This window comes from Ursus americanus, chromosome 7 (genome assembly GCF_024610735.1).
Source record: "Ursus americanus isolate L20-20 chromosome 7, mUrsAme1.1.p, whole genome shotgun sequence".
Classification (NCBI taxonomy): Eukaryota; Metazoa; Chordata; class Mammalia; order Carnivora; family Ursidae; genus Ursus; species Ursus americanus.
Window position 1 is genome coordinate 41,688,964 of NC_142133.1, and position 72,089 is coordinate 41,761,052.

Genomic DNA, 72,089 nt, shown 5'->3' on the forward strand with positions numbered 1-72,089 from the left:
ATCATTGTAGTTTAGGGTGTATAGAGGTTTCTATAATTACTCTTGTCAGGCTGTATCTTTAATCTTGTTAAAATACAATTACAATTTTAGTTTGATACTATTATGTGCAATTTTTTAATACTAACATCATAGATCCTGCTTTTGCCTAAAATACGCTTGTTCACTGCTTTTATTAAAATTCCCTCAACCGTTTTTTCTTTCTTCTGTTTACATATTTTAGGGGGATAAAAGAGAAAATTCATTCATTCAATAGAGGAATCATATGATTCCTCTATTTTTGGAATTCTTATTAACATTTGCTTTAAATTTTCCAGCTGAATCATGTGCAATTATTTAGTATTTAAACATAATTACATATTTTTGTACTTACTTAGATTCTCACGTTCTTTTATGCATGTCTTCTCTTAGATTTAAGTACTTTTTTTCAGAGAGGCTACACGGTATATGTAGTCTGTGAATCCCCACTTGTCAAGAATATATTTATTTGCCTGACTTTTGATCAAAGTTTGCCCAACTATAGGATTCTAAATTAAAATACTTATTCTTGGAATTTGAAGGTAGTGATCCACTGCTTTCAGTATTTTGTATCTCAAATAAATAGTCTGAGAACAACCACAACCTAATTTCTTTGTAAATATGTTACCCTTTTGTCAGGTTGTAGGACAATTAGTACTTCTATTTGTCTTTGAGTTAAGTATTTATTTGCACATATTAACGTGCTTCTCTCATATTAGTGATAATTTTGAAAGACACTTTGGTCTCTTTCCATGATTTTTTCTTAAGTTTTGGCATATTTTCTTCAATTATGTTTCTGTATTTGAGCATGTGTGTTGTCTCTTCTCTCTCCCTTGGATTTGCTGATAACTAATAAATGGATATGGAATACTGAAAACATTGGGTCAATTGCTGGCTTCAAATTTTCTTTCACAAATTTTATCTTTCTGTTGTATTGGACTATTTTATGGGAGAACACCTCAGCTTTTTCATATGATTAACACAGTAACGATATTTTTTCTACTGTATTTCTCAATACCTATCCTAAATATTACTTAACCTTCACCTCATGAGCTTGCTGTTTCAAAGAGAGTTCTCCTCTCTCTCTCCCTGTCTCTGTCTCTCTGTATTGATTCTTTAGTTTCAAATACACAGAACCCCTGTTTTTTCTTAAGGCTAATAATTCAAAGCTGATTATCTTTTCCTTTTTTTTAAAGATTTTATTTATTTATTTATTTATTTATTTAATTTATTCATTTCAGAGATAGCGATCACAGAGGGAGAGGGAGAAGCAGTCTCCCTGCTAAGCAGGGAGCCCAAAGCGAGGCTCCATTCCCGGACCCTGGGATCATGACCTGAGCCGAAGGCAGACGCTTAACCGACTGAGCCACCTAAGTCCACCTTCTCTTTTTCTTTGAAAAATATTTTTTTCTCCTGCTTTTTTCCTTGATAGTTCCTTTTCTGTTAGCAGTCCCAATTCTGTTGGTGATCATTGAAAGTTCTGTAATTCTTATTTCTTGGATATACATACACACACAGACACGTAACTGGGTTATGATTTTTCATGAGTAAAATACAGTCACAGATTGCTGATGCTAATTATGGAAGCCCTGGCTATCACAGCAAGTAAGGATTTGAAGTCAGGCCATTTTAAACCTGTGCGGGGGGGGGGGGGGGCACCCTTCTTTTTTAAAGAGGCTTCACGTCAATATTTAAAAATCTTTGTGTTTCTGACATAAAGACAGACACCTAAACTAAAAATGCGCAAACCAAACAGCGCACGTCTATGAATTACTACAACGTGAATATGTATCAGCCACCGTCCAGGTTAAGGAAGAGAACCCCTAAGTGCTCCTCAGACTTTCTCTAAAACTCACTCCACTCTATCCAATCCAAAGTAATAAATACTATCTCGACATTACATTAATTCATATATATACACACACACACACACACACATATATATATATACACACACATACAGGAATATATATAAACATATTCATTTTGAAGAACAAACCTTAACGACGGCCCAAAGGATAGCAGTGTCCAGGACGGTGAGCCCAAAGCGGAACGGCGTGTTTGGGGTGCTGCAGCCTTGGACCTCGGACCATGGCAGTGGTAGGAAGCCGCCCAGGGTTCCCCCTCAGAAGCCCGCGAAAGCCCGCGAAGGCTCCCGAAAGCTGTAACTTTGCGGCCCGTGCATGCGCAGTTCACGCCCTCAGTCTAGCTTCCGGAAGTCCCACAGAGGCGTCGCGTTTGGGACAGAATGCATTGAGGCACCTAGCAACGGCGTCTTGGACAAGACACTTTCTGCACTAGGGTTCAAGTTGGGGAAGAGTGGGTTTGAGGATTCCAGAAGCATTGAGAATTGCATTACAGATAGTGTGAATAGTGCTCCTTATGAAGGAGTTTGGGAGGAAGGTCCTTTGGCGCCCGGGTTCTTTCTCATCCCAAATTAAAAAAAAAAAGAAAAAAAGAAAGAAAAAAGGCCTCCCTAAACATCTAAACACCACCACTTAGGTTTGTTCTTTGAAATTAATGTAAATGAAATCATGTAGTGTGAGTGACTATGTCTGCCATCTTTCACTGAATGTTTCCAATATTCATTCATGTTATTCCATGTTGCATCATTTGGTTTATTTACATTGCTGCATAATAATCCATTTTATGAGTATATCACCATGTATTTATCTATTAATTCCCTGTTCATGGGCATTTAGGTTATTTCCAGTTTGGAGCAGTAAAGAACTGTGCTGATATAAACACTACTGCATATGTCTCCAGGGAAAGCTTGAATTTGCATCCATTCACAAAGCTGGAAATCACCTGTGGGTATTCATGTGTTTTTCTCTCATCTATACGGCCAACAGTGGAAGTTTGTGATGTTTTATCCTCATTATAAAAACAGAGAATTTTCTAGATTTTATCTGAGGTCAAAAGTCACAAGCTTAAAAGGAGGAGGCAATTTTCCCAAACTGTGTAATTAATTACCCTGCTGGCTGCTCCATGGCCTTCCCTCACTCTCTGCTTCTTCTGAAGCAGATAAACTGAAATTGGCTATTATGCTGGAAAAACTCACTGTAATGTGTATGCTGTATGGGATTGCAGTTTTATCAGCTGTTAATGGCATTTCTTTTATATCAAGAAATTTCTCAAATGTCCTTATTCTTCAATAGCATCCTTCCAAATGCTTCAGTGTTGCTTTGGGTTTATTTGTGTCTCAGTAATCATTTATTAGGCAATAGGAGATGTAAATAAATTGACTCACAGTTATTCTGAAGCAGAATTAAGGTATTTAACATGTGAGTGGAGAGGCAAGAGAAAGAAAGCAATAAGAGCAGCAGCCACATGGTAATAGAAGTCTTCTAGAGCTGCTAAATGATCTATATGCTCAATCCATACAGCTCACTGAGTTGAGGTAAGAATTAATGCTATCATAGGCCCACCTAGAAAGATCCAGAATGAGGTATACAGTTGAATAGGTCAGCATCTGCTCCACCTCCTCCCACTGTCCATCTGTACTAAAGAGGCAAGCCAGCTAAAAATCCTTTTTTTTTCCCCCGGACAATCTTACAGCTAGGATTTTCAGTGTGATTTAAAGAGGAGGCTTTGCTTTGTCTGCTTCTGATGTTTCTCTTCTCCAGCATAGTTGAGGAATTACTGGGTAACAAAAGTCAGGCACTAATATCCTCCTTGGATCTAAATGGTGGTTCATCTACTTATGATAGTAGCAGATTTCTGATGTCTAGATCACAGATAAAATTGTGTATTTTGGGGCCAATCTTTCCAGAAGTAGCTTCCTTATTTCTCATCTTTGTAATTGTACAGAGGTAACACAACCTTTATTAGGCCAGGTTGTCAATGTTAATCTAAAAGTCGTTCCCAGCAATTCCATTTACAGAGTATTTCTCCAACTCTTCTAAAGACTGTATGAAAACTAATGTTCTGTATTAATAATTTCCTGACTAAAAAACACAGGGGTTGTTTCTGCTTTCTCCAAGTTAAACCTGAGTTAAAATACATTTGATACAAGAAATGGGTGCAGACAAAAAAAAATCCTCAAGAATAAAAATCCATGATTAGCTGTCTCATCTGATAGGGTTTGTAGGCAGTGAGGATTTTTCCAATAAGGAAATATGGTTACTATAAAAAATAGGAAGACTAAATACAAAGATTTAGGAATACATAAATGCTGAGATGTGTTTAATTTATGTGATTCATTCACTCAACGGTATGTGAAGCCATACACAATAGATTACACACTGGATGATACCATTTATATGAACATTCTAGAAAAGGCAAGTATATACAGAAAACACAGACCAGTGGTTGCCTGATGCTAGGGGGTAGAGGAAGGGATGACTGCCAAGAGTCATGAGGGAAATTTTTGGAAGATAGAAATGTTCTAAAGCTAGATTTTGGTCATCGTTGTACAATTCCATAAAGTCACTGAAAACCAGTTCAATGCTTATAATGGGTGAATTTTATGGTATCTATGTTATCCTTTAAGGTCTTTTTTAGAAGTTTTTTTTAAGCTATTTCTTTTAAAATACTGATAAGCTACAACTCTTTAAGTGTCTAATCAAAAAAATGGAATGTACATAGCATAAACATTCTGAAAAGATATACACTAGAATAATTATTTCATTTTAAAATCAGAGACTATTTTTTTTCAACTTAAACTGAAAACACTCAGCTGGACATTTCTCAAGGAAAATAGAGAGTCTAACTTAATATACAAAAGTATTGAATAAGACCATAACTTCAGAGCAAATTTTTAACAATACATTTAAAAAGACTTTCTTTTCCCAAAATACCAAGGTTTAGACATTGAGAACTTCTTTCATTCAAATATTTCAGTATTAGCTAATTTCTGATATTTAATGTTTCTTAGCACATATAAAATGTATTATTTCATTTTAATTATGTTTTATTCTATATGACGGTACAGAAAGCAACAACATCGTGAGAAAAAAAATTGGGGTAGTGTACATATGTAACTAGACAATTGAATTAGTTTTACATTAAGTATTTAATTAACTCTTCTTAAGATGGATTTATTTTATGAACATTTCAATTCGTAGAAAATTTAATTCAATTAATGTTATGAATAGTATATAGAGAAATTTTAATTATTTTCTTGGTTGTAATTTAAAAGCGGTTGATAAAATTTATATAAACATTTGTATAAACATAGGCATGCATCACACAGGCACTGAATTCACTTAATGGTGAGACATTCTTATTAATATTTAAATTAGGATCACAATTCTTGCAAACATAACATGGTTTAACATTTTTTTCCGGAAATTCTGGGCAGCTTCAATTAGACAAGAAAACGAAGTATTATGGTTATTGAAAGAAGAGAAACATATTTCTATTTATTGGTGAATAAATATATAATGTAATAGGAGAATTATTAAAACATTAGAATGCAATATGTGAAGATGTATAGAAATTTTGGCTAGAGAAGAGCTATCTAATGATACAGAGGCAGTGATAATTAAAGGACATATTTAAATATGTAGCAATTATTTAAAAAGTAAGAAAGAATTTCAGAAATACTTGCAATATATATAGCAGATAAAAGGTCAGTATTACTATTTCATTAGAAGCTCTTACAAATCAATAAAATATTAACTAGTAGAAAAATGGAATAAGCACACTTAAAGTAATTTATAAAAGAAATCATTTAAATGACTAATAAGCATTTAAAGAAGTGTTGCACTTAGGTAAGTCGTCAATTTAATGGAATTTTAAAAATGACTAGATGTCATATTTTTCTGTTTAATTATCAAAGCCAAAAATAGGTTGCAATACTCATTGCTTACTAAAATGAACTGACATGGATACTGTCACACATGTTTAAATGGAATAAAAACTGATAATCCTTTCAGATGTCTACTTTCAGAAATAGTGGAATTTTTTGTTTTTGTTTTTTAGATTACTTATTTATTTGAGAAAGAGAGCATGAGCAAGGGGAGGCAGAGGGGTATAGGCAGAGTCCCCATTGAGCAGGGAGCAGTTTGCATCCTAGGGCTGGATCCCTGGACCCCACAGGGATCCCTGGATCCCTCGCTGGCTCAATCTGAGGACCCCCAGATAATGACCTGAGCCAAAGGCAGGTGCTTAACCAACTGAGCCACCCAGGCACCCCTAGAAATACTGTTTTAAAAGTACATTTCTTGCAGGGGTGACTGGCTGGCTCAGTCCATAGAGCATGCAGCTCTTGATCTTGAGGTCGTGAATTCAAGCCCCACACTGGGCACAGAGCTTATTTAATTAAAAAAAAAAAAAAAAGACTATTTAAAGGTATTTCTAGACTAAACCATTCCTTTTCAGTGAATTTATTCTAAATAAATAATAAAAATGTGACAGAATGTTCATAGAACCTATGTTCACAGAAGCAAAAATTGGAACCATATTAGATGTTAATCTACATTTAAAGTCATATTGCTTCCAGGTACCTGGATGGCTCAGCGTCTGACTCTTGATTTTGGCTCTGAGCATGAAGCCTGCTTAAAGATTCTCTGCCCCTCCCCTCTCCACTTGCACTCTCTCTCTCTCTCTCAAATCTGCTAAATTATATTAAAACAATTTTTTTAAAGTCACATTATTTCCATACTATGGAGAACTATGAGACCCTTAAAATGTAATGGAATATGTCATGTTCACTAATACACATGGAAGTGTAAAAATAGGTAGTAAATCAATCATAAAAGTGTTCTCCCATTGTGTGTATATGTGTGTGTGTGTGTATGCAGGTTTGTGTGAGTGTACATGTAAACACTGATATTTTATACTAATACGAAAAATCTGGAGGATATTAACAAAAGATTAACTGTGGTTTTATCTGATTGATGGCATTGACTTTGTTTTTATTTTCTTCTTTTTGTGTTTGTTACAATGAACCTTGTATAATAGGAAAGAAAAGAAACTGTGTTAAAACTAAAATATCTACAACGTACGAGAAATATGGATTAAGGAAAACTGTAAGAATGAAATCCTGATTCTTATAAAAAAATACCAGTAATAATATCCATTGCCACAAAAATTGAAGAATGTTTTTCTTTTGACCAATTTCTCACCCTGATTTTTTTTTCTTCTTTTGAAATACATGCCTTTAATTGGATTAACTTAGGTAAAGATAAGGGTTCCTTTATCCTTTATCTGTCTCATCTGAATCCTGCTATCCCTAGTACCTAGCTTAATATTAGACTTTTTTTTTCTCTTTGTTAATTAGGTAATTAATACTATGCACCAAATATTAAATATATAATCCATGACAATAATTAGATAATAATTTTCTAAGGATGCAAGAAGGTCTAAAATACAATTCCTCCCCTCAGTGAGTTTACAGCTGAATAAAGAATGTAAGTTTATGTTACCCTAGCTACATTCTCATTTGAGTCCTTATTATCTGAATCATCCTCATTTGCTTTGAGAGACTGCTAAGAACCTAATTATTGGCAATAACTGAACTAAGTAATTTTAATATGCAAAAGTTACATTAGTCCTTGACTACCATTTATTTTTGTATGGTTACACAAATGGCATGCCATAACTTTTTTCTAATATACTCTCTCATGATTGTTTAATAACAATAACTTACCTATAATTAATTACTGTGATATGTAGTAAAATAATTAGTTATTTAATTGTTGATGACAATATTGGCTTAGAACTTGTCAAGAGTTTTCATTGAGGAATTTCTAAAGTCAAAGAACATGAATGTGTCCTGGCATCGTCTGAGGGAAAAAGGCAAAGTAGCAAGCAGCAAGTATGAAATGTATTGGAAAATTAATATTTAATTCTGTAATCAGTGTACTGTTTCCTTTATGTTCCACAAAATATGTTATTTCTTGTAATGATGTCTGTGACTTTCCAGTGGTTGCATAAAGACACATCAAACATTTATTTGGATTTTCCTGATTCTAAAAAAAACTTAGCTAAATTTAACCCCTCTTGACCACCCTCAGTTAGCAAATGAAGTTTAAAATAGGTAATGTTTATGAACTCAAACTGTACTCTTATGAATCACTATTTTTAAAATCACTTATTTTTTTACTTTGCTTGATTGTAGATTTGAATCACTTGAGATCTCTCTTGCCTCAGAAAGTGCTATTACAATTCTCTTTAAATGAAAGTGTCACTCACAGTCTTAACAATTAACCCAGTTAACCTGCTGTGTGAAAAAGTTAACATCAGCCTTAACCTCATGTACTGAACTGTTTTTCATCATGTCAGAAGTGCATTTCATTTCTGAGAAAGCCATATTTTTGTTCTCTTTGCATTAGGATTTCTAATTAATTACACAACACGGAGACGCTGTAAGCGACTAAATGACAAACATCAAATGTGGGATGTAGAATACCTAGAATTCAGAATGTAAAAATCAAGCCGTGCAACAAATAATTCTATCTCCTGGTTTTAAAAAGCTGCAGTAGTTCCTGACAAACTAATGCAAAAGTCACTGGATTCATTATATAACAGTGAGATTTCTTGTATCTTATCTCTTCTTTAAAACCAACTTTCATTTCCTCTTCTTCTGGGAAGCCTTCCTGCACATTTAAGAGATGTTACATTATTATAATTTTTATCTTTTCTCCCTAGGGGAAACAATTTCCTTCCCTTCCAAATGCCCATCATGCTAATTTTATGTCTTTTTTATTATACTAAAATTTTAAAATCTTGGTCATTATAATTGCTTTTGGTCTTATCTTCCCTGTGAATATTCTATGAGATATAACAATATTATGCCTGATAGCCCACATACGGAGAATCACAATGCTTTGCACATGGTTAGTACTCAATCCACATATTTAAAGAAAAGAATGGAAAATGCATGATTGAATTATCTTGTACTATTCTTATTTAGCATTTATTCTTTGTACTGTTAATAAATTTGTCCCATGAGTACTAAATCTTTTTTTAAAGAAAGAGAACTAATAATACATTGCCTTTGTGTTTAATACTACCTCTAATTGTTGTTATTCTTTTTTCTCATACAGAAAATAATAATCGTGCCAATTGTTTTTTTGCCACTGTGTGTCCAGTGGGAATCACACACGCAATCAATTCATTAAAATGGCTAATTATGCCATTAAGTGGTAAATTATGTTAGAATAATCTAAAAGTTCATGGAAGGAAGATTAAGAAACTAAGAAATGATGATATATAGCAGCACACATGATATTTGACAGAAGAGGTCAGGGTTTGAGATCTATCAGAGAAATTAAATGCATGACCCTGTAAAAACTGGAAAATTACACATCTGTAAAATAAGAATAAATCTTAAACCATGTACCTTTTATATAACTTATATGAAATTGTGGAAACTTATGACTATACAAATATACTTCTAGTGATTTGGTACTTCTGTTCAAGTAATGTGGTTTGCTTTGTGGAAGTTATTTAAAAATGATAAACCCTTTTTAAATGCTCAAATCAATTATTGTTGTGTAAGTTGTGCAAATTGGGGGAAAATATCCTTAGACATGTCACTTACAGAAAATATTGAACACAGTAATAATTAAATTTTAATATTCACTAAGTCCTATTGTTACTTTTATTTCCTATTCAATTATGTATTTTGTTAACTTCTGAAAATATTATGTTTAAGAAAACTACATTTGTGAAAACTTAAACTGACTTTTATGCAGTGCATTAAGGATTACCTTGATTTATTGTTTCATTATTTTTCTATTGGCAAACATAACTAAGTTATTGACGGTCAAAGGGAGAATTCCAACAAAAAAAGGAACATTTTTTTTTTCTCTTAGAGATTACAATGCCATTTCTTCCACAGAAATATTGATGGATTGAGTTTTTTATTCACATTAAAATGGAAGCCTGAATTAACTCATAATGCTTCGAAGTAACTGTATTATCTTTTATTAACTAGTGGAAAAAGTAACATTTTCTATGCTCAGGACAGAGAAATAAATATAAGCATATTAAAATTATTGTGATATTTTACACAAAACTTTCAAGGAATTCTAAACTTGAATTTGATATTTATTTTAAAAATAACCTCTTATAGGATCTATCCATGATGACGTATTTGTTTTTAATCATTTATTGGAAAATAAAGTAAAAAGTGAAAAATAATCATCCGCATTTTCACCAGAGTTTGACACTTTCGTTAATTTGATTTGTTTTCTTCCAGATGGAACACGTGAAATATACAAATAAGTTGTTATGTCAACAAATACTAATCTATACTTTCACAGTCAGTTATTTCTACATATGAATGCACAATACTTGACTTATTGGGTCTGAGATATCTGGAGATACACGTTTTTAGAATTTTTCCTATTGTAAAAAACATAGTGATGGACATTGTTTTTGTTTGTTTGTAAAAGATTTTATTTATTTGTCAGAGGGAGCACAAGCAGAGGGAACAACAAGCAGAGGGAGAAGCAGGCTCCCTGCTGAGCAAGGAGACCAATGTGGGACTTGATCCCAGGACCCCAGAACCATGACCTGAGCCAAAGGCAGATGCTTAACTGACTGAGCCACTCAGACATCCCAATGGTGGGCATTGTTAAAGATGGCTTTAAGTTATGGGGCACCTGGGTTGGTCAGTCGTTAAGTGTCTGCCTTCCACTCAGGGCATGATCCCAGCGTTCTGGGATGGAGCCCCGCATCAGGCTCCTCCACTGGGAGCCTGCTTCTTCCTCTCCCATTCCCCCTGCTTGTGTTCCCTCTCTCGCTGGCTGTCTCTCTCTCTCTGTCAAATAAATAAACAAAATCTAAAAAAAAAAAAAAAAAAAAAGACGGCTTTAAGTTAGTAAAGACTAAATGGAAATGACCTCTAATTTAGAGTGTATGAAACTCAAGCAAGACCTAGGAAATCCATGCCATTCCCAAGAGCCTACTGACAGATTATTTAGGAACATCGAAAGAATTCATGAAACCTTCTTGCCTGCAAGATTGTTTACATACCAGATCCAATAACTCCTGATACCTATATTTTTAAGGTCATAGATGTAATGGGATTAAACTACAGTCATTCGCTTGAAATTAGATTCAAGGTATATAGCAATCTCTCCTTAGATGCCATCCAAAGTAACTGAAGATCTAGCAAGATTCCTTATGGAATCTCAAACTAACAATGTAAGCTGATAAAATGAGCACTTTTTTTTTTTTTTTTGGTAGTATGGGTGAAATAACTCCAAATATCTACAACAACTTTTTTCTGTTTTTCAAATTTTTATTTAAATTCTACTGAGTTAACATACAGCGCAATATTGGTTTCAGGAGTAGAGCTCAGTGATTCATCACTTATGTAATAATTTTAATTAAATTTTCTGTAGTGGCTCAGATTCTTGATGTTCAAAATGAATTATATGCAACTAATGCATTGACTTAGAGAATTAAGAAGGGCAGTGGTTTCAGACATTACAAATTTAGATACTAATAGATTTGAATGAACACCTTTTTTTTTCTTTATCAAGTTTTTGTTTAAATTCCAGTTCGTTGGGGTGCCTGCGTGGCTCAGTCGGTTAAGTTTCTGCCTTCCCCTCAGGTCATGATCCCAGGGTCCTGGGACTGAGCCCCATGTCTGGCTCCTTACTTGGTATGGAGCCTGCTTCTCCCTCTGCCCGTCACTCCCCCTGCTTGTGCTCTCTTTCTCTGTCAAATAAATAAATAAAATCTTTAAAATAAGTAAATAAATAAATAAATTCCAGTTAGTTAACATATAGTATAACATTAGTTTCAGGTGTAGAATCTAGTGATTCATTACTTACATACAAGACCCAGTGCTCATCATAACAAGTGCCCTCCTCAATAGCCATCACCCATTTAACCTGTCCCCCACATCTCCCCTCCAGTAACCCTCAGTTTGTTCTCTATAGTTAAGAATCTCTTTTCTGGTTTGCCTCCCCTATGTTCATCTGTTTTGTTTCTTAAATTCCACATATGAGTGAAATCATATGGTATCTCTCTTTCTCTATTTTGCTTAGCATAATAGTCTCTAGCTCCATCCGTGTCGTTTGCAAATGACAAGATTTCATTCTTTTGATGGTTGAGTAACATTTCATTGTGTGTATATATATATATATATATATATATATATATATATATATATATATATATAACCTATTCTTTATCCATTCATCAGTCAATGGACATTTGGTCTCTGTCCAATAATTTGGCTATTGTTGATAATGCTGCTATAAATATTGGGGTGCATGTATCCCTTCAAATCAGTATTTTTGTATCTTTTGGTTAAATACCTAGTAATGCAATTGCTGGGTCATAAGGTATTTCTATTTTTAACTTGTTGAGGAACCTCCATACTCTTCCAGAGTGGTTGCACCAGTTTGCGATCCCACTAACAGTGTGAGAGGGTTCCCCTTTCTCTTCATCCTCACCAACTTCTTTTGTTTCCTGTGTTGTTAATTTTAGCCATTCTGATAGTATCTCTTTCTCTCATAGTTTTTTGGCTTATAAATTATAAGGACTGGTTCATATATCTTGGGAAAATTCATGTTGAATGAACACATTTTTATTAACGAATATATGCCAGCTGCTTTTACCTATAAATTCATTTAACTTTCCCAAAATATATGAACCAATCCTTATAAACCAAAAAACTGCGAGAGAGAGAGAGAGAGAGAGAGAGAGAGGCGCCTAGGCAGTATTAGTACTATAATACAAATAAAATCTGACCCTCAAAGACATGGATCTTGTCTGTTTTTACAAACAGCTCTATAATAGCATTATATACAACATATACTACGTGTATAGCTCCTTGCAAGTTTATAGTCACAGAAGAAAGAACCAAGGGGCACCTGGGTGGGTCAGTTGGTTAAGTGAATGACTTCACCTCAGGTCATGATCTCAGGGTCCTGGGATCCAGCCCCATGTCGGGCTCCCTGCTCAGCGGGGAGTCTGCTTGTCCCTCTGCCCCTCCCCCTTGTACTCACACTCTCTCTTTCTCTCTCTCTCTCAAATAAACAAAAATCTAAAAAGAAGAAAGAACTGAATAATGTAACATAAATCATAGTCATCTAAAATAGTTGATTTGTAAACTAACTTGACGTATTTGATGTTAAAACAAGTAAAAAGGACTTATTTGTTAAGATGTCAAGGAGAATGGATTAAAATGCTGCTTCTCAAACTTCCTCTACGTATTTCACGGGCATCTTGTTAAAATGCAGATTTTGCTTTATGAGGTCTGGAGTGGAGCCTAAGGAGCTACATTTCTAACAAGTGTAGGTGATACTGACAGCGCACATCCATGGGCTGTACATTTTGAGTAACCATGAATTGTAGGACTAATTATTTACAATTCAAAAAACTAAGCTTCCTTTTTATGAAGAGCTACCAAAATGCAGACAGAAATCTACACAAATGTTTTTAAACCATATTAAAAATGGCAAGTACTACAACATTTTTTCTGTATGATTCTTTAATCTTCATTGATTAGATTGGCTAGCATTGGTACAAAGTGCACAGTGTCTCTACATCATACATCTACCTAAAAAGTTCAGCTTCTCTTACTCTCAGCAGGTAAGGTCTCATTAGCACCTGTGATTTAAAAAGCCTGAGTTTCTCCCAGGAAGATGTGGTTTTATTAATATGTGTTATATTTATATATCTCTCATTTTATGATGTTATTATGTGCAACCAAATGTACAGTTATTGCTCTACGACCTGTTTACTTCATAAATATTGACGGCTGAAGGTGTGAATCTTGCTAGGGTCTTTTGCATAACCATGTAAGAGTAAACATTGAACAAAAATGACTTAAGAGTAAATGAAAATAATAACTTGTCTTAAATGGCAAGGAAAATGACAAGAAAAAGAAAATAAAAGCCATGGAAAGAATATGTTTGCTAGCTGCTAATAAATATGAATGTTGTTATTTTTGAAGAAATAAATATATAGACATCTAATTATCTCTTTCAGGAGAATTATGAATTGTTCACTAAATATATTGTCTGAAATGTCTTTATTTGGTATTAGCACCGTGGTATGATGGTAAATATTTAACAACTAGCTTTCTGTAATTAAAAAAGCCAGATTTGCAACATTTTCAGATATCCTCATGTGTAAACATTCACTATGGTCAGTTTCAAGCAACCAACATGACATTTGTGAGCACGGAGCTGGGGAAAGGTGCTCAAATGGGGTCTTACAGTCCAGTAGAAGTCATTTCCATCACACCAAAGACTTAGTAAGTTTGAGCACCGTTTGGCTTTAACAGAGTTATATCATAATTGTCAATGAACTTTCTTTGTACAATGTACTACATGTTTTCAATTACAAAATGTGGAAAATGCAAGCAAGATGAAGATAAAATTAGTTATAAGTCTAACATCCAAGAAATGATCATTATATATTTGTATGTAACTGTGAGAATTTTTTATCATTTTATTTTTTGAGAATTTTTATTAAAATATCTACATGTATATTTATTATAAAGTTGAAAATTATTTCATTTTTGTGTTCTACCCATTCAATAGATAATATATTAGAATTTACAACAATAATTACTTATTCCTTAAAAATGCATGTTGCCTTGAAGCTATAGTCTATCGATATAATAAAATAAATTAAAGCTATTCTCTATAGTTGAATAATATCCATATTTAGAGTGGTTTCAAAATTATAATATAATAGGTTAATGAACATTTTCATACAGACATCCTTGTGTTCATTAACTCTGCTTCTTCAGGATAAATTCATAAAAGGGAAATTACTGAGTATAAATCTGTGATTCTTTTAAAATTTTGATATGTGTTGCTAAATGTTTAAGCCCCTATGATGAGTGTCTGGGAGGCCTTCTTTCATCAGACTTACACAACCTTATTTAGAAAAGAGAAAAAAAAAATAAACAACCATTTCTGAAGCTTAATTAGACCACACAATATCTTATTCAATTTTTAAATCTTTAATTTGTTGGCCATTTTCAGTTTTTATTTTTGAATTGCCTGTTAACATAGCTGACCAGCTTTTTTTTTTTTGCTATTTAATCTAAATAGGAGTATTTCTTTAGTAATAACATTAACCATTTTTTCATATCTGTCCACTTTAGCTCTTATTTTATAATTCCTTTCATAATTTTGTCTATAATATTTTTGATATTAACATGCATAAATTTTAAACTCTTGTTAATGATAATGCTATATGGTATGTTGTGTATAATTATAAACACTATATTAAAGTAACACAAAGTACTCCTCCTATCATTCTCCAATTCTTTCTCCCTGCTAATAATTATTCATTTTGACGAAAAACTGTTACTGTTATAAGTCCTTTTGGGGAATAAAATAAATAAAAACAATAAAAAACAAAACAAAAGCACAGCAGTGTAACTATATGCATTATACAAGAACATCCACAATTTTCAAATATATTTAACTTACATTTAACTTAAATTTACTGTTTTACTATTCATTTTCTATTCTTTTCCCAGATTCAATTTTATTATTTCACTTTTTTCCTCTCTTGGCAGAAAGTTTCTATTTTCCTATTTGCTTTCATAGTTACTCTAAAATTAAAATCATGCATTCTTTACTTCTTAAACTATAATATTAATTGATATTTTCTGCTAACTGATAATAAAGGAAGGACTTGCAAAAATCATAATCTATTTATCCTACCGTCCAACTTCTATTTTTACAATAAATTTAATATATACTATATAAATAATATAATACTCTGACTGCCCAAATTATTATTATTATTATTATTATTATTATTATTATTTTATAGAGTGTTACTCCTTTTAACTTACCCATATATATACTATTTTGTTATTCTTCATTATTTCATTAACCTCTAAAGTACCACCTACTATCATTTTAATTCTGCTTAAAATTTTCCTTGACTGTGGGTTCTGTATTGGTGAGTTACTTCAATTTCAATAGTGTGAGTAGGTATCTATATCATCTCTGTTTGTGAAAAAATTTCACGGCATATGCGGTTATAGATTGGAAATTATTTCCTTTTAGCACATTGAAGATATTTCACTGCCTTCCGGCTGCCACTCTTGCTTTCAGAAGTTAGCTCTGAATCTAAAGACTTTTTTCTTGAAAGGTGCTATATTTATTCTTCTGACTGTTCTTAAAATTTCTCTCATTTATTCTGGGTATCTACAATTCTTTTCTGTGTTGTTGGGCTATGAATTGCTTTCTGTTTTTTATGCTTTGAATTCATTGTTGTCTTGCAATTGGATAGTTTAATGCCTAATAGAAACATATCATCTCTGTTCTTCTTCTCCTTTCTTGATTCCCTAATTATATATGTAAGATTTTTCATGGATTCCTAGCCTCTCTAGTATAATTTCTATATTTTCATGTCAGCATGCTTGATTATGTGTATTTTATTTTGACCTACCTGTGGGATTAATTCTTTCTTTAGCTATGTGTATTCTCAGATCTTTTCACTATATTTTCTGTTTATTTTTTACACAGGAAATGTCAATTTAAAATTCAAATTATTCAATGATATGTTTATATATTTTTTTATCTCCACAGTAATTTTAATGCCTTGAATAATTCTGCTAGCTGAATTAACTCTAGGTCTGTTCTGTTGTTTGTTGCTTGTACACATTTTCATTCATGTTGTTTTGTCTCCTGTGCTTGGTTATCTTTGATTTCATGCTGGATGTTGTATTTGAAAAACCATCCTGTTCCTTGGCAACACCCATGATAGGGTGACAGAAACTGACATTGTTTTATGTTTTTTCAATTTCTTTAATGCCTGCTTAATATAATTTAGATGGATTCTCATATCTACTTTTGCTTTCAATGTGTTGTGATATCACATATTAGGTAGCCTCTAAAAAACCCTACTTACTTTATACCTAATAGGGGAGAGAGAGAAAACAGATAGGGAGAATGGTAGGGAGTGAGAAAGCGAGAGAAAGAATAGTAAAGTGAAATAATGTCTTGATAATATCTATTAACTCTGTACCACACATAGAGAACCACTGATTTAAACATATTACAATAATAGAAAGTAAGTGGCCTAATGATATACTCTAGTGGTTATTATTAATTTTCCCATACAGATGCCATCTCCAACTTTCATGTCCCATGAGAAGATGATCTCTTGACTCCCTTACTTAGGCTCTGTTGCCATTGAAAGGCACCAGCAGAAATGTGGCTGGAATGAGGTCTGATTTGGGCCATGACTGCCTTTTTCAACCTAAGTTAACAAATTCTGCAGCATTCCTTCTGTCCCATATCTACCACTTTCCCTTGGTTGTCACGTCACTGCTTCATCTCTTTGCCTCTTTAGAGATGAGGTATAAATGGCTTTATATTTTTCCTGATTCTTGCTGCTTCACCATCCTTTGATGGTTCCCTCAAGCTTGTTCAAACAATTGAAAATAGTTGAAACCTCACTGATAGAACCGTTGACACTGATGCCTTTTTGTAATGTTGTGAATGCTAGCCCCAAAAGTACAATGTTAAAGAAATATTATTTTCTTTTTTCCTTTAAATCACATGGGTCTACAATCTTCCATCCTTATGGACAAGTAGAAATGTCCATCCTGGTTGTTACTTTGCTAGTAAAGTGCCTGGGAAATGCTAAAAGTACTCCGTGGTAGGTACCCTCTAAAACAGGCCCTGATGATCTCCACATCCTATCATTCATATCCTTAGGTAATCTCTCCTTCCTCATAAGTGTGGACTAGACTTTTGACTTGCTTCTAAAGAATTCTAAAGAAATATTTCACTTTCAAAATTGTTATAAAAAGGTGGTAGTTACTATCTTGGGTAATCTCTCTCACACACTCTGTTTTTAATGGCTCATTCTGGGGGAAGCCAGCTTCCATGATGTGACATAGTCCTGTGGAGTGATCCACAGGATGATGATACCAAGGCTCCCCAAAACCCACATGAGGGCGCTTAGAAGAAATTCCCTCCATCATGGTTTGAGACAAGGCTTCAGATATGACCACAGCCCCATCTGACACCTTGTCTAAAAATGCAGGAGAGATCTTGAGCCAAAAGTCACTCAACTAAGCCATGCCTACATCTTGACCCACAGAAACAGTGATGTAATAAATGCTTATTGCTTAAGATGCAAACATTTAGTATAATTTGTTAAGCAGTACTAGGTAACTAATATAGTCTTTGCTTTCTTGGTTTATAAGGTTTTTCTCTTGCACTCTTTTTGCTCAGCCCCAAGTCCCCACTTGACCTCTCGTCCATGTCTTCTCTGTATCTTTCCTGAGGCAAGTTCCTAAATGTATCCACCTCCCTAGACACACATATCACCCAAGTCTTCCCACGTTTCAGGGGCATTGCTAGTAAACAGGGTGAATGCCCTCACACTGCACTTTGTTCTCAAGTCCCACTGACTTCTCTGCCCTTTTCAAACAAAGGGAATATCCTTTCCTTAAATTACTAAAAATTTCTACCTGGCCTTTGTGCTTTGGGACACATCACATGATCTCAATGTGTCTAAAAGTTCATAAAATCCTCTTTACCTCCAGTTGTCAACTTTTTCAACTCTAATATAGCATAGGAGGAAAAGAGTCACAGAACCTACCTTTCAGTTTTATATTAGCTGAAAGGGAAATTACACACACACACACACAAATTAAAAATTTCAATTTAGCCTCAGAGCTATTTTTCTTATGCCAAACTCACTGGAACTCTATAATCACAAACTTCTTTTTAGGAAATGGTTTTGCATTTCTACTCAAAGCTCTCTCAGTGTAAGATCAAACTTAATAATTTGTTATTAAAAAGCTTCAGTGTTGTGACTTTCCCCTTTAATGAGTTATTCATTATGATCTATCTCCAAGTGGAATGTATCTTTCTTTGTCATTGTTTGTACATATTTATTATAGTTTTATTTTATAATTCAGAAAGAGATCATATTTTTTCTGTGACTTGGCATGTCTGAGAAAATTTTTTAAAACCTTTACACTTGAATCACAATATAACAACTATCAAATACTTTATTCTTATGATCAAATGTATCTTTCTCTGTAAAACTCCACTGTCTTATAGCATTTAATATTTTAAAAGCGGTGTTTGAGGAGAATCAAATTTTCTTTTATATATAAGCATCACCAGGGACTCTAGGAAAAAACATATTTCAGTCAACCTGAAATTTTGGTATCTTCAAAATTCTTTCCCTGGGGCTTGTTATGAGCCTTGTAGCTTAGTCTTTCCATTATATGTACGAAACTTTCACCATGGTTGTCTTCATATGCCAACAATCCATCTGTGTAAAAGTGAGCTAATTTTTATATATTTTATAGTCAATTCTTACCTCTCAGGCTAACACTGCTTTGTTTTCTACATACTTCTAATTAGTCTTTTCTGTGGTCTCAGAAAGATGAATTACAGTATAATCTGTGTTTTTCCCTTCATTCTGGTCCTGCAGGCCTTGACTTATGCTAATTACTCTTCAGATGGGTGAGGATAAATCATATTTTTGCAAGTTTTTATTTAATGACACATTGTCTTTGTCCATTCAGGCTGCTATAACAGATTACTACACACTGTGTGGGTTATAAACAACAGAAATTTATTTCTCACAGTGTTGGAGGCCAGAAAGACAAAGATCAAGGAGCTGACAGATTTAGTATCTAGTAAGAGCCCTCTTCCTGGTTCACAGACAGCTGTGTTCTTTCTCTGTCCTCACATGGCAGAAGGAATAAGGGAGCTCTCCACAGTCTCTTTTATAAGGGCACTAATCCCATTCATGGGGGCCCCACTCTCATGACCTAATCACCTACTAAAGTCCTCACCATCACAATGAGGATTAGGTTTCAAATATGAATTTGCAAGGGACATAAACATTCAGTCCACTGCATGTATATACTGCAGACTTCTTCCATTCTTTCCTCCATACAAGCAATATAATTAAATTTTAGAAATAGGTATTTATTAAGATAAATTTTAATGATGATGACAATTGAATTTGAGTCATTCAAATAACTAATGGGAAAATTTTTTTGTTCAAAAAATACCTAATCATTAGGTAGCTAAGGAACTCCTTGAAGCCTGGATATAAAGGTAAGGGTGGAGATAATTGCCTGGGAGTAACAGTGAAAATATTCCTCCCACTGAGATTAAATCTCTTTACAGTAGGTTTTCATTGCTGCATCTACCTTGTAATTAACATAAACATAGTTGCAAAAAAAAATACTGCTTCATCATTTGAAAACAAGAGGTTATTTGATTAAATTAATGGCAAATAATTTAGGACCAATAAAACATTTAAGATAAAGAGCTCTTAGGGGCACCTGGGTGCCTCAGTCAGTTAAGCAGCCAACTCTTGATTTCAGCTCAGGTCATGATTTCGAGGTTGTGGGATCGAGCCCTATGTTGGGCTGCAAGCTGGGAGTGGAGCCTACTTAAGATTCTCTCTCTCCCCCATCTCTAAAAACAAAACAAAACAAAACTAAACAAAACAAAACACTCAAAATCTGTTGCTATGAGAATCCCATACATGAACTACTTTCAGTTGGTTGACTCTCAGTCACCTAAAATGTATTCACAAGGAGACATCTAGATTTCCATAGGCCTTAAGAGCTAAGTGATCAATAATGTAATGAGCTTTGTTTTATCTACAGGCCAACAGAAAACACACCCTTGCAACTCCCATGAGGAATTTAGGACTCAAGCTCCATATGTACTCATAAGTAAATTTTAAACATTATTTTAGGAATGTATTCTTGATATATGTGACTTGTTCCATTGGTTTTGCAACATATTTTTTTATTTGTTTGTTCATTCACTCACTCATTGATTCAATAATACATCTATCCACCCAGAATGGTAATTGAGATAAATAGCCTCTAAGTGGTCCCCAAATAAGCCTCACATCTTAGAATTCATGCCCTTGTGAGGGCCTCTCCTGGACTAGAATGGACTAGACCAAGTGACTCACTTCTAATGAAGAGAATATAGCAAAAGTGATGTCACTCGGACATTAATTAGAAAAGGTTTGTGGCTCCTTCCAATAGACTCTGTCCCACTCTTCCTCTTGGAGCCCCTTATTCTGAGAGAAACAGGATAGCATGCTATAAATAGCCCTATTGTGAGGCTTATGTGCCAAGGTGTTGGTGTTTCCGGCCAAAAGCCAGTGACAGTCTGAAAGTAGCCAACAGCCAACTGAATGACTTTGGAAGTCGATCCTCCCCACTGAGGCCCTGAGATAATCACAATACTGGCCAAGACCTTGATTGTAGCCTCATGAGAGGCTGCCTGAATCACAGGCATCTCTATGTGGTGTCTGGATTCCCGACTCAGAGAAACTGTAAAATAATAAGCTGCTAAGTTTTAGTTTAATTTGTTACACAATAATAGATGAATAACACAGGAAAATACATGAACTCTGAAATCAAATGACCTGTGATGGGTTCCTGGTTCCATAATTCTTGGTTTCTTTACCTTGGGCAATTTATAAACTCTATTAGTGTCCTTGCCTTTGAAACAAAGATAATAATAACAGTACCTCTCACATCAAGTTATTTTCAACAAAAAACTGAAATATGCATACAAAGAGTTTAGAGCAGTTCCTGATCAAGGTAGACAATAAATGCTAGTTACTAATGCTCATTCATTTGAACAATGATATAAAGGAAATAAAATCCTACCAATTAAATCTGTGAAATTGAGCATGTGACATAATAAACCTGGGTCTCAGTATTCTTTCATTCATTCAGGAAATACCTGTTAAGTACGAGTTCTGCATCAGCCAATGTCCTAGCTTCTGCAGTGAACAAGAGAGAAAAAAAAAATACCTATATTCAAAAATAAACACAATAAATTGATTATATGTTAAATGGTGATAAGTACATAGAAGGAATATGTACCATGCATATTTTAATATGACATTTTAAAATCTCGTTCAATTTGAAATATTTTCTAAATGTCCTTGTGATTTTCATTGATAAATGAGTTGTTTAAAAGTGAGTTGCTTAATTTCCAAACTGTTTAGAATTTTTACAGATTTTTTTACTGATTTTGATTTTTTAAATTCATTTTTATTTATTTTTTAGTTAACATACAATGCAATATTAGCTTCAGGTGTACAATTTAGTGATTCAACACTTCCATACAATACCCATTGCTCATCACAACACATGCCCTCCTTAATGCCCATCATGTATTTCACTCACCCACCTCTCTGGTAACCATCAGTTTGTTCTCTATAGTTAAGAGTCTCTTTCTTAGTTTGCCTCTCTCTCTTTTTTTTCCTATGCTTGTTTGTTTTGTTTCTAAAATTCCATATATGAGTGAAATCATGTATTTGTCTTTCTCTGACTTACTGATTTCAATTTAAATTCCTTTGGTAATCAGAGACCATACTTTGTATAATTTCAAATCTTTGAAATTTATTGATATGTTTTTATCACTCCATCTGGTCCATATTATTGAATAATCTATGTATGCTTTAAAAATGTTTATGTCATCCTTTCTGAGTATAGTGTTTTATAAATATCTGCTAGGTTATATTGGCATATAATGTTTAAATCTGTTATGTCTGAGAAATGGATGTTAAAACCTCTAAATATGTTTGTGAATTTGTCAGTTTCTGCATCATATATTTTGAATATAATTATTAGTTTCATCGACATTGGCCTTGTTATTCCTTTTTAATGAATTTACTAAATGGAGCATAACATTTTATATTTGGTAATACTCATTGTCTTAAATTCTATTTTGCTCAGTATTAATTTAGACATTCACTTTCCATAAGTGGTCCCATCATTTTACTTTTAACAATATTTAAAGTTCACCTCTTGTGAATGGTATATAATTGAGTATTGCTTTTTTATAGTCTGATAATGTCTCACCTTATTTGGAATGTTTGGTCCATTTATATTTGTTGTGATTTTTTATATGTTTGGGATTATGCGTACCATCCTGCTATTTACTTTCCACTCTTTTATGGTCTATACTGTTTCTAAGTCTAATGAAGTCAGTAGTAATCTATAATGCTGTTGCTTTTTTCAGTATGAATAGAATGTGGAAATTTATGTCTTTCAGCACATTTGAAAATTTTTGATCATTAATTCTTCAAATACCTTATCAACCCTAAAATGTCTCTCTTATCCCTCTAGGGCTTTAATTACATTGTAGTAGACCTTTTGATACTGTTCCACAGGTACCAAAGTTTGTGTTATATTTGTCCTTAATCTGTTCCATGCCTTTCAGGTTAGATAATTTCTATAATTATAGATCTAAGTTTGTTGACTTTTATCTCCCTGTCATCTCTAATCCACTACTGGGTTCACCTAGTATTTGCTTTTACTTTCAGGAGTTTTAATTTCTGTGTAGAATTTCCTCTTGATTCTTCTAAAATATTCTATTTTCTACTGAGATATTCCATTTGTTCATTTATTATAATCATGTTATGTCTTCTGTCATAATTATTTCTGTTAATCTAAAATTTAATTCATTTCAAGGTCTATCAAAATTGACTGTCCTGGGGACTTGGGGGCTCAGTCAGTTAAGCGTCTGACTCTGGTTTCTGCTCTGGTCATGATCTCAAGGTTGTAGGATCAAGCCTTGTGTGGGGCTCTGCACTCAGTGTGGAGTCCACCTGAGATTCTCTTTCTTCCTCTGCTCCTTCCCACTGCTCTCCCTCACTCTCTCTCTCTCAAATAAATAATAAATAGATAAAAAAATAAATAAATAGATAAATAAATAATTGCCCTTTCTTTTCTATTTTTCTTACCCCCCCATACATCTAATAACTTTAGATTGTACCTTGGACATTGTGAATGATTCATCGTGAAGAATCTGGATTCTGTTGTGCTCTTTTAATGTGTCTTGTTTTTGTTTGTGGGGTTACTTGTTTTAATGGCCATATAACTATGCCTAGACTTGAAATAAAATATATATGTCTTTTCTGGTAGGTAGCATCAAAAATCTTTCTTCAGTTCTTATAGACTCAACTGTGCTGCTTGGAGTTTTCTTTGGGCATGTGCATGTCACAGATTAGACCAATATTTAGCCCAAGTTCATAGGTAAGAAACAGTAGTCTTCTACTGCTCTCTTCTTTAAGAAATTTCCCTCTTCACTTTTCATCTGTGATGGTCTTCCTGACTTACATACACTGTAAGTAATTCAGGTGATTTCAACAATGAGTTTCTATGAGATTTAGATACCTCTTCTGAAACTAACTGCAGCCTTTCCTTAGTCAAAAATTCATATAAATGGGAAAGTTATCCAATGTTTCTTTATTTTCCAGCTTTTGTATTAGTTGATTATTCCTGTAGTAGGTGATTATGTTATCTATTTTATCTCATTTTGCCTTTTTACATATTCCACTATTTTTTGGTGGTTCTTAGGTTTTTATATACATAATTTATTACTACATACAATAAAATAATATCATATCATTCCACACATAATGTAAGGGCCTTACAAAAATATACTTATTTTAGCCCATTTCCATACTCTGAGATATTATTGTCATAGATTTTATTTCCATAAGCATATTGTATCTCACAATATATTTTTGTTGTTTTGTTGTTTTCAACACTCAGTTAGCCTTTGAAGAAATTATATACTATTATTATTATTAATATTACTAAAATTATTATTGTGCACATATTTGTCATTTCTAGTGTTCTCAATTCTTTCATGTACATCTTGGTTTCCATCTAGTATCATTTTATTTTTCCCTGATGAACATCTTTGTACAGTTCTGGATTATGCGCAGTAAATTTTTCTGACAGAAGAAAGGTTGTATCTTCTAGATTACCTTTCGTCCAAGTGTGGACATATAAGCAAGATCTAGCCAATAGACAATTTCTGGTTGTGCCTTTAATTTGATGTGTAATGACCAGCACTTTCTTTTCCTCTTTCTAACTCGTTGTAATGGTGGCAAAGACTGGAGTGGTTATTACAGTCCATGAAAAGAAAGCCATGTGTTGAGCATAGAAAAGTAACAAGTTAGAGGGAACCTAGGATCATGTTGAATTCTAACATGGAAATCCAATATAAAAACTTCAACGTTTATATAAAAATGATATAAGTGTCTAATTTATTTATATCATTGCTAATTTTGACTCCTTGCATTACCAGTGAAATGATATCCTAACCAATATAGAATTTAGTACCTAGAAATGGAATGCTGACATAGCAAAACCTAAGATATGTAGTATAGCTTAGCAGCTGAATACCGGGCATCAAGCACACAGTCTGGAAAGTGATTGCTGAGGAGCCTGTAAAACCTACTAAGGTAAACCATGTGCCAATAGAGACTATAATTCTAGGGAGAAATGACTGGTAAAAATTAAGAATGTTTATGCATGTGGCTGCTTTTTTTTCCTGCTTTTACAAAAATCCCATACAACAGGGATGGATTTTATCTAAATCTAGGCATTATGCAAGATATTATGCAATGAACTTTGGCAAGGATGCTTTTTTGTCTATAACTTAAATTCCAATATGACCAAAGTCTATAAGGATAGGAAAAAACTTAGCCCCAACTGAAGCTAATACAAGAGATGGTTCTCAAGAAATAAGATTGTGCCCTTAAGCTGTTCTGAAGCATCTTCCAGTAATTGTTTTCTCCCAGGTAATGGGAGCCAGCCAAGCAGCATACCTGAAATAAAGATCTTTTTCTTTCCACTCAAACCTATTGTTTGAGATGGCCCCAAGTTATATGTGATTAAGTTGAGAGTGACTCTCAACAGGCAGAGCAAAAGTCTAGTAAATGAAAGACCAGAGATTTTAGACCCTGAATTATTTCTAAATATCATTGCCCCAGAATTTCCCAGATTCCAAAAGACAGGAAACTAGTAAAGTTTTGAAGAAATTATATTATCAAAAATACCACTAGTTTTGCTGAAGAAAGCTCGTGATTGTTTGACCCCTAAAACAACCTCAAAGGGGACCCCAAAACAGACTCCTAGAAAATAAGTTAAGATAACTGGCCCCAGGTGGGTCATACTCTTTTATGCCCACTTCAGAGAAGCCAGAGAAGATAAAGGACAAATTACAATCTCACATTAAGTTAAGTTAGAAACCACAGAAGAAGATGGTTGAGGACTTACTGCTCAGAGAGCATAATCAGTGGTAGCCAGATGGGCTAAGCAAGAAACTTATTTTCCTTCTGGAGTAGGGGAGGTCTTAACAATTTGTCCATTATAGGAATTGATCATTTCATTCAATGGTGAGACATATGTGTTTCTCATTCTCTTACTGGGAATTTGAATTACAAATATTCTATTCCTACTTACCCACTGTATGTTGGGTATGCTTTTAACTTATACACATTTCCAACAAAAGGGAATCACATATGGGCCTGAAAACTGCATATAAGTCAGAGATCCAAGACTTTGGATTGTAAGTAATAAGTTTTTGGTACTTCGAAATTATCTACTTTATAGGGTAGGGTTGAATGTGTTCTATGCAAGGGAACAAATATGTGCAAAAATACTTCACTATCCAGATGTGCTGGCTGTGCGAGTTCTCATTTTACACAGAAACAGAAATTCAGCTGGGTAATAGCCACCGAGGGAAAAACCTGTATTTTCTAACATCTCTTTTTATCAGTGTTGCTGTGTGACCAATTTATTGAGAGACAATTACAAACAGACAATACCAGATCAACATGGCAATGGATACTCTGACTCACAAAATCTGCAGCGATCATATTGGGAAGCCAAATCACAAAGTCTGTGGCATTGGCCCAGACTAGTCAGGACTCAGTGAACAATTGCTGGGTTATCTACCTTGCTTCCCCAGCATGCAGCTCAGGACCAACCACACAAAACCAAATATGTACTCCAAACCAATCACATAACATAATCAATGCTAGCTGGCATTCCTCAACCTCTCTAGGCCAAAAGATCCAATCATACATGAGTCTTTCCTTTTTTTCACAATAAAGCTTGATCATACCCTTCCTGTCTTTGAGTCTCTCCCAAATGCAAGTATTGATGTCTGCCTCCCTTGTAAGAATAAGACCCCCTGGGTTTCTTTGTTTTGTTTTGTTTTGTTTTTCTCATTTGTATCATCTGTGTTTATTTTCATCTTCTGGTCAACGGAAAATGTCAAATACAATTCTGATTGGTTCCTCAAAAGAAATTTTTGTTTTCTTTCTTATCCTTTCTCCTTTGCTACTGGTTGAACTGAGGCATGATACAGCATGATTGCAGTAGCTAGAGCAGTCTTACACAAACACAAGATGTTGAAGGTGGCAGATGGGACTGCCTTTGCTGCCTTTTTGGAGTAGAGGCATTATACCAACTCAGACTTTATAGGAAACAAAATAAACTTCTATTTTGTTTAAGGTATTAAATACTTGGAAATCTTCCTTATAGTATCTGAGTGGACACAATAAATAATATAGAACTTAAAAACACCATTTATTTTGAACTGGAATATAATTAACATATAATACAGGTAATCTTGTTTAATGATACCATTCAATGAATATTGACATATGTGTACAGTTTTATAACCATTGCAAAAATCAAAACACACATTTTAATTCACCCCAATATTTCTGCCATGTCTTTTTGCAGTTAATTACCTGTCCACTCCCAGACAGTGTCAAATGTCAATCTATTTTCTGGCCCTTGTATTGTTTTGCCTTTCCTGAAATGTCATATAAATGGAGTTATGAAATATTTAGTCTTTTGTTCATTCACTTAGCAGGATATTTTTGAGATTCATTCATGTCACTGTATGTGAAAATGTAAAAATAAAAGGAGAGTTATGGATATCAATAAATAGCAGATCCGTCTCCAGCGACAAGTGAATATGAGTTCTTTGGTTACAGTTGCTCTAGGGACCATAGAAGTCCCCAGGAGGGAGGCTCTGAGGCACAAAGGAGGGCATTTGACATTTGATAGAGTAAATTATACAAATCCTCACATTATATAAATCATATATAATGAATAAAGATGGCACTTTAACAAATGTCAGTATAAACTATTATTTAGAGACACAGGTAGCAATAAAATTACAAATATTTGTGAATGTATGTCTCTGTAGAGCAGGACTGACGTGGCAGAACTTGGATCATGGAACTACTATTTTTCATGATAATCCTCTGTGCATGTATTTTTTACTCTAATGAAGGCAATAAACATTATTGATTAGAAAAAGAATTTTCGCAATGATCATTGAGGATAATATACTGATTGACAGGCTGAGAAAATGAAGAAATAGAGAATAGAAGCTCAGGAAATTGGAAGAGAGTACATGATGATGTTGTCTCAATTCAGATCTAAGCTTGGCATAAAGGAGACTAATGTATGAATTCAAAGAAATAACCAGATTTGAATAAAGGTAAAGTAGAAAAATCCAGGCCTTTTGTCTCTAAATTCAGGCCACTAGTTCTTCAGTCCCGAATGGGTCTTAATACTGTTTCTGTCAGAAAAGGTCATAAATCTGAACTGTTAGTACTAAAAAGAAAAAACAAAATCTCCACAGCATGTCATTTCCTCAGATGGAGTCATCTTGCTCTGGAATTAGGGACACTGAGCAGAGGCTTTATTAATAGAAATTAAGGGGGAGAAAAAGGCATTTCTAACAGTAGGTCAATAGGAAGATGGCCAATAGCAGGAGCAGTTCCATGGCAGGACGGACATCAAGAGCCACAAGGAAACAATTAGGCTCATGGCTTATGTTCAAAGCAGAAGACAGTAATGAAGGTGGGTATAGCTTTCAGGTCAGGTCTTGGGAAACTCCCTGATGTAAAATAGAAAAGTATTGATTGTAAGGACCCAAGGGAGAAATTGTAGAAGAGGAAATAGATTTTTGTGATCGAGTCTAACTTATTGATCCAGTTGGACTTGTTGATCCCAAACTTGTTAATCAAGTCCTGATTCTCTTCGCACTAGCTGAACAATCTTGGGCAAATCACTTCTTTCTGTGCTTTAGTTTCCTTTTAGGTTGCCTGGATGATAGTAACAATATTAGCAAAACTAACAAAAACAATAATATCTAAAGATATATACCCACTGATTATGTGCTAAGCACTATTCATATTTTATTTTATTAGGAAGTTTTAAGAACTTCACAACTCTGATTACTTCTGATTTTATGAAGTGGAACTGGAGATTTGAAAAGTGGTGGTATCAAGGGGTAACTTCGGGCATTTATCCATTTTGAGACAAGTATCCTAGCCTAACTCTTACTTGATTATCACAATTAAGTCCTTCCTATACAGATATAGTATGTTTGCCAAATTCAAGTGCCTTCAGGATCCAAGGAGATAATAAAAATTTGTGAAGTGAATGCTTATAGGACTATATGGATTTTGGAAATAATGTCTGGTCATGCCTAGTCTGGCAAGCACTCTTATTCAAATAAATTTAAATCAATATATTAATTAGGCAAAAATAAATCTACACACAAAGGCATCAAGTTTTTTATTTGATATAAATCTGCTTATCTATCTATTATTTATCTAAGTCTATTAGTTAATTTCCTTGTAAATCTCTGTAATGGATTCTTTTGGTGACCCATTCTGACCTCTTTTACATTGATACCATCAATGTAATGTAACAGACCTTGTTAGTGTAAACTACTAAAGGCTTACACTAGCTTCCTATTCCAAAGAAATGTCCTCAGGCAAACAGGAGTTATGGTACAGAGACAATGAGTGAGTGAGTAACAAAAGACTAACCCTTTTTGGCTCAAAAAGAGGACTAACTGACAGCCTAAAGTCATGTTCCAGAGCTTCCCCGCAGGATCAAGATGAAGCAAGTCTCCACCTGAGAACTACATACTTGCTCAGCTTTTTACCACCTTACACTGGTCCCATTACTCCCCTTCTCTGGGCAACAGCCCTTTGGCAACTTGAACAGAATCCACATCTCAGGGTATCGTGTATCTAACTGAAGACAACATCATATTTTCCTCCGAGAATATACCTTCTTTCTATTATGGAGACTAAGCACATAAATAAAATACCTCTAAAATTAAAACAAATAAAGCTAAAACAAATTATCTGCATACTCAGTAAAAAAACAAACTTCAGAGGTAAAAAAGAAGTTAATCACAATAGATTATGCTAAAACTGGAGGGAAAACCCCACCTTCCCTTCCTACTTCAAAAATAAGTCATGGGATTGTGAAATGTTATCTTGGTCTGAACTTGAAATTGAGATTCTTACAAAAATTCAGTGTTCAATTACTCATTCTACAAAATGGAGGAATGCATAAAACACATAAATAATCATAAGAGAAATTGTGGAGGAACAAAATGCACATAAATGTTAAGGGGAAGAAAAGAATAAGAAAGTTTAGGGAAAATTAGTTCATAAAGACAATGAATCTCATAATTGATAAACAGAGACCTCTAGTTCACCTGTAATTCCCTCCAGAGTGTTTCAAACTACATTAATTCTTAGTAAGCATAAATAACTATTATACCAACAATTCTTACTTCTACGGCAAGTACTAGAATACCTGTCACATTTTGAGTCATGTTTTATTGCTATAATGTACAGAGACAAGATTAGGTGGTAAATTGATTTCTCAGTGTACTTACTGAAATTTTAAATTCTTTCCTATTGACATATCCCACAGGAGTGTGACCAAAATAATCTGGCTTTATAGAGACAGAGTCTATAAAGAATTTGATGTATACTGTCTTTAGAAGGAATCTCTAATTTGTTACTTATATATATAACAGGACAACTTCGTGGTCAACTGTAGCAAGAAGAAAACACTAATGCCTGTAATTTTTAATATTTAATTGTACATAATTTGTTTTCCACAAATACTGCCTTATTGAAACATAGAAAAAAAACCACATCATATGAAATTTGATGCCACCTCTTTTCAAGCATAGTGAAATGTCACTTCATACAGCATGCTTTGGAGTTAATAGGCATGAATTTGGTAAACTTATCATGCTAACATAGTACATCATTCATAATAAAAATATGCTTGCTAAATAATTAATTTCCTGGATTAAAAAAAGTGGGATTATGCTTTTAAAAAATCGAATAACATCAAATGGAAAGGCAAGTGTAGAATGTCCATATCCAGATATTTTGCAAGTTAATTTTATATTAATATGGCTTATTGTTGACTTGACTTTGTCAAAAGTAGAGTCAGATACTTAACTGAAGGATTTAAAAGAAAATAACCTGAGGGTCAGAAATATCTATGTACCTGTCTTAACTTTCTAATAAGAAAAAAAAAAAAACCTGTATTGAACTAAATAAGGAGAAAGTATAAATTTTACCTCCTAGATTTAAAAAAAAAATTGGTATGTAGATTTGGAAGTGTCAAGAAAAATGATAAAAGCTGAAATGGGACCAGTTGACATAAGTTTAACTTCACTGGTTTTTTGCGGGGCTAGAGAAAGGAAACTCCAGTGTGAATTGATTAGTTTCCCCCACAAGTAGAGAGTTTATTAGGCAGTGGTTACCACTTATTCTCAATTTCCATGGAGAAGTTTTCAATGAACATGAAAGAGATTTACACTGGCTACATTTACGAAGTACTTTTTTTTTTTTTTTTTACAGCAGAAATGTCATGATAGCACCTCCAAAGAGAGAACAGACTATACATCTTACTAGAAAAAAAGAATGTCTACCAGCATACAGCAGTTGAACAAGATGGATTCTCAAATCTCTTTTACCTCAAGATTTTATATATGTATTTTTCCCCCAGAAATTATAGCAGAATGAACTGCATTAAGAGCTGTACCCACAGAAGATACAAGCAGGCAGTTTGCCATAGGCTCTTACTTCCACAGCTCTAACAGTCATTCTCTTTCTTGACGCTTTAGTTTGGAAAGAAGAAGAAGGAGGAGGAGGAGGAGGAGGAGGGGAAAGAAAATAAAAGAAAAAAAGAAAAGAAGAAGAAAAACATAACTTTTTACTCTATCTCTGTAATACACAGTTTTTGTGCTATCTCAATAGACAGGAAACCCCTATATATGAACTCCCATTTTAATGCAGTAGTAGTTTGCCATAAAAATCAATGTGTTCTGTACTTGGTTATGAAGCTGTCAACAGAATTCCTTGTTGATTCATGATTTTTTTTAAATTTCATTATACGTTGGTCTTTTCATTAAAATTCAGCATTAAGACAAAGTTATTGTTTGTAGTGAAAGTTTGTAGTGAAGAGTGGAGGAGTGAAAGGAAAGGCATTTTCATAAATCAACAATGATCCAGGGGCAATCTTATGGAAATCTCCCTCCCACAACATGTTGATTTGAGTCTCAGATGAAATCCTGCAGGAGTAAATTATTCAACTTGAGAAAAACAAGTTTATTCTGAAAAGAAAAAAATAGTAAAATGGAAAGGAAGACAGTTTATAGATTACTATATGTGGCAAAAATATTTTTCTTCTAATTGCCTCAAAATAAAAAATGTTTTATATTAATTGCCTCAAGAATTATTCATGATGTCTCTTGTCTGTTGGGTTATTTTTGTCTTATGTAAAAGTATAACATTTCTTTCAGTGGTTCTCAAGACAGTGGAATGGAATGGATGCATATACTGGGGGACCTTTAGCCATCCTAGAACACGAATCTTCTGATCTACCCTCTAATGGGGCTAAAGTCCCCTGATCTAGCAGAGAATGGGTAGGGTAGCATAATAATGAAATTGAAATAGTTAGAAATTCCTAATTTGCAGCTTCCTAGACAAATGTGGGCCACCAATGCTTTTGAAATCTATTGACAAAATCCATTCATATGATGGCAATTACATAACAACAGATTCTTAAACAAACAAAAAAGTCCTGATTTGTAGTGTTTGCAATTTTCTGTGCTGTAAATATTCCCAACAATGTTGATTCTAGACTAAGAGTGTATCACTGAACACTGGGGGGAAAATGTGCAGTAGCTTACTATTGTATTTTATTTGTAACATACTGAAACCATAGAATATATATCCTCAAGAGTATAGATAATAGTAAGTTCATTTTTTTTTAAAGATTTCATTTATTTATTTGACAGAGAGAGAGACAGCCAGTGAGAGAGGGAACACAAGCAGGGGGAGTGGGAGAGGAAGAAGCAGGCTCCCAGTGGAGGAGCCTGATGTGGGGCTCGATCCCATAATGCTGGGATCACGCCCTGAGCCAAAGGCAGACACTTAATGACTGAGTCACCCAGCCGCCCCAAGATAATAGTAAGTTCTAAGTTTGAGTTTTTTAATGATTTGCCCCTTTAGAAATAATTAAAATGCACATCTATGCAATTTAATTTTTAACAATCAGTTTGAAAATTCCTGAAAATTAATAAAAATTGGTTCTTATGAGCCAGGATGAATTGGCTCCAGCAGACTATTAAATACAGTCACGCTCTCATATATACACATATACATATGTCTGATTTGAGCTGCTCCCTTATACACAAATTGTAGTATTTAGCCCAACATCTAAAGTCTGTAATGTCAACTACTTTAGGGATAATCTCGTGACCAAGATGGAAAAAAAAAAGGTCAATACAAAATAGTATTTGCTTTGGGAGCCTTTCTTGAAAGCTTAAGGGATTGTCCTTAAGGCATTTATCGAGACACAGAGAACTAAAGTTCCACATCTCTGCTGCTTGTTGCCATCTGAAACTAAATTTAGGGTACCTGAGTATACATGACAAAAATAATACTCTTAATTCTTAGATGATCCTTCCGTCCCAAATTCCCAGCTGGGTTATATCTTGGTGTGAGGTGGTAAAACTCTTGGCAAGTGTCCTTTTAACCTAATCATGTTTTTTTTTCCTATGAAAAAAATCTTTCTTGTTTGTTCCCTTTCCACTTGGCCTTCTGCCTTGAAATGCGCAGGTGAGGAAGAGGATTTCCATATTTTCCCATCCCAGTAAGAGATGGCATAACATTACATATTAAGCAGAAGGAAGAAATTTTGACTCCATTTTTTTCCTTTCTTTTGTTTTAAATGAAAACTCCATCTGAAAGTACAATGGCTCCAGTGTTCTCTGTGACCCAAATGCCACTTATGAAGGTAAATTTAAGGAAGGAAAGTGGCATAAAAATAACTCTTATTTTTTTTCTTCATTATATATGTATAGAAAGGCAAGGATCAGAAAAGTGAAGCAATCAGCCCAAGGTTAAATAAAATATGATAAATGCCAATGTTTGAACCCAGGGATGCTCGGCTCTACAGCTCATCTTCCCACCAGCTTCTCTTAACTTAGTTCTGTATTAAATCTCAAAATTAAATGAACACTGAGGGTTTTAACTATACGAGCTTGAAATATTAGTCTCCAAATACTCCTCTATCTCAAAGAGTCTCGATGAAATCTCAAACAAAGATATTGCAGTTAGCTGCCAAGGGAGAAACACTATGGGAAAAGACCAATGATATGAAATGATGCTAATTATAAATCAAATAATTAAAATGAATTCATTGACCAAAAAGTCAGGCAATTTAACAGTTGTTCATAAGAATATTTCCACTATTCCATTATCTAATTAAATCAAAATTGTGCAAACTAGATGTAGAGACATGGTCTAAGACAGTCTTTTCAAAAGTTTTAGAACATGGTCCAGAGTGGGTAAAAAAAGAAAACGAAACAACATTATGTCATGACAGAGTACATAGACACACTAAAAGCAAGCAAGCAAACAAACAAAAGTGTTCCAAGCAATGCATACTCTTGTTAGGTAAAACTTCCTCTGTTTGATCTATTCTATTTAATTAATTTGACAATATTGTTCTGAACCACTAAACTGAAGTAGGCTTCATGCCTACTAATAGATTACAACCCACAGTTTGAAAATTATTTATGTAAGATATACAAAACTGCTTAGTCTTGGTAAAATTTTCTACCCTATTTTTTGAATCTTATGTCATTTCGTCAAATCACAGAAAAAGAGATGAAGAAATTCTAGAAATTACCTAGTGTCACTTCCCTGTTTCTTCATTCACACCCAAATATAGTACTGTTTGTTTATAATCTTCCTAAGGAATCACTAAATTCATTCTAATTTTTGGTAGCTTTTATTGATATGCTTTCTTCATTTTATTGGGCAGAAATGTTACTTTGAAACTTTCACTCTCTCATCCTTGATCTGGATTCTGGGGTCCCTTACAACTCTTCTTTTCCTTTCCTGCAGGACACCTTAAATATTTGAAGAAGTCTTTCCTGTGTCACCTTATTTATTTCTTCAAGAATATAAACACCCAGTTATTTAGTATCTTGCATTTTACACAGTCTTGAGTATTTGCATTCTCCTGGCCACTCCTCCTGGAGTTTACTCTAACTCATTTATGTTCCAGTCAAAGCAGTTTGCACAGAACTGAGCACCATTCTGAAGGGTTGTCTCTCACTAACTCCCTTTTACTTTAACTCTCCTAAGATCCAAAACATTTATTCATATATTCCTTTCATATCCTCTTCATCTACTTCCTTTTTTACGTGTGAAAAATTTATTATGGGACATAAAATGCAGACTTCAACTATGAATTTAGAATTGATCTTCGAAGTTATTTTCAAATACTGCATGCAAAAAGAATCCCTAGCTCACAGTTGTTAGATCATGTCAGCCAACATCCAATCTTTCTCCAAAACACATGACTCGATAGGATCTGTTTATTATAGACCTGCTTAGATTGGCTTTGGTATTTTTTTAGGTTGAAAGCTAAAACTAGTAAGGAATCATTTTCTGTTAATTGAAACTTTTTGTTGTAGCTGAAAATCTAGTATAGTGACCTCCAAGTTTCTTCTCTCCTTAAAAAGAGTTCAGAAACTCTCATCTACTTAATTACTCTAGTTTTGGGTTTAAAAAGTTTGGACAAAATGGATCTATTGGGGTAGAATGGTATTGCAGGGGAAATTGAATTGCTAGATCATTATAAGAATTTAAAAAAATTGGGGGCAGCTGGGTGGCTCAGTCGTTAAGCATCTACCTTCGGTTCAGGGCATGATCTCAGGGTCCTGGGATCAAGCCCCGCATCAGGCTCCCAGCGGAGCAGGGAGTCTGCTTCTTCCTCTCCCACTCCCTCTGCTTGTGTTCCCTCTCTCACTGGCTGTCTCTCTCTCTGTCAAATAAATGGAAAAAAAAAAGAATTAAAAAAAATAAGATAAGATGATATTAGCTTAAAAGGACTAATCAAATTTTAGTGAGCAAAAAGTAGAGCTGAATTGTATGACATTTTTTCCATTCATTTAACACCTATTTTTTGAGTACTTAGTTGTGTTTTTTTTTTTTTATTTCAGCCAAATTATTTTTTTGTATTAGAACTTGCTTACTATTGGAGGAGTAAAAGATATCACCATTCTCAGATAACTTTCTCTAATTTTGAAGACTTTATTTTATTAATCCATACTTGTCTGAGGTCACCATTATGTTATTCTTTTTCTATGAAGTGAATTTTAACTTGAGATAGCTTGAAACACTTTCTTCTTTCTACTAGCCAAAATTAGCTACAAGATTGCACCCTTCCAATGCCTTTTCCAAACTCATTTTTTTGCCCCAACTGTCAGTTTCACATGCCATAATTTAAATGTCAGGAGTTACTGGGTCCAAACAGAACAATTAATGGTCACTTTCTTTTATTTCTTTCCTGACGTGAGAATAGAAGTGCCCCTTGTTTAATCCAAGTTATTAAAGCAACTTCAGATGTAGTCTTCCAATTTAAATCCCATGCCTCTTCTCCTGTCATCCCTTCCTTTCTAAAATACCCAACACCCCACATCATTATCTTATTCTGATATTAGTCTACCAGATTTTGAGCTTTGAAAATTCGTTTCCTTTTTTAAAAAATATTTTATTTATTGAGAGAGAGAGCGAGACAGCAAATGAGAGCTCAAGCACAGGGGTGAGGCAGAGGGGAGAGGCAGAAGCAGACTTCCCACTGAGTAGGGAGCCGGATGCAGGGCTGGATCCGAAGACCCTGGGACCATGACCTGAGCTGAAGGCAGATGTTTAACCAACTGAGTCACCCAGGTGCCCCATTTCTCTTCCTTTTTAATAGCTCATTACATCATAATCCTAGTCTGCAGTATTATTTATTTCCTCTCTTTCTCTCTCTCTCCCTCTCATTGATATTGGTCATAGTTTTTTTGGAAGATGGCTAAAGAACGGACCAGAGGCTATAACTTATTGGTCTCCTATCCTGGAACTACCAATCATCCACTAATTGACCAAACCACACTTTAGCTATATGGTTCTCTCCCAAGAGTGCAGTAACTCTGGGATACAGCATAAAATATTGTCTCTGTCTATACAAAGTATGTAAAAGTAATTCAAACAGCAAAGTCGATGGACTACTCAAAACACTATTTTAAAGAATTCCTGCACATAAAACTTGAATTCTAGCCATTGAATCCTTATTACACAAAGGACCATGATTCTTAGATTGCATATGGGGGACCTGGGTGACTCAGTCAGTTGAGCACCCCTCTCTTGATTTTGGCTCAGGTCATGATCTTGGGGTCGTGGGAGTGAACCCTGTTTCGGGCTCTGTGCTCAGAGTGGAATCTACTTGATATTCTCTCTTTCCCTCTCACTCTGACCCTCCCCTCCTGCAGTCTCTCTCACTTTTTCTCTTTCTCTTTCAAATAAATAAAATCTTAAAAAAAGATTATATATAACAATCCACACTTTTGTGTGTCTATTTGATCTCATATCCATTTAATGTACTTCCTCTGTTCTGCCCCATATATTCTGACCTGTAAACTACATTTGCCTGGTACCTTTGTGTATTCTCTTTTAAATTAGATTTTATAAATGAGAGGCACTAGCAAGACTGGAAGACAGGAATTTCATGCCCTCACTCTCTGTTTTGGGCTGAATCTCTCACATTGTCTATAATTTCACTGCGGTTTAAATCCCCCATGAACAGCCCTTCCTTTCAGGGACATGGTTCTCATTGGAAGTCCCCACTGTTGTTTCAACTCCTTCGAAGCTAAGACTTCAGGTTCTAGTAATACCTTTTTCCTTCGCTCTTCTACCTCTGGAAAGGTAAGAGCTAATATTGCTAATCTTGAATCACTTTCTCACCTTTTTGTGATATTGATCTCATAAGATTTATATATAAACCTCCAATGTCCTAATCCTTATACCAGCTGAGTAGGCACATACATTAAAGAATGTAGACCCTTTAAATGTCCCCAATTACATCAACTCTACAAAGGTGCTCCTAAGTATGTCCTGGTCAATTCAAATGTATTATAGTAAAATTCAGCTGAAGTCCCTCTGCCACTGATGTGGGAAAACCTTGATCATGTGCTATATCTCTGGGCCAGGCTGGCATTTCTGGACTGGTTTTGGTCCACCTTAGTGCTCTACATTTTGGTAAATAAGGAAACAACAGTTTGGGAGTGGAAAGTAGAAAGTTCAATCAAGGACACCAGTGAGGTTTCATTTTGTTTTGTTTTTTGTGTTTCCCCTAGCTGGAACCAGCCTTGTCTGCTCTGGGCTGTAGCAGGCCTGACCAACCACAGGTCGAGTCTCCAGAGTCTCCCAAGGACGCAGATGGTTTTTTAGGCTTCCAAGAACCTTCGTTTTATTTCCTGCTTTTGACTTTAATATCCCACATTGCCATATTTGGCAATGGCTAAAGAAATGCATGTGAGATTTCTTATCCTAGCTAACACCCCATTTCCTAGAGACTGTTAGGTTCTAGTGGCCCTTATCTCTTGATTCTTATATACCCCTCTATTCTGACACTTGTACAGCATGTCACCATATCACTACCGAACTGTCCTGATGTTGGTGCAGACCACTTTGTCCTGGAAGCAATAATCTGCACTGTACTCCATCAACTTTTCCAGCCACAGTCTAGTTTTGCTATCATTAAGATAGTATAAATTATAACTGAAAAATGCTAAACCTTTAAGTGAAATTTAAGCCTTCACTTAAAATGTATTAAGCAAAATCATGCAAAGTAAAATTTACATTATTATTATCAAATGGATGAAATACAGAGCCTAATTGTAACCAACATTTCAACTGTTGATCTTGCTTTGAAAAGCAATTCTTACTTAAAAAATTAAATTGGCTACTGTTTCTAAGCAGCAGATGAGTAGATTTGGATCTAATTTCCTGCTACTGCTGAGTTTAATCTCACGATGTCCTAATTTACCTCTTCACTCTCTCCTTCCATTGTGTCTTTCAGATTTACCATGACAACTGCTTTTCTATTCACTTCCTCAGTAGTTTCTTTTATCTCATAATTTAGAATCCCCTTTGCTTTGCCTAATCATGTTTTCATCCTCAGAGGAAAAGTTATGTATTTAACCTTATATATCCCTTTGACTCTTAGAAGTACCATGAGAGCTTCACTTTCCAGAAAATGTCAACGATTTTTATTTTAGTTCCTGAATGTTAAAACAACATTCCCATCTCTGCGATGCCTTAGAGAGGAGCCAAGATAAGGGATCAAATAGGTGTGGTAGATTAAAGATGGCCACAAATTCATTGCCATTTCTCCAACTGAAAGGATCTAATTTCCTTGCTTTGAATCTGGGTTGATTCTACAGACTTCCCTGACCATATACTATACCTGGAATGTTACTCTGAGACTTCTAAGGCTGAATCATAAAAAGCCTAACAGAAGCTGCCTAGGTTTCTGGGAACACTTGTTCTTGGAGCATTCAGCCACCATGTAAGAAGTCTAGCTACCCTGTTGTAGAGACAAAATAGCAGGCCCAGAGATTATATAGAGGAAAAAAAGCTGTGCCGGTCTTCAAGTCATCTCTGCTAAAGTACAGACACAAGCTAAGTACCATTGAGCGTCTCCTGTCAATAGTATGCTGGAGAGAAAAGATCCCCCTTCAGAACATTCCCTGCTGTTACAAAGTCACAACATAATAAGATATATTAAATGATTGTTGTTTCAGGCCACTAGTTTTGAAGATAGTTTGTTATGCGGCCATAGATACCTGGAACATAATTCAACATCAAATGTATTTGCTGAGCTCATTCGTCAGATGACCAATGACAATAACAAGATTGCTGTGAAACCACTTATTACCTACAATCATGATGCAGGTTATATTTGGTATTTAATAATTCAAAATATTGTGGAATCTGAGACAAATTATCTTGAAGTATCCAAATTACTAAACATTTAAGTTTAAGGCACCTTATATTAATATCATTCTGTTTTATAATCATTATGAATTTAAGAGTCTTTTTTGATTACCCCCCCTTCTTTATCCCTTTCTTCTCCTACTGATCTTCCTACTTCTTATGTTCCATAGATGAGAGAAACCATATGATAATTGTCTTTCTCTGCTTGACTTATTTCACTTAGCATCAGAAGGGGGAATGAAGCATGAGAGACTATGGACTCTGAGAAACAAACAGAGGGCTTCAGGGGCGGGGGGGGGGGATTGGGATAGGCTGGTGATGGGTAGTAAGAAGGGCACGTATTGCATGGTGCACTGGGTGTTACACGCAACTAATGAATCATGGAACTTTACATCAAAAACCAGGGATGTACTGTATGGTGACTAACATAGTATAATAAAAAAATATTATTATAAAAAAAAAGAGTCTTTTTTGAAATCAACAAGTAGTAGATTAGGACTAAGGAACAACTATGTTTAGAGTGAAAGTAAATATATTCAAAAACTCCAACTTCCATTCAAAATCTCCCCAAGGAACCAATGTGGGGTTGTGTGTGTGTGTGTGTGTGTGTGTGTGTGTGTGTGTAATCTATGTCTACATTTATTTATTGATTGATTTTGTTGATTAGTGGGTTAATTTAAAGCCGAGACAAAATCTCAATCTCACTAGGTCTTAGGTTCTCTAGAAATATAAAGTTTTTCACATCCTTTCATTTTTAATTTTAATGACTGCATCTGCCGATTCAACAACATCTGCTGGCATAAACTGTGAGTCTCTGTGAGGCAGTACAAATGATAACAGGATAGCCATTAGTGCCGAGGCAACCCTCTCACACCCTGAGGACATCACTGATGCTTCTTTTTGTTTTTGTTTTGTTGAGTACATATACACCTAAGAAACATAGGGCTGTCACTGTAGACTACTGCTAAGAAAGGCTTAATTCAATAGTTAGAGCTTTCATAGAATCAGGAAAAGAAAAATAAAGAAAGCTTATTTATGCTAAATGTGTTTGGTACAAATCAAAATTGAATTGTAAATAGGGCTCCCAGCAACCTAACAAAGAAGCATAATGCTTTTTCCTTCCATCACCTATGTCTTTACTCTACCTTTCTAACCACTATTACCATCTATACTCTTGAAAATAACAAACCACCAACCAAACAAACCTTGTTTTGCAGGTGAGCACTGTGGCACTAATTTTAAATATTCTTCTTCTACTCTATAAAAAAGAAATTGAAATAAGCAAAACATGAAACATTATATTATTTTACCATCAGCATTTAAGAATTTCTGACCATAATTTTTGTGAAATTAGCAAATATCTCTGACATCTACATGCTCCGTTAAAATGTGTTTAGTTTTTCTATATTATTTTTTCTTTCAAAATCAATCTATTCGGTTTCTCAATGTGGGAAATGTATGAGCTTTTAAAACACAGACATTAAAAAATTTTAAATACTATTTTAATAGAATGACATTTAAAAGATACAAGTTGAAATAAAAAAAAAAAGTCTACAGATTCTAATCCCTGGATTAAGCAATTGGATTCTAATGCAAGGATCAGGTATATGTGCACAAAAACATAAAATCTTCACTTCACTAAAAGGGGAACTTGAATAGTTGTTCCTGGTCGAGTCTCTCTAAAATTTCATTGAAAAGACCTATGAAAATATTAGAAATATAACATAAACTTCCCTACAACTCATTAAATACAACAACTCATCACGAAATGACAAATCTGATAGCAAGATATTGAATAAATTCCATACTCATAATATGGTAATTAAGGAAAACTTATCAGTTCCCATGATATTAAACAGATCACTTACAAAAGTAACAAGGGTTGCTTGTATCTCCCATTTTGCCTATACACACATTGAAGATTCCTGGGAGCCTGTCATGGCACTATCAAAGAAACTGAATTTCTGTGTCTCTTGAATAAGGAGTCAGAATTTAGTTTCCTTCTCCCTGTTCCATGCCCAACCCCCTCTATCCCTCTTAGAATATGGTCTTTTGTTTTAAAATAGTGCTGCCCTCAAAACTACCAATTATATAAAGGACCCTAAAGTAGTTTTGGAAACTCTTTGGGAAGAGCAAAGAGTGGATGTTTTTGATGATTTTTAAAATTTTTTATATTAAAACAAAAATAAAAGCAACAACAACAAAATCAGGACATGGAGATGAGAGAGATTTCCATTTCTGGAGTATAGAGAATCACTAGGGGGAAAAAAAACAAAACACTTAAAACCCAGAAATTAATCTGAGGGTTGTAATCATCAATTTACTGCTTCATAATTGGAGACCAAGATAACAATGAAAGATGAATTTAAAGAATTAAAATAATAATGATAAGTTTGAGCCCAGAGCCTTGGGAATAAACACTGCAGAACCAGGAAAACTCTTCCGTGAAGATTCAAAATAATATGTCTCAGAAAATTATCTGCTGGAAGATACCATGTAAATTTCACAAACAGAGACAATGAGATAATAGAAGGAAATTGTAAGAAGTCAAAATAATGGTTAACTAGAGAGTACCTCTTATAGTGAAGGATACATAGTTCAAAAAAGGAGGATTAATCTAGAGTATATGAAACCAGAGTGAGCCATTACTGAAGAAAATAATTTGTTGAATAGAAAAGAAGAAAAAAAATTAAAAGTAGTTCTTAAAGGAAATAACTCATTAGAGAAGAAAAAAATAACTCGAACAAGAAATAAATAAGAGAAGAAAGTCCCTGGCACGACAAAATTAGGTTTTCAGATTAAAAAGTTTGAGTGTGAGATGAACTAACTTGAAAAATATCCAGCTGTATCTTGGTGAGATTTATGAACTCATATGATATAAAGAAAAATATATAATCTCTACAGAGAGAAGAGTTGATGTATAAAAGAAAAAAAACATTAGCATAGGAGTCAACTTCTCATCCACAATACTAAAAACTAGACGTCAGCGGAATTTACAGACCTCAGAAAAATAGCAGACTATATATTCTGAAAACTTTTTCCAGCTACAGAACACCTAAAAATGCTGGATAAAATACTGCAATCATTCTCTTTCCACACAAATACAAGCACACAGGTTTGGGTATTTAAAAAGTTAGGGAGAACCAGACAGTGTAACCTTAGCATGAACTATGAGTTGCCCAGAAGATGCTTGCTGACAAAAATCCTTGCGCCAACAAAAACCTGGTAAATGGGACTGACATTTTTGAGGACACTGCAATGCTTTCAGTGCACCATGAAAAAGGTTAGAAAATACTTTTTCTCTTGCAAAATCATGTTTCTTGGCTGTACATTTGGATGGAAAATAAAGGGTTTCCCATAACAATTTGTACCCATAGCCTTGCCCTATGTAGATTTAGGATTTGAAGGTACGTTATCTCTATGATCTGAAAACCATGAGCTCAGAAATCATTTTAAAGTGCTCCCTTCTTAGTAGTTCTCTAATCTACCAGGAAAAAGCAACTAAAAATTCTCTCTGGAGGAACATAGCTTAAACCCAGACTTACGAGGTCACCCAAATGTGAAAACAGATCCCTGAATAAAGAAATGTGCATGGACACATCAGAAAATAAACATAAATAAATATTTGAATTAGACCCATGAGTATTTCAGATATAGATAAATATCTATCTGTATAGATAAAGATACTGTCAGAAAGGAATATAAAATAAGTAAATATGAAAGTTAATGAAATGAAAGGGGGACTAAAAACAAAAGCAAATAATTAGAAACTATAAAAGTGGCAAGGTAAATATGAATAAGGAGGTACAGATTTTAAAATACTGTTTTTAAAGTAAAAATTAATAGGTTAATTAAAGGGAAGATTAGAAATAACTGAATATAGAATTAGCAAATTAGAAAATAGATCTGAAGAAATTATCCATTTAAATGTAAGAGAAACAAAGAGATACTGTGGTGAGGGTGGATTGGGGGTTAGAAAGTGTATTGTACTTTACAAGGCAGAGGTTTCTGCATCATATTCAAGCAACAAAGTGAGCACCAACTTCACAGAGGTGTGGGCCTCGTCTGATGCACGTATGACTGAGAGGAATCGGGAGATTGCAGCTCTTTCAGAGAATTAAACCAAGTATCCCCACCCTACCTTCCAAGGGCCTTGACTATGGTGCAGCAGATAAGCCGGAATTGAGAATTCAGCCTTCTCAGGAACTGTGCTACTCTTACATTTAATCCCTGGGCTTTATCCTTAACTTTTTCTGCCTTAGCCTGCAGACAAACCCTGGCTTTCAAAATATGTCATTTTCAATTATTGAGTCATCACCTTCAGTTTTTCATTAAACAGACCTATAGCACCCAACAAGAATCATCCAATTCTACAATCCTTTTTAAAATATGTATTTTCCCCCAAATCATCAGATACCTGAGATATTGGAGGTACCATCACACTCCTGGATCAGTACTCTGTTAGTGTTTACCCTTGGAAAAGATTCAGTACTTACACTGAAACAGCTTTCCAGGGGTTATCAATTCTCTACCTACTACCATTGATGGGTATCCTCATTGTCAACCAGCCAATGGATAAACATGATGTGTAGGACCACTTTTGAAAAATAAACTTGATTATTTAGTAGTTTGAGATTTACAGAAACAATGAGAACACATAAAATCCCTACATACCCCAATATCCAATTTCCCCTATCAATAACAGTTTGTATTAGTATCGCATACTTGTTATAAGTAATGAACCTATATTAATACATTATTATAACCTAAAATCCATAATTTATTCAGATTTCCTTAGTTTTTACTTAATGTACCACAGGCTTTTTGTTTTGTTTTGTTTTGTTTTGCTTTGTTTTGTTTGTTTTTTAATCCATTTACCCCTTTAAGTACATCTTGGTTGCTTCCAGTTTGGGGAGAATATGAATACAGCTTCTATAAATATTCACATGCAGGTATTGTTTACACATAAGTTTCATATTAATTTGGTTAGTACCTAGGTATGGAATTGTTGGAGGATACAGGAACACTATATTTTGAGACTGCCCATCTCCCAGTGTAATTGTGTGCCATTCTACATTCCCATCAGAAATGAGTGGGAGTTCCTGTTGCTCTGTATCCTTGTCAGCATTTGGTATTGCTACATTTTGTTTTTATTTTAGCCATTCTAATTGGTATACAGTGGTAGCTCATCGTTCAAATATGCAATTACCTAATGACAAGTTATATTGAACATTTTCATATTTTCTCTCATCTACATGTCTTCTTTGGTAAGATACTTCTTTCAGATCGTTGGCCTATTTTTAACTGACTTTTTTTTTTTATTGAGTTATACTTGTTCCTGTATATTTTGGATGCAAGTTCTTTATCACATATGTATTTTGCAAGTGTTTCCTCGCAGTCTGTGGCTTATCTTTTCATTCTCTTCACAGTATCTTTCTCAGGACATTTTAATTTTAATGAAGTCAAAGTTGCCATTTTTTTCTCTCTTAGATTTTGTTTTTGATATTGTATTTGATGACTCATTGCCAAATTCAAGTCACTTACATTTTCTGCTACCTTTTCTTATAATGTTTCATAGTTTTGAGTTTCACATTTAGGTCAATTGTGCATTTTTAATTAGTTTATGTGGAATAATAGTCTATCTGGATTCTTCTTCTTCTTCTTTTTTTTTTTTTTTTTTGCATATGGGCATCAAATAGTTCCAGAGCAATTCGTTGAAAAGCCTATCTTTTTCCTTTGAATTGCCTTTACTCCACTGTGAAAAATCAGATAACTATATTTATAATATATTCTATGCTATCTATCACATCCATTTGTCAATGTGTCTATTTTTCTCTAAAACTGCACTCTTTCCATTTCTATACTTTAGTCAGTTATTTTCATCCTTGTTCTTTTCAGCATTGTGTTGACTATTTTGAGTCATTCTCGTTTTCATATAAACTTTAGTTAGCATCAATTTGTTGATACCCACAAAATAGCTTACTGGAATTATAGTTAGCATTGTGTTGAATCTATAAATCAAGTGGGGAAGAATTGACATATTAAAGATACTGATTATCCTGATCTGGGAACATGGACCATCTCTTCATTCATTTAGATCTTTGATTTCTTTCATCAGAGTTTTATAGTTTTACATATAGGTCTTACACATATTTGTTGTATTTATACCTGAGTATTTCAATTCTGGTAACTATGTACTATAAATGGTATTTTTTTTAAATTTCAAATTCCAACTGGAATAGCAGTTCTAGTTTCAATATGACAGCAGTTAACTTTTGTACATTAATCTTGAATCTTATAACTTGCTGTAATTATTTATTAGATCTGGAAGATTTTTGTCAATTCTTTGGCATTTTCTACATAGACTATCATGATGTTATCCATGAACTGAGACAGTTTTACTTTTTATTCCCAATCTGTATTTCTTATTTCCTTTTTTCATCTTATTGTACTGATTGTGTCTATAACTCTAAGAGTGTTGATAGGGTACAACCTGCCTTGTTCCTGAAGAAAGAAAGGAAAAAAAAAATCCAGTTTCTCATCATTAAGTATGATGGTAACAGTATATTTTTTCACAGGTATTCTTAATGAAGTTGAGCAAGTTTCCTTCTATTACTAGTTTGCTAAGCTTTTTGTTTGATATTATGAATTACTTCTTGGATTTTGTTAAATGCTAACTACGGCTTCTTAATAACATTATTCACTAAATTATTTTTTTTAATTTTTAAATTTAAATTCAATTTAATTAACACACACTGTATTATTAGTTTCAGAGGTAGAATTTAGTGATTCATCAGTTACATATAACACCCAGTGCTCATTACATCAAGTGCCCTCTTTAATGCCCATCATCCAATTACCCCATCCTCCCAACCACCTCCCCTTCAGCAACCCTGTTTCTTTCCTAGTTAAGAGTCTCTTATGGCTTGCCTTCCTTTCTGTTCTCATCTTATTTTATTTTTCCTTCCCTTCCCCTATGTTAATCTGTTTTGTTTCTTAAATTCCACATATGAGTGAAATCATTTGGTATTCGTCTTTCTCTGTGACTGACTTACTTAGTTTAGCATAATACCCTCTAGTTCCGCCCATGTTGTTGCAAATGGCCAGGTTTCATTTTTTGATGGCTGAGTAATATTCCATTGTAAATATATACCACCTCTTCCTTATCTATTCATCTGTCAGTGGACATCTGGGCTCTTTCCATATTTTGGCTACTATAGACACTGCTGCTGTAAACATTGGGGTGCATGTGCCCCTTCAAATCACTATATTTGTATCCTTTGGATAAATACCTAGTAATGCCATTGCTGGATCTTAGGGTAGTTCTATTTTTAACTTTTTGGGGAAACTCCATACTGTTTTCCAGAGTGGCTACACCAGTTTGCATTCTAACGAACGGTGTAAGAGTGTTCTCCTTTCTCTGCATCTTTGCCAACATCTGTTGTTTCCTGTCCTGTTAATTTTAGACATTGTAACTGGTATAAGATGGTATCTCATTGTGGTTTTGATTTGCATTTCCCTGATGACAAGTGATGTTGAGCATTTTTTCACGTGTCTGTTGGCCATTTGAATGTCTTCTTTGGAGAAATGTCTGTTCATGTTTTCTGCTCACTTCTTGACTGGAGTTTTTTGGTTTTGGGTGTTGAGTTTGTAAGTTCTTTATAGATTTTGGATACTAGCCCTTTATCTGATAAGATATTTGCAAAAGTCTTCTCCTATTCCATAGGGTGCCTTTTAGTGTTCTTGACTATTTCCTTTGCTGTGCAAGAGCTTTTAATCTTGATGAAGTCCTAATAGTTCATTTTTGCTTTTGATTCCCTTGCCTTTGGAGACCTGTCTAGCAAGAAGTTGCTGTGGCTGAGGTCAAAGAGGTTGCTGCCTGTGCTCTCCTCTAGGATTTTGATTGATTTCTGTCTCAAATTTAGGTCTTTAGTCTATTTTGAATTTATTTATTTATTTATTTATTTTTTGTATGGTGTAAGAAAGTTGCCCACTTTAATTCTTCTGTGATGTGGCTGTCTAATTTCCCAACCCCATTTGTTGAAGAGACTGTCTTTTTTCCATTGGATAGTCTTTCCTGCTTTGTCAAAGATTAGTTGACCATAGAGTTGAGGGTCCATTTCTGGGTTCTCTGTTCTGTTCCATTGACCTATGTGTCTGCTTTTGTGCCAGTACCATACTGTCTTGATGATTAGAGCTTTGTAATAGAGCTTGAAGTCTGGCATTGTGATGCCTCCAGCTTTGGTTTTCTTTTTCAACATTACCTTGGGTATTCAGGGTCTTTTCTGGTTCCATACAAATTTTAGGATTGTTTGTTCCAGCTCTGTGAAAAATGCTGATGGCATTTTGATAGGAATTGCAATGCATGTGTAGATTGCTTTGGGTAGCATAGACATTTTAACAATATTTGTTTTTCCAATCCATAAGCAGGGAATGTTTTTCCACTTCTTTGCGTCTTCCTCAATTTCTTTCATAAGTGTTCTATAGTTTTCAGAGTATAGATACTTTACCTCTTTTTAGGTTTATTCCCAGGTATCTTATGGTTTTGGGCACAATCATAAATGGTATCAATTCTTTGATTTCTCTTTCTTCTGCTTCATTGTTAGTGTCTAGAAATGCAACTGACTTCTGTGCATTGATTTTATATCCTGGGTTCACTAAATTATTATATTTACTAAAGAGTAGTTTACTGGAGTTACTACCCAGTGAACTAGGATATGAACAATAAGTATTATATGCAAGGATTTAAAAGGAAGTGGTGTCTCATTTATGTTATATAATATTATTGCCTGCATATACAAATGGAGACAAAATAAAAGGAAGCATGAAATAATGAAGAAATCAAAATATAAAAAATACTACAGAATATGGAGAAGAGAGGTTTAGTAACACCATCTGGGTAATAGCTATCTAAGAAGGAAAGAAATGTAAATTAAAATTTGTAATTTCAGAAGACATAATGATGATAAATTTCTCAGAATTAAGGCAGATAGAAAGCTTCAGATTGAACATGCTCATAGAATCATAAATAGGAAAGATACAGTGAAAGCTAACCTAGACATATTATACTGTCCTTAGAGATTGTGATTAAGTTTAAAGAAAAAATATAGATTAACTACAGAAGAATAAAAATCCAATTTATGTCAGAGTTTTGAAAACTATATTAGATACAAGAAGATAATGAAATATTTTTTTAAATATTCAAGGAAAAATAAATTATTTGGTTCTATACTTAGTCAAATCACATTCAACTGTGATGGTCTACCTAAAATAACCAGAAGTATTTAACCCTCAGAATCTTTACCAAAGACCCACATTAAAAATATATAATAACTTATTCAACCATTAAAAAGAAAGAATAAGTAGTAGAGTCTAAAAGATATGAGATGTAAAGCTGAACAAATACTTGTTAAGTTTATTTTTGTCAAAAGAAGAAGAAAAGATAAAAGACAAATACACAAAGAAATGTTACTTAAAAAAGAAAAAAAAAAGAAGGCAAATCCATAAAACCTAAAATCGAAATTTAGAAAGTAATAAAATAATGGGATGCAGTGATTTTGTTAAATTAACATTTGTTAAAGGGGAGCCCGGGAGGCACAGTCAGTTGAATATCTGACTCTTGGTGTCTGTTCAGGTGGTGATCTCAGAGTTGTGAAATTGAGCCCCACATCGGTTCTGTGCTCAGCATGGAGTCTGCTTAGATTTCTCTCTCCCTCTGCCTCTCCCCTCTCTTTCTAAAATAAATAAAACTTTTTAAAAAATCTGTAAATTAACATTTGTTAAGTAGATCCCCAGGTGGAATGTTGGATGTCAAGCCATGGTTCAACAAAGATCCAAGGGAAAATAATATAGAAAAATTTATTACTCACAGATCATGGAGGAGGTGCATGGCAAGCCTCAAGGGGTCACACGGGGAGATCAGGGAAGGGTGCAGGCAGAGTGCAAGCATCAGGGTAGGGTCCATGGGCAGAGTGCTTCTGGGGTTCCAGAGTTAAGGTCAGATTAGTCAATTCAAACCAAAAAGATCTGGGATTTTGATAAGCTCCACAGCATCTTATCTATGGAGTGTATCACAAGAAGCATTGGGGAAGTCATTTCAAGAACTTAAACTTATGACTCTGCTGACTGTTATTTGACAAGAGGGGCTAATACCAATTCAAGGTCCCTGTAGGCCCTCAGTCACACAGAATGGATATGGAGACAGCAATATTATACAATTGTTTAAACTCTCAACATGGGAATTTAGGGGAGGCATGGAATGGTGCTGAAAAATTGTGACTTAATTGTAAATTATTGAAAAGACTGTATCACCTACAAGTCTAGGGATAGTCTATCCTTCATTGTTGCTGACAATTACCACTGAGTCTTTCTCTTTAATTTCTCAATGACTTCAGTTTCTAGATCACTTCAAATCTTTCTAATATGACTCCTTATCCATCTAATATGACTCTAATATGACTCCTTATATGTCTTAATTCTCCATGACTTTGATATACACATGGCTGATTCTCCCAATATTCTGGCATCTCATTTCCTTTAACTCTCCTTCAGTGGTCTTGTCCATCAACCAGTCTCAACTGCACATTCCATGGCCATACTGTACAATTCTTCTTTGCCAGTAACTGCAATCCTTCCATAAATTTCATTTGCTACATTTTCTCATGACCACAAACCCGTACATCACTTTCTCACTCCCTCAACTACCTGACTCCACAGTTCTTTGCACACTAACACATTCAACCTATTTATTCTTTCACGATCCTGACTCTTCCCTTCTTACCCATCTAAAATTTCATGATTATCAAATCACTTCCTTGCAAATATCCTCAGTTTCCCCACCCTCAGATTGACTCCTGCATCATCATGCTCACTTGCTAAAATCACCCCTGATTAAATATAATTCAGCCTACTCCACACCCACACCCATGCAACCGAATGTGGCTGTAGAAAGGAAAAGAGCTATATTGACAAGCCCTACTTTAATCATGACCATTATCATAAAGTGGTCTTTAAATGCTGTACAATGATTACACTGTATTTTTCTAACCATATATTCCACCATTTCCCTAGATAACTATGTCTAACCTAAAACCTATGACATATCTTTCCCTGTACTTACTCTCAGTTGATGAACTTTCCCATTTCACTGAAAAAAAAAAAAAAATTAAGCAATCAGAAGCAAACTTCCACAAACTCCCACAACTTCTTTTCCCAACCCTCCACCATCTGCACCCGTATTATCTACCTTCCCACCTGTTACTATAGTGAACCATCTGTGCTCTATATGAAGCCAATCTCTCCACTTGCATACTAGATCTCATCCCTTCTCAGTTACTTAAGGAAGTGGCTCCAAGGATTTTTCCCTCTCCCGCTTTGTTCATCTTTCCTCTTCATCATTTCTTTCAACATAGAAATAGATTATCTCTCCAATATTGTGTAAAAATCATATGCCATCATTTCTCCACTTCTCTCCCAGGTTATGTCCCACTTATTTATCCCTCTCTATAGCAAAATTCCTTTATATATATACATATATATGTATATATAAATATATAATAATTAAATGCATATAAATATACATACATATATACACACATATATACATATATAATTAAATACATATACATACATATATATACATATATACATATATATACATATATAAATAGATAATAAATAAATACATACATATTTACTCATTGTCTCTGTCTTTAATTTCCTTATACTAATTCTCTCCTAAATTCTTTCAAATCGGGATTTTTTTCCACTGTTCACGTCTAGCTCATCAGTAAGGTCAAAACTGTTACATCTGTATAACATGGCTAATTTTAAGTACTGTCTTATTTGAAGCATTGGGCACAGTTCATCCCTCTCCCCTTTCTACACTTAATTTCTAATATACCACAATCACTTGGTTGTGTTTCTTCACTGATTATTCCTTCTCAGTCAACTTTTCTCTCAAAACCCTTAACATTGAAGTACCCCATGATTCAGTTCTTGGTTCTCTTCTCTGCTTTAATGACATTAACTCCCTTTGTGATATATTTAAAAACTGACCGAATTTTAGTGACTCACAAATTTATACTTATAGCTCAGATTTATTTCCCTAAATCCAAAACCATAGCTGACTTTCTTTTCAAAATCTCTACTTGGAGTTCTAATAAATATCAATATATCATATCCAAACTGAACTTCTGTTTTTGCCTCTCAAACACATCCTATACATAATTTACTCCTTTGAGTTAATGATGATTCATAATCTAATTACTCAAACTTAGTATCTCATCATTTTTCTCTAAAACATCAAATATAATATTCTAGGAAACTCTGTTGATCTACTATTACAATATATCCAGAATCATATTTAATCATAATTAATACCTTGGTACTTTCTAGCCATCATCATTTCTTAGGTAGTTTTGCAATAAAGTTCTGTTTCCCTTCTTTTGTCTATATCTAAAAGAACAGTGATCCTTTTACAATATAATACTTTTAATTTTTCTTGCCTTTAAAGCCATTTCATTGTTCTGCATCTCACTCAAAGTAAAAGCCAAAATCCATATAATAACACACAGAGACTTGTGCAAAAAGTCCCTTTGGGGTGCCCAGATGGCTCAGTCAGTTAAGCATCCAACTCTTGGCTCAGGTCATGATCTCACAGTTGTGAGGTCAAGCCGCATGTGGGGCTCTATACTCAGCATGGAGTCTGTTTGAGATTCTCTCTCTCCCTCTCCCTGTCCTCTTCCCATGGCTTTTGCGCAAGCTCTCTCTTAAATAAATAAACCCCCCCCCAAAAAAAAGTCCCTTTATCTCTTTGATCTCACATTTACTACTCTGTCCCTCATACACTCTGCCACCATCACTCTTTCCTCTTTGGCTTCTCCTCAGACATGCAAGACATCTTTTTGCCTTTATACTTTCATACTGGATTATTTCTCTGTCTGGTACAATCACTCCGATACCTTCATGGAAAATTCCTTTAACTGCTTCAAATCTTTGCTAACATTTCACCTTTTCAAAGAATATACCCTGACCAACATGTTTAAAATAGTGATTCAGGAACTCTATACTCCTTTGTTTTTTCCATAACTCTTATTACTTCCTAAAATTTTATGATTTAATTATTAATGATGATTATTCCTTGTATCTGTTTTATTCACTCACATATCCTAAACAAAAGAATTATGCTTGCCATTTGGTAGACTCTTAATAAATATTTATTCAATGAGAGAATACAAGATTGAAAATTAAGACGGAAAAAGTTATAAAAGCCACAAAAGAACAGGAGTTCAATCCAAGATTATTAACACAAAGGACAAAGAAGATTATAAATTGGCAAGATAAAAAATAGAACACAAGAATATAAATCATACTAATCTAATATTCTAATGATTATTAATTTGAGAGGTAGATGTTTTCTTGGTAGAAAATAATTATTCTGTTCCTATTTACTAATGTTCTGTATATTAGAGGTAGATATTTCACTTTCTAAATGCTTTTCAGTATTTATCATGTTTTCTAAAATTTGAATTATCAATATTCATACTTTTTATTCTCACCAAATCTTTTATTTGAATAATTCCAATCCCTCCTATTCTATCTTTTACTATTTTTTTAAGATTTATTTATTTATTTATTTGTTTGTTTGTTTGTTTGTTTGTTTATCTGATGGAGAGAGAGCTTGAGCATGAGCAGGGGGAGGGGCAGAGAGAGAGGGAGAAGCAGGCTCCCTGCCAAGCAGGGAGCCTGATGTGGGCTCAGGACCCATGAGATCATGACCTGAGCCCAAGCCAGAAGCTTAACTGACTGAGCTACCCATATACCCCTCCCTCTATCTTTTAAAAGCACTTACCACCTTCTAGCTAGCTATACATTATTTATTGTACTTTATATCATTTTCTTTCTCCTACTCTAAAATGTAGGTTTCATGAGGGGAAATAACTTTGTATTTTTTGTATTCCTTGGTCATTTAATTGTGTTTGGCACATAGATACTCAGTAAGAATATGATGAGGGTACCTGGGTGGTTCAGTCAGTTGAGCATCTAACTCTTGATTTTGGCTCAGGTCATGATCTCGGGAAGGGAGATCAAGTACCCTGTCAGGCTCTGTCAGTGGGGAGTCTGCTTGAGATTCTCTCTCCCTCTCTTTCTGCCCCTCCACCTCCCCCACATGTGAGCACACATGTGCTCGTGCTCTCTTTCTCTCAAGAAAAAAAAAAAAAAAAGAATATACTGAATAAATGAATTATTACATTTTCTATTGTTGAACCAACCTTGAATTTCTAAGATACTTCATTTTCGGAACATATTATATTATTCTGTTACTACACTGCTAAACAGTTTACTTAAATGTATTAGTATTTTAAAATCCATATTATAATAAATTATGGATCTATATGTTCTTTAATGTCCTGTTATTATCAAGATTTTGTATCATAAATATTAGCATTAGAAAGAATTCATTTTCCATGCTCTGCTTCTGCTTCATTTTTAAGTCTAGAAACTTGTTTCTATAAATACAGTCCTTAGAGATTTTATAACTTTAACTTAGGATATGTCACCACTAACATCTTAGTACCAATAAATTTCTCAATGGCCTCACAACATGAAACCCAGGAAACACTACCTTCACTGTTATAATATGATGTAAACTTAATTATCAAATTGGATTCAGCTGATTATCTGAATATAAAATCCAAATATTTCTATGTTAACAAACACTATTTTTATAAGATCAAGTAATAATAAAGTGGATTAGGGATATAATACTATTTTCCTACTTCCTGAATCATTTTTCTGTGAACTTTTTAATGACATTTTTAATAAAGAAGAAACTAGACAGATAGTTTTATTACAAAGAATTGCATGAAGAATTAAGGAGTTATTAAATCTAAAATTTTTGTGTATATTTATTTTTGTGTGTGTCAATATATGTAGCTATATTTGAAAATTATGAGGACATTTTTATAGTTCCTTTTATGCTAGCATTGAGACTAGATTAAAAGACAAAGTATAAAGCCATCTGCTATATCACATGTAATGAATTTAAGCCTGGTGATAGGAATGAGCCTAGCATGTTGAAAGAATATGTTGAAAGTCAGTGAGTCTGGTACAGGGTGAGTTAAGACAAGAATTACTTAAGATTTTAGAGGTAGTTTGGAACCAGATCATATTGTGCATTGTAGACCATGGGAAAGGCTTTTGAGGTTTTTCTGAATGTGATTTAACATTTCAATTACAAGCCCTTTTTTTCATATAATTAACACACTGAAGAACTGTAGCAATACCTATTATTTGAAAGATATAGAAATTGTTAGTTTTAACTTGAAATTTCTTAGGTAAGTATAAGTACTCATTAAAATTACAGAACAAACTGACTTGTAATACATCTCTTACATCAAAGCAAAACAAAATAATTTTCTGCACCTTAATTTTATTCAAGTAGTAGGCTTATTTGGCCCACACCAAAAGAGGCAGTTATATTAAGAAAAGGAATTATTTTTATTGGAAGATGACTCAAAGTCAAAGTTAGTTTATATTCTGAAAATTCTATACATTTAAAAAATTTATATAAGATATAAGCAACTAAATACTAGGTAATATAGGAATTATAGCTATTCTTTGCCCCAATTTTCCTTACAGTAAACCACTGAGATATGAAAGTCGAATTCTGTAGTGTTACATATTTTGTGTTGCTTAGTCCATTTCAAAATTTGCATTGCTGAAGAAAAAAGCTTAGAAAAAATGGGGCAAGGGGGATAAAAAAGAAATGTAGACATATCTATGATCCAGGAGAACCAATTACATATCACTGGTAAAATATTCATTATTTACATGTGTCAAATAATTTATTGCTCCAGAAAATGTTAATTAATTAAGAAATTGAATCCAAATATATGCCACTGAACATCTATTTGCTCTGGGTGAAGGCACAAAGTAAAAAAATGTTTTGATGTTTTTCTATTTTTAAAGCATGCAGAAAAACTTATATCTCACTTCTGGCATGATAAAGGCAGAGATTTGTAATACCAGGAAGGTAAGGTCCAATTCAATTTCTTTCCCCCAAATATCTATGCACAGACATGGAGTCAAACAAAATAGAGAATTATAAAATAATATGTTGCTTTTTAAATTTATATTTTAAAATTGTCCACAAGAAGCTATGTTCCCTAAAAAATCAAAATAATGTCAATTTTAATGTTTTCCAAATGAACCATCTGTTTGTCCAGATAGTTTTATTGGTATTGAAATATTCCTTTCTGTTTCAACAAAATTCTGTGGCATTGCCTCTTTTAATATTATACCAATTAAAGATTCTTTTTGAGAACAACTGATATTTATTCCATTCCATGTATCTCAGAACTTCAAAAAAAAAAAAATACTGCCCTGTATCTAAAAAAAAGAGAGAAAAAGATGAAAAACCAAATTTTTGTCTTTATAAGAAAACACATAGAATAAAAGTCACAATATCTTATAGCATATACTAAGTAACAAAGTTCAAGTGTATATATGTTGCTCTTTTCTTTAAAATTTCTTTTTAGCTAAGATGTAATGATGCAGACCCATCCATTAACTCCTTTTTAAAAATGAACAATGCTCAAATGTCCTGAGGCAAAGGAGAACCTAATTTATTTTTAACAACAATCAGAAATTCTGAATTATTTCAAAGTCCCTATGACATTTTTGAATCAACCTTCATTGTTATAGATTTAAAATCTAATCTAATTCTATAGCTCCGTTTTCAAACACACATTGCCACTTGGATAGCTCATCAAATTAATAAAACCTGACATGTCAAAACATGAACACATTATCTTATTTCTCCTTCTCCAAGCTTGCTTATTCTCACTACTATGGAAAATAAGACCACAGACTGAGAATTCAAAATCTTCTACAGATAATTTTAAAGATCTTAAAAAATACCTGAATTGCTGGCAGGAAGGATAAAAACAAATATTTATAAGTCAGGGGCTGGGGTCACCACAGTCTGTAAGGCATCAAAATTCTGGGTGTGTTGTTTCCAGAGCACAACCTAAGACCCTTTCTGGGAAAGCACTGTGAGCAAAAGGGAGGAAGGTTCCATGAGACTCAAGATTGTGCAGGAGGTAAGCAGGGATTCGCTAGCACTCAGGCAGGGGAGATGAGTGTGACACTCTACAGAGAAGATGACATTTTAGGAATAAATAAAGAAACTTCAAAAACGCTATTTGAAAGGCATGCTGTTAACGAATATTTGGAAAGGGCTGCAGTGTCACTACCTAATAAAGGCTTCAGAAAACATTTCTTCTCATCAAGTGGTTGATTTCTTCAACACCGCTGCCTTGCATCAGGAGCCTCGTGTCAACTTCTGTAGCCATTATGAAAGTCACCTCCATCTGATCTCTCCCTTCTTTTTCACTTTTCATAACCAAAGTCCTGGTTTTGTCCTTCGTCACACCGTGGAGCGACAAAAATGTGTTCGCTCTCGCCCTTGTGTCTCCATTTTTTGGTCGACCAGGAATAAACTTTTAATAGCATAGTTTTGTCCTGCCAAGTCCCTTTATACAGATATATGGACATCTTAATCTATGAAAGGATAAACTCCAAATTACATAGTCAGAATTCTAAGTTCTGTATAAACAAAACTGCCATATTCAAATGGAAATGTATGAGACATCTAATGTTTAATGCTTTGAGCATGTTAAATGCATATATTTGTGAATTTTCTTCCTGTCAGTTGCTAAAAAATTCAAATCTAGGTAAGGTAATTATATTGTGGGTGTTGGAGGCACATAGTTTGCATCTAACCCCATGCAAACAACAACCCTTGTAATCATCAACACACAACAAAACAATAATATGTGTTAAATATGTGTCAATCATTTATTTCCCTGTTTTGCTGGGGGGGGGGAGAGAAATTGAAGGGGGGAGGTAATATGGCTTTTTAAAAATGAAAAGTAAAATAGTCAAATTATATTAAAAATATACTTCCTATATAGGTTTTTCAATACATCTTGAATATTTTACTCTATGTATAATATTTCATGAGTGCATGTTATCTGTTCCATCATATGGCTGTATAATAATTGTTGACATAGATTATTAATAGTTTTTGCTAATTTGCTGGTTCTTGTCCTGTTTGTTCTTTGAGCCATTTTGACTCTGATCTCCTCTGTGTCTCCAGAGACAGACTCCTGCAGCTTGTGCTGGGGGTGCTCCAAGGTCAGCTGCCTTCTGGCTGGTTTGATCAATAGACTTCGGAAGGCAGGAGGAAGAGAGAGTGTACTTTTGTTTCTCTTTTGGGTGAAACCTCTGGCATTAGTTCCATCTTCTATGAGGCTCCAGCGCCCACTGGAAACATTCAGTGTGGTTTTAGGTCTCACTAGGTGATCTGGATCTCTGGGTTCTAGTAATGTTCTTCTTTTGTCCCTCCAGCTTAAAGTGGTGCTCTTGCCAACCTTGTAATCCCTTGTTGGCATCTCAGCTCTTCCATTAGCCCATGTAGCCAGTTCTCTAAGTTGAATTCCCTCTATTTTGCCTATTGGGATTGACTGATAATTAAGAACATCTTCATGTACACATCTTGGCTTATCTTGATATTATTTTGTGAATAAAGGCCTCTAAGTTCATTGCTTAGTTAAAGGTTGTGCTTTTCATAATACTGCCCATAAGCCCAAAATATTATCTATAAGTTTTGGATTCAATAATAGGTACAAGAGTATGTTTTAAGACTTGCTACACACTTCCACCAGTGTTGAAACTAGCATTAAAAAAATAAACACAGCATTGCAATTTAATATTTCAATATGTTACTTCATTTTTCTTAATTTCTATTTCTTTGATTATGGTAGAGTTTGCAAAAAAATCTGATATATTTTCATTAGATAATTTAGGGTTTTAAATAAGTCCCAACTGATATATTAACCCTAAATTAAAGGTAGAAATATGTAGTATAATCATATCATGAACACTTTCTCTCATATTGAAGTTAATTACATCTCTTAAGTCTGCCCATGTGATTTTTAGCACACTACTGATTTGCGGCAGCAAGGGTGCTCCAAAACTCTGATCAGCTCTGCTCTAAATTGTAAATGGATGTTTGAAGAATAAAACCTCATAAGATATAGTACATTTAATTACGGGAAGAAAAGGCAACAACATGAGGTAGTATTATGAGAACAGATTAAGATAAATGGCAGTTTGAAATTATATTTCTTATTAGTAACACTTGACTATTTAAGACTCTTCAGAGAACACAGAGAAACAAACCAAATCAGCCATAATTCCCTTCTAAATAGGAGAAACCCATTGCAAACATCGTTGTCATTTCAACGCTGTGAGGTTATTTCCACCCTTTATAGAAAAAGAAGTTTAGATAATATTATGTGTGTACATCTATATACATTAAAAACATATACATAACATATATTTATGATATATGTGTGTTTTATGCATAATACTATATATGGAAATTTCTTTGACCAGTAGAATAAATAATCTATTAATTTATTTTTACATAGTGTTACATTTACCTATGCCTCAAAGCTGGGTAAAGCGAGAGAACTGGGCTCCCATTCAGGACTTATTTTTATTATAAACAAATAGAGAAGGAAACAAACAAACAAGCAAATAAAGGAATTGTCCTCTGTTGTGTGATATCACCAGCTTATACTGAATGAGATGCTATAAAGTTTCTTTTCCTAGCTATTGCATGAATGGGATGGAGAAGGCTCTTGATAACTCTGTCCTCTTTATGAGGCTTCCTTTTTTTTTTTTTTTTAAGATTTTATTTATTTATTTGACAGAGAGAGAGGCAGCGAGAGTGGGAACACAAGCAGGGGGAGTGGGAGAGGGAGAGGCAGGCTTCCAGCCAAGCAGGGAGCCCGATGCAGGGCTTGATGCGGGGCTCGATGCAGGGCTCGATCCCAGAATGCTGGGCTCATGACCTGAGCCGAAGGCAGGTGCTTAACAACTGAGCCACCCAGGTGCCCCGTCTTTAATGAGGCTTCTTGAGAAAATTCTTGCCTGGCTTTGAAGCACAGTAGGAAACTTGTATCTCTTTTGGATAATGGATCTGCATTTAGCTTGTGAGCAATGAACTGTGCTACTAAGCAAACTTTCCTTTCCATGTTGTCCATAAGAAACCTTAATCAACTCTAAGAATTTTTTAGGCCATGAATAAAATATTGAACATTTTTCCTGATTCTATTTCATCTCTCCACTTTTGTTAGTTTGATCTATCTTTGGTGTATTTCTCCATGTTACATATCTTTATAGTTCTGTTGTTGAAAGAGAATGTGTTTGCATTGCTTAATCACATATTTTGTAACTGCACAATCAAATTATATACAAACTAAACAATAGTTCAACAACTTTCATCATAATGACGTGAATACAAGATATTAAGCTTTTGGGTTATTCATTTAATTTTATGTTATCTATAGACTTTTCTATTTTTGTACTTTAAAAAAAAAACCAAGTAACTCAAATATGCATACACTTTCTCTAGTTCTAGAATCCCATCTGTTTTTTATTCAGAAAAGTCTTCAGAAAAAAGGCTAGAAAATGAAAGTATCATAACAGACAGACACAGAGCTTATTTAAGCTTGAATTGTAATAAAAATATTTTTAACTAAATACAAATTACTGTTGAAATAGTGTACTAAAATATAGCAGGATTCAAAATTTTGCATCTGTTGATATATTCTTCCACCTGTGAATTTAAACTGGCTATATAACAACTTTATCCTAGGAAACATCCTGTTCCTTGTAAAAAGTAAGAAAATACTTTCAAGAAAGTGTTGGCCTATTAATTGTCCTCCAGGCTATCTTACACAGGGTGAATTGAGAAAGAATTCATGACATAAAGCAGGGGTAGGCAAACTTTCTATAAAGAGCCAGATAATAAATATTTTAAAAATTTGCTAGCTATATGCTCTTTTAAACAACTATGCAAATATGCTGTTATAGTATGAAAGCAACTTTAGACAGTAAGAGAGCAAATGGGCATAAATGGGTATACCTCTAATAAAATGTTATTAGAAATATACACTGATTGTGCATATATTCAACCTATGACCCTTTTTTTTTCTACTAACATTATGTTAATATTCAGGAAAGAGACTGCATCATATTTGAGTTTTGAAAATGCCCATCTTATGGTACTTTCACTCCCTCTGTTCTCCAAGTTCTGTGATAGGTTCTTATAGGGTCTATACTCTACTTCGTTTTAATTATCATCATCACAACCATGATCAAATTGCTTACTAAAAGTTTATGCTAATATACATTCCATATAACAGTTTATGAGTGTGGATTTTTAACAAGGTAACAAACTACCAACCAAGAGAAATTAAGGGGCCATAATAAGCATAGCTACAAACAAACTATCTCTGCAGTTCTAGATTTTCAGAGGTATAAGACTTAAAATTCATAATGCTCGGCTATTACAGAAAGGATAAATGTAGTGTTCTCAAGGACTTATACAGCTACCAGAAATATTTAAAATACTAGTAATATTGTTTTTAGCTCAGCACTCTCTACAGAAGTTATAAAATGGCTACGTATTAGTTATGAGGTTTTTATGGTTTTACTTGTCATCCATTCCTCTATCTAGATAGGAAAGGAAAGAAGTGAGGGGATGGCATCTATGCTTTTCACATGTACAAACACAGTCAAATTCCCTATGTTTCAAGGGGCCTGTAGAAATGCTTGATTATTGGGTGCTGATAATTGAAATACTCTTGAAGTTTAATGTAGGTTCTATTTGACTGGATTTCCAGGGAAGTAGTATTCGGGACTTGATAATTTTTTAAGATATATAAACTAATTAGAGTGTTGTCAACAATAATAAAATTAGACAGCGAATGCGAAAGATGTGATTAAATCAGAGAGATAGCATTAAGTACCAGGAATTTAAAAAAAAAAGTTTGAGGAGGTTCTGGAAGTTTCTTCCAGTTCTTGGAACTTTCCACTTGAAGGTAACATTGTATTTCACTGCCTCATCAGTATATGGGAAATACCTTCCACTATGCCTACTGGAAAGGACTATTATAACACTTATCTATATTGTTTCACCACAGAAAGTAAAAACATTTTGGAAGGTAAAAACAAACATACAAACAAAAAAACCCAACAACTTTCAACTGATAGATTTAGAATTGGTTAAATCATGGATGTCTGGAAGGAGGGATCCACTGTGGTGACCACATGGTCATGGAGAGTAGAAGGAAATAAGACTATAATGAAAAATGGTATTCTTACCATCTAAATTTCAGAATGGCCATACTTTAGTGGCAAAATCTTCTGACTATGATGGTATCTAGAAAACACCACCTAGTATCTTTCCCTCTCAGTCAAAAATTTTGCTGTAGGTATAACACGATCAATCTCACCTTGATAATTCAGGCTTAAGAGTTTTCTTGGCTGAGTTCTAAACTTCTTAATAGCCTTTCTAAAAAGTTCATTATAGTATATTACTCTAAATCATTTCTCAATTTAATTCAGTTCAAAATGTTAATCGTTCCTGCTGTGAGCATGGTAAGCTTTGACGAGGATGCAGAAATACCTAAGTATAGAGCCTGTCCTCAGAGAACAGAATATTAAGGAAAGGGAAAAATAGATAAAACCAGATTCCTAAGGTAAGAGTGTGAGTAATGCCATAAGAAAAATGTAAAGACCTAGGGAGGTGGGAAGAAGGGGATCACATTTGGCAAAGTAGATCAGGAATGAACATGACAGTGGAGATGGACACGGAGAACAGCATGATATTAACATGATGAAAGTTACCTTGAGCAAATTTGTTGTGATAATGAAGTGTAGGCTATATGTGCAGCATATGGACACTTCAGTTTGACTGAAGCCAATTGACTCCCATGATGTGCGAAAATGGATAGGGTAGAAATAATGTGTGAAGGTAGTCTGATGAAAGCATTCAAGAACTGGAGAATAATTTGTTCCACTGCTTTTGAATCTGGGGCCTGCTTTCATACCCATTTCATCACAAAATGGCCCAGGAAAGTTTTTATTTCCTTATAGATATATAGAAAAACAAAATCAATGACAGAGTCGGATCCAGGAACGAGATAATAAGGAAAATTTCAAGAAATATCTGTGCTTATCAAAAACATCACATTACTATAAAAATGGACATCATACTTCATGATATAAACTCCTTCTATTTTTGTGTATGCTTTAAGGACTACAAAGCACTTTTACAGACACATTCATATTTAGTTCCCAACTATACCGTAATGTAGAAAGAGGACACACAATTATGCTACAGATGAGGAAACCAAGCATCAGAATATGGGGGTAGGAGGTTGTCCGAGGGATAACATCGTCTAATTTTTCTAAAACAAGATGAATAATAAAACAAAAGTATTGTTTGGCACTAAGAAGCACTCGATGATTGTCCTGGGCTGGTATGGTGAAGAGAAATTCTACTGAAACTGAGAGATGTTAAGAATCAAGAAAAAAAAAAAAAGATCAAGAACAAGATTATTTGTTAGAAAGAAGTAAATCTTATTTCAGTTTGAATTAGGAAAAGTGTTTAGTTGAAGGATCACAGGGAGTTAAGCAGTGAGGGTTAATGCAAAGTTTATTCTGAACAGAAACAGAAAATAGAAACCAGTAAAAATCGAATCAATGCAAGCATTTGTAATGAAGGAAAAGCACACTGTGACCACACTCTTAATTTCCCTTGTGTAACAAGTAAGAGATCTGTCGTGTAGGGTCATTCAGAGCATGTGACAAGTGCAAAGCAATTTAGCAAACTGACAGTGGTAGAAACCAACTAAACATTTAATAATAGTATACATTCATACTATCTGCCACCCCAGTGTTCCCTTATATGGAACAATAATATTATAGTAGACCCTTGACTGATCCTGCATTTGGTATGAAGATTGCACTGGTAGTACCGGGATGTTGTACAGTTATTTAGAGAGGCTTCTGGGGAATAAAAGAGATAGGGATCCTTTAGATAGTCCCCACAGAGGCCCAAGGTTATCTTACAACTTTGACTTATATTTGTAATACCACTGGCATACCAAAGCCAACTCTTACTAAAGGGGATCAAGTCAAACATCTGTTTAACTGATGCAATGTTTTTTATTTCTTTCATAAAAATTAGCTTCATCGATCTGATGGTTACCAGAGGGAGGTGTGTGGGGGGATGGGTGAAATAGGTGATGGAGATTAAGTAGTGTACTTGGTGATGAGCACTGGGTATTGTATGGAAGTGTTGAATCACTATATTGTACACCTGAAACTGATATTTGATATTATATTAACTAACTGGAATTTAAATAAAAACTTTTTAAAAATTAGCTTTATAGACTGCCCTAATATTTTCATTTTATATTAGTGATTACTGAATATTGCTATGAACCAAACCATTCCAATTATTATACCAACCTAATGTAGTCTATATCATATAAATGCCACTCACTGCTCTCTTTCTTGAACTCTTCTATCCTCCTGAAAATCAAGGAAACTATTTTTATTGCCAACTACAGAGAATAGTCATTGAAATGCCATTTAGCAGTCTGGACCTCACCCCCACAATATGTTTCTCAGGAAATTACTGAAGGTGTCTTCTGTATTCTTTTGGGTAATACTACTGGGTGGTTGTAACATGATAAATTACTTACAGCATTAAGTTTTGGCCTTTTTTTCTCTTAACTTTTAACATAATTGCTAATTTTGTTGAGAGTTGCCACTAAAATATTTAATTGGAATTTGATACCTGTGTCAGTGGTAATAAAATCATTCTAGCCCAAGTAAAACTGTGTTTTTTATGCTCTTCAGTTCAATTGTTCCTATCTCCAAAAGTCTTGTCTTCAATGTGGACTTTATTCTAGGTGATGAAAGTAATTGTCCTTTCTTATGTGCAAGAAACCAAAATCGAGTTCAGGTTAATTTAAGTTAAAAAATCTATCTATCTATCTATCTATCTATCTATCTATCTATCTATCTATCTATCATCTACTCATCTCTATCATCTATTATTTATCTATCCATCCATCTTTCATCTATTTATTAGATAGTGTTTGTGTGTGTATGTATATAAATACATATATATGAAAGACTATATATATGTTCATATATATACATGTTCATATGTATACATACATGTATCCATGTATCCTTATATGTATTCATATAAGGATATATATATATATATATATATATATATATATATATATAGTAGCCACTCTGTTTCTTATACCATCTGTATTTTAAGATAACTAAAATTTTTCATATTTGAATATTAGAGTAAGTAGTTGTTCATGTCCAGGAAAGCCAGGAATATATATATATATATATATATATATATATATATATATATATATATATATATACATTTTAACATACCACACAACTTCTTAATTTGTGTCTTCAAAACTGTTCTTCATATATATATATATATGAACCACAATGAATAACTCAAATAAAAATATATTTGAAATCTGGTGAAGGTGGGCATGAAGGGAACAAAGGCAAACCACAAGCTCATCAGAGGAAGAACTGCTTAGGTCTTGTCCACTGTTCAAGCTGCTGATACCCATTAACTGTCATGTTACTAGGCCCTCCAGTCTGTCACATGTGTAGCAAATGATTTCTGAATAGCATTCTCAGGGGGTGAAATTATATAAAATCTTACTCACAATGACTTTGACTTCGAGAGGCCAGACTCTATCACCTGCTTTTTTTTTTTTTGTAACTTTTTCCTCCAATAGAAAGCATTTAGAAAACAAAAATGGCAAATGTATACTTTATGTTTAATATCTTTTTAAGATATTTAGTAATTACACTGCCCTCTCTCATCAAATTCATCAAAATTTGCTCTCACTAATATGGTTGCTACATGGCATAGATAGTAATAGGCCAGTGAAAGCTGATGGTAGAGAAATTAAGAAATTTATGGTGTGTGGGTTGTATTTCAATCTTATTAAAAACATGAACGCTTGTGTCGGCAGGATTTTGATTCAAAAGTCAAATGCTCAACTGTCTGTGTAGTTTTAAATAATATTTAATCACACTTAGTCTTAGCTTTCTTATCTGATCTAGTAAAGGTAACATATCTGCCACAATGGACTTAATTGGAGTTACTTCTTGGCCGAATTTGCAGTAATCCACTCTCTCTTCCAAAATCTGTTTTCTATAGCAGTCATACCAGAGAATTAAATGGAGATGTGGTGGGGACTGCGGTCCCTATATCCTTTTAGGTCTTTAAGGATGTCACTATTTTCTATCATTCCTCCCATATGTACTATTGATTTTGATCTATCTTGGCTGGGAATGAGACAGCGTGATCACGTCAAAGTATTCTATTTGGCCTTCTCCTCCGTGATAAGTCACAATAGGTCGAGAACTCAATGTGGTTATTGTGTCGGCTACTAAGTATATCAATTTTAACTACAAAATTCAAGAGTGGGGAAATTATTTCTAGTGTGTCTGTGGACCCAATGAACTCAGTGTTAATTATACCTTGGCCAGACCTCCATTTCTTACCTGTCTCATGTACTCCTACTTAATTAGGGAACAATGATGGTAATTTAGGTGCTCAAACATCAACGTCAACATACATCCTGTATTTAAAAGTTCTCAAAACTCTGAATACTCCCCTTTCCCTTGTGTATGGTTATCTGAGTGAGACTTTTTGAGGAAGGACTCAGGAAATCATTACTATATAGTCATGCGATAGTGCTACAGGGGAATTCCATTCCACTTTCTCATGGCATCCTGGCCTTTACTTCAGTCACTGATTTTGGGGTTTGAGATTTAGCTCAAAGATAGGGATGTTAATTTATTTTTAACTGTTATGACTGATAGTCCTCAGCCGCTGGATAATCCATCCTTATTTTTTAACTGTGTGGACCAATGAACACTCTTGTTGTTTACCCATCAAGAAAGTATGATTGGTCAAAAGAGAAAGTTGGATTGTGATGCAGTCATAACACAGGCCTCAGCCAGTTCCTGTTTGTGCTCACCCTCTCTCTCTTTCTCTCTCTCTCTCTCAAATAAATAAATAAAATCTTTAAAAAAAAAGAAATTTCCTTAAACTAATATAAGACGCCAGTTTACATATTAGGGCATACACTTACAGATGAATATTGATGCTTGAAGGCACAGTACCCCAGGTACTTTGCCTTTTTTCTCAGAATTTTGAATGCATGATTTCCTCTCAGTTTTAGGGCCTTCAATATGACATATAGAGCTTTTCATAATAGGCTTCCATACAGCATTTCTATTTACAATCGATGTCTGGCCACACTAATCAAATCTCTGCTCTTTTAACATACCACACAACTTCTTAATTTGTGTCTTCAAAACTGTTCTTCACTTTGCTTAAACTCAATTAGACCTTTCATTAGTGTGTTTAAGGAAAACTTCATAATATACACTAAATTTCTCTCAAATCCTTCTGCTCATGAAAAGTTGCTTCCAAGTGTCCAATCACCCTTTTTACCTTGTATGTCATTCTTCACTTATAGATAGACTTTTTTTTATTGTACATGCTATATTGGATCACACATCTTAAATCTACAGAACCTGACACACAGTGAATAGTAGTAGCCACTCTGTTTCTTATACCATCTGTATTTTAAGATAACTAAAATTTTTCATATTTGAATATTAGAGTAAGTAGTTGTTCATGTCCAGGAAAGCCAGGAAGGACATTGCCTTGCCTTTCACCACCTATGCCATCCCATTCTACCTTCAATAGTTACAAATGAAAGATGCTTCATTTTGATATATTTCCAGGGTGATAGCCTGCTGCAGGGCATGAGATTATCCTATAAAGCTCAATTTAATTTGACAATTAACTCTTGGGTAGGTTCATTACTATAACATTTAGGAAGGCAAGACTTCAGGAGATGTTAAAAAGTCCATAATGGGTTGGTTCTACATGTTGCATACAGTGCTTAGATATGATTTCACACATTTTTGTTTAGTCCTATAACACCTCCACATCCCCACACTTTGCTCTTACTACGTCATAGTACATTTACTTCTCTATACTTCTATCTTTGTTATCGCACTTTTTGAATGAGAGGCTGTGGGTGGCTTGGCAACTAACCACAACCTACAGTGCACATTATATTAATATTAAAGGTCCTTTTACATACACTGTGATTCATAACCCCAATCATATTGTTGACTTTTTTGGAAGTTGATCCACCATGAAATGTGTGTGTTCATGCCTGTGGGTGTATATATTTGTGAATTATGTACTTGTGTGATGAATCATAAGTTAAGAAGAGTAAACTGTGATTATCATCTAAATTAGAAATATGGAGAAATGGAAATAAAAGATCAGGGTTTAAAACGTTAACCACAATGGAGGAACAAAAAATAACCAGAGAGAATGAAGGAAGAGTAGTGCCCCCACTACATTTAAAATTTTTCTGTTATAAAGATTCCAAGTAGATGAAATTATTAACTTTACATTACAAAAGGAAGAAAGCTTGTGGTGTGCGCTAAATGCTTCATCTGAAACACTAAAAAAGAACCTCTTATTCCCCCCAACTAAGACAATCTCATGACAAACATGAGCTTCTTCTCTACAAATTGGTGGGGTCATGGTGGAGTCATTTGCAGATCTACCTAAAGAACAGACTCTGGAAATTGTGTGTGGTTGACACAGACAGTTACAAAGTGCAAAATGAGTTTACTTTTCTTTTGACTTACAGGGTGTTTGCAGAATTCAAGGCTATATTCACAGTTAGTTTTACTTAAATATCCATTCCTGAGTTCCAGAGGTAGTTAATAATGAACTCTGGGATATATCATGTTTGTGTTGCATGGGAAGTATATATGAAATACAATCATTTTATAGGCATGGTTGTTAGGTTGGGGTTTTAAGCAAATACAAAATTGGAAATAAACATGATGAATTTCAATGTGCAGTTACCCATTAGTGATAGAGTACCAAAATGCAATGATCAATATGCATTATTCTTGAAAAAGTTGCAGATTTTACTGATTTGACTACTCTCTTGTCAAGGCATTTCAGGGCAAAATTGATTAAAATGTTGCATAATTTCACAAACACCCAATTTACTCAAAATTTTAGATAGCTGTACAACTCAAGAAACAAACTTTACTGATGCAGTTTAACTGTGTGTTTTTCCCAATTCACTGTACTTGATTGAGGTTCATGCTTCACTGATTGAACTGAATACTTCATAGACAAAAATTTTAGTTTTTATCAATGGAAAAATATATTTCCATACCATGATTTTTTTAGTAGAGAAGTCAGAGTATGCAAAAATCCGCTTTGGAAGGCAAGCTTTGCTGTTATGGATTATCATTTTTATTGCTATTATTTTTGTCGTTTTGTTTAAGGAGACTTCCAGGGTCATAAACGTTCTCTGCAATGTAGTTCTTAAAAACAAAACAAAAAAACAAACAAACAAAAAACCCCAAAAAACCAAAACAGGAACAGAATTCACAACAACCTGCTGAGGTTAGGCCTCCCATTTAAATGTAGGTAGTGTAGAATTAAAGCGCTTGTCTTTTTGACAGTGTTGCTTCTTTTCACTGTACAGGGGACAGATTGTTTCTGAAGCATACATTTTCTTAATTGGAATAATGCCTTAAAAAGTTTTTAAAAAGTAATAAAGAGTAAAATGATAATCATTTTCTTTAAATAAATACCAACATTCTTATGTTATACTCTTGTTTCTTTATTTTAAGATTTTGGAACATCATAGCAGATCTTCAGATTGGTAGAAAGAGACCACAGATATATTTGGCAAGCCTAATTTAAGTTCCTAATTTAAACAGCAAAGCATATCAAAACTTAGCTGAAGCTCTTTGGCAAGATGGAGAAAGAGAAGCAAACCTAACATTTAATAAACTTTCTCTACTTTTACAAGTTTTAGATTTACAGAAGAGTCTCTAGATATTGATGGGGGTTTCCTTACATATATCCTGCACCCAGGATCTGCTATTATTCATATCTCAGATCACCTCCAACTCAGAAAGAAACCTCACAATGACTAAAAGATATAGGAACACTCAGTTCACAGAGAAAAACCCGAAGTGATCAATGACCAAATAAATAAATTCTCAACCCTACTAAGAATCATTAATAAGTGTTAGTATAACAGTAAATTAGCATATTTGCTGAGTAAATTAACAAGAAAACCATGTCCAGGTCTGGAAAACATATGGGGAAAGAGAAATTAATATATTTTGGAGATAGTAAAATTTGTGATTATATAGCAAAGATTTCCAAGCAAAGACGAAAAGGCATGTAATTTACAACCCATTAATTTCTACTTTGAAGTGTCAACCCCAGAGAATCCCTTATGTTTTCAAAAAAGACATATAAGAAAGTTCATTGTATCTCTATTTGTAAGGACTAAAACTGTGGAAATTTTAAATATCCCTTAAAGGTGAATAAATTAATTATATTTCAGTTTATTCTATATTCAGTTTATTCTGGGTATATAGTAATGAAAATGAACTCTATCTACATGTATCTCTGGATAAGTGTCAAAGACATAAGTTGAAGTTTAAAAAGCTAGTTGCCAAAGTATCAAACACAACGAAAATAGGGCAATTATAAAAATATCAAAGCATATTTATTTATTTACAAATTTATATAAAGTGAAATGGCAAGACATGCATTGGAATAATTCACTCTCACATTAGGTGTTGCTTCCTAGAGGCAGAGTAGGGAAAATATGAGGTGGAGCGGTGACTTGGCTGTATTTTTTTTGCTTCTTTGTTTCTAGTTTTTAAAGTATTAATGCACTGCTGCAATAAACACTCATATGCATGTCTTTTGATAAAACATACACACATTTCTGTTGAATTTTACCTGGTGGTAGAACTACTAGGCCTTAAGTTACAGAAATATTTGATTTGATTATATTGCCATTTGCGAAGTTATTGTACAAATTAATATTCCATCAGCAGTGTTTAAAAATTTCACCTGTTAACATGTCCTGCCAACACTTGGTATTGTCATTGTTTCCTATCACTCAGTGAATGTTAACTCCTATTATAGATATAGATATTTCTAAATCCTATCTCCTATAGAGATATTCATTTGAGCATCTTCTTAAATTATGTACCTATTTGAGTCACTATTTATTACCTTTTATTGCATAATAAAATACCTAAAATTTAGTAGATTAAAACAACAATGTTTTGCTCAGTCTGCGAATGAATAATTAGGACTGATTTCAGGTAGGCTCACTCATGCAACTACAATTACTCATTCTACTTAACAGTGCAGCTTTGTTTCTGGGATTGGCTAGCTTAGGTTAGATGATAGGGATGACTAAACTACATGTCCCTAATCATCCAAGAGGCTAGCTTGAGTTTATTAATTTAACTGGCTGGGCAGGACCAAGAGCAAGACACACGAAAGACTTCTTGACACCTAATCTTATATGTGCTACAATATTACTTCAGCCATGTTTCATTGGCAAATAAATTTGCAAAACTATCCCAAATTTAAGAGGTAGAGGAGGTCTGTTCCTCTTGGTGGAAATAATTAAAAACCCATGTTCCAAAGGCATGGATACAAGAGGAGTCAAACTTTGTGATCATTTTTCTAATCTATTACAAAGTATGAAAATTAAGCCATTTTATTGTTGTGAACATCTTCTACATTGTGGCTTTTTAGTCACCTTTTTTGGGGGGGGATGAGTAGTATTTTAATAACAAAAAGTTCTTAATATTAATGTGATTCAATTGATCAATTTGCCCCTGTGTGATTAGTGCTTTAGTATTCTATGTAATAAGACCTTTTCAACTTTGGAGTTATCCATATTTTCTCCTGTATTATCCCTTAAGTGCTATCCCATCTAGTCTTTTAAATTCAGATTTCATTTCTATTTGAAATTGATTTTTGTGTTGGGAGGGGTCAAAACATTTTTTTCCACCTTGATAATCATTATCTCAATATAATTTGTTAAAAAGATCGTCATTTCCTCTTTACTCTGAAGTGATGTCTTTCTAAGAGATTAATGAGTTAAGGGTCCATATAGGTCTTGGTCAGGCTGTTTTTTGCTCTCTATTTTATTCTTTTGTTCTATTGAACCAAACAGAACTTTCACCAAACATACTGCTGTAACTAATATAGTTAGTGAGACATTCCAATGTCTTTTATCCTTTATAGTGAGTCTGCCGTCTGCCCACTTTGTTTTTCTTCTGTAATAGTGTCT